Below are 72,089 nucleotides of genomic sequence, written 5' to 3'. Positions count from 1 at the left end.
ATACCTCAGATCTGGACACTCATGGCATGCTAGAAGTATAAAGTTTTGGTTGTGGTTGTGATTAAAGTCCCCATTGAGCCTAGAACCTCATTAAGAGCTTATTTTGGTCATATGAAGCCTTTAAAGACATGCATGCACGTAAAGTTAGCAACTTTATGTGAAAAACATGACCTAGAAGTCTAGATCCATGATTTGTAGCAGCTGCATGGCTCAGATCGGACCTGTATGGAAAAAGGGCTGAATGAACTCGACAAGTCCACAGGACGACTCAGCGAGTTATATGAAGTTAACTATCGACTCGATGAGTTAGAAGACCAACTCGGCGAGTCCGATGAAGTTTGCCATAGAACTCGATGAGTTGTATGAGCCACTCGGCGAGTCGGATGAGTTTTCCCAAGTAAAGTTGTGTTTGAGTAGGATGGCTTCATTCCTTCGTAGTTACACGTAAAGTTAGCAACTTTATGTGTTTAGATAGTTCTAAGATTTCAGATCTGCGAGTTAGGAACCATAGAGCGGATTCGAATGTAGTTGTAGGGAATCTGCTCGACAGAACTCGGCGAGTAGTTCCTTAGACTCGGTGAGTCCGGTCAACTGGAGGTTGACTTTGACCAGGAGGTTGACTTTGACCAGGGGTAAAATAGTCATTTTAACTTCAATACAGTTATCAGTAACTGATTGAGTGTATTTATGGAATTTGTAGCCGGGAAGCTACCGGAGCAACAGTCGTCGGTTTCCAGAGCAGTTCATTTAGCAGCCAGTGTACGAGGTGAGTTTCCTTCCACTAGGAACGTGTCTAAGGCCACAATGCCGGCCCGTTTAGCTAGCAGTAGTTTCCAGACTTCGGTCTGATGTAGTAGTCAGTATTTTTGATGCCTTCGTGGCTCACACAGGATTTATGTGTTACGTGTTTCGGGTAACGGCCCGATGCAGTATGCAGTTTATGTGTTCATTATAGTTGATATGTTTATGTTATGCTATGCTCAGTTAGTTTCTGGACTTCGGTCCGATGTAGTTAGTTCCGGACTTCGGTCCAATGCAGGGGACAAGGTCGCAGTCAGTTACGAAGTTTGGTCCAATGCAGTTAGTTCCGGACTTCGGTCCGATGCAGGGGACAAGGTCCCAGTCAGTTCCGGACTTCGGTCCGATGCAGTTTCCAGACTTCGATCCGATGCAGTGGACAAGGCCCAATATGTGTTTATATGTTGTTGTATGGTATCTGGTAGCTTGGGGGAGCTCACTAAGCTTTGTGCTTACAGTTTCAATTTGGTTTCAGGTACTTCCGCATGTAAAGGTAAGAGCTCGGGTTGATGACATCGCACACACCGCAGCTTCAGCTTATCCTGGGAATTTTTTTAGCTTGTCATAGATATGATTTGATACAGTCTTGATACAGTTTTCTCGTAATACTTTCCTATGGTTTTAAGATATTGACGTACGAGTTTTATTTTATGATATTGACATGATGTTTTTAGTAATTATTAAACAAAAATTTTGGGTCGTGTTTTGGGTCGTTACAAAAGGCGTTTAAATAGGGTGCAAACCCTATGGATTAAGGTCTCCTCCTGATTGGCCTACTCGCCGAGTCCAGGCGTGGACTCGTCGAGTAGATCACTTAAAGTCCGCATCCACTCGAAATCTACTTGGCGAGTTAGGGCTACAACTCGCCGAGTAGCTCTTCCTAAAAGAACATTTAATTAAAATAAATACGTACCAGGAACGGGGCGTTACATTTGGTTGCTCATTTCTCAACCTCTCTCATTCCTGATACCCCTCTCTAGCACTCTTAAAGTACCCCCGAAGCCCCAATATCATCCTGATACCCAAAGCGAGTCCCAACGCTCCGAAGATCCCCAGAAATAGACTTGTCGAGCCGAAGCTCTGCCTGCGAGAACTCCGGTGTGTGAAAATATCCCGGTTTCATCGGAGAATTTCTACTCGAAGAGTCGTAGTGTTACCCGAGCATCGTCTAATCAAGTGAATGTGTAGTTACTTTCTTCTACCGTATAGATATTAAGTATTTGCTATGAAATATGTGCTATGTGTTTATACGTTGTTTGTTTACTTAAGATGGTTGTTGAATGAATGTTTTATACATGTTTTCAAATGATTTAAACTATATATGTAATTTATATCTACAAATATGTTGGGTAGAACATGGGTAGATGAAATAGTTGGTGTGAGATGAAAGATGAGTTAGGTGATGAGAGATTCGTGATGATAAAAAGGTGATGATAAATAGGTGATGTGAGATGAGAGGAGGTACCATATCCTCGACCGACGATGTGGCGATGTAGTCATCTACCAGAGTATAGATGGTGACCATTGACTATTCTAGACAGTCACGTGGAAACAACAGTAGGCTCATAACCTGTAGGTGATGAATTACGAGTCCAGGCAATGTTGTAACTATGTATTCATGCGATGATACTCTAACCCCTTAGTATGAATTACAAGTTCAGCCGATGTTTTAACTACGTATTCATGTGATGATACCCTAACCCTTACTCGACACATATTGACCCTGGAAGCTATGGATTTAGTGCCTTATAATAATACGATGGTAGCTATGGATTTAGTACAGTGTATATGAACCTTGGTAGCTATGGATTTAGTACTGTATAGATGAACCTTGGCAGCTATGGATTTAGTGTTTGTTATAGGAACCTCGGGAAACAATGGACTTTGTGCCAATTCCTTAGGAAAATCCTTAAGAACGAATGAATAAATGACAGTTGATTCTTAGGGTAAAAACTTAAGAAATAAAGAAGATAATGAGGATGGGTAATTGGGTTGATTGTTTGATGATCGAATATAATAATTATAATATTGTTGGTTGATAACCCTATATGCTCACCAGGATCCCAAGCCTGACCCACTCAGTTTTCTTTGTATCACAGGTAGTGACACAAGAGCATAAGTTGGTTGACATGATGAGAGATTTTGGATTATAGACCAGTAGTTATAAATAACTGTTGTAAGGTCTATTATATATTGTTTATGCTTTTCGTCTGTATCGGAACATGACATCCCGATATTTTGTTATTTAATGAAAATACATTTCTTTAAAGAAATGATTTGATAAATTCTTATCACATTTTGTTTTGGGAACAAATTCCACATCCGTTTTATTTAAACGATTACACTGATTTTAAAACAAAGCATAAACAAATCAGTCTTTTCTAGCCGTGAAAAAGGGGTTGTCACAGTTGGTATCAGAGCATTAGTTTAAGCGAACTAGGAATTTGTAGGATTTCTAGATTTAAACTTAGAATGCTAAGTGATGTTTGTGAGATGAGTGTCTATCATATTTTAGACACGAACACTGGTATATTTTAGGAAAGATGCCTAAAATGCTTTTATGTGTTAAAGGCTATATGTTGCCATATATGGAATTGTTTGTTCGGATCTATGGTCGGTTGCCGATCAGATCTGGAAACCTTATGTGTTTAGGATTCTAAGCATACGACTATGGTATTAGAACTAGCATGCAAACATTTCAGAGTGATAAGGATGATTTGAATATCTATCGTGAATAAGGATCTAAAATCACCATATTCGGTGTATAGATCAAAAATGGAAAGAACCAGGAGTGAAGCTGGAAACATGACTGAAAACAGGAATCAACCACTTGTGCTTGTGCAAGTAGTTGTTGTAGTAGCACCACCTGAGCCGATGACAATGGTTGGAGTACAATTGATGATTCAAACAATGTTGGATCGTCAGATGGAAGAAACTAGACGTCTACTTCGGCAGAATCGGGAAGAACTTTCAATACAAGTTGAAGAGCCCGAAGTGAATGGAGGGCAGTCAGAAGGAGGAAACTTAAGTGGGATTATTGGTCAAGCCGACCCACCGTTAGTTCGACAGAACAACCAGGATGGAGGAAATGACGGACATGGGTGCAAGTATAAGGATTTCATGGCATCCAAATCGTCGTGTCTATCTGGAATCCCGACACCAATGGAAGTTATGGACTAGATCTCCGAGATGGAGACAATGTTTGAGAGTTGCGAGTGTAGCAACAGACAGAAAACCGCTCTCGCGATTCCTCTGTTAAAGTTCGGAGTGCTGAACTGGTGGAAGCTACTAGCGAGTTCGATGCCAAATGGAGAAGCTAGCAAGATATCTTGGGAAGATTTTGTAGTGCAACTAATGATGCAATACTGATCTGAGCAGGATCTTCTGGAAATCAACAATGAGTTCTAGGATCTGAAGAAGGGAAGATTGAGCGTCACCGAGTACGCTACTAGTTTTACGGAGAAGATGAAGCTTGTTCCCTACCTACTTCCAACGGAACTTTCCAAGGTCAACAAGTTTGCCAATGGATTACCAGCGGACTTTGGTCCAATGCAAGCAACCACTTTGAAAGCCGCCATCTAGGCAGCCAAGAATGTGGAGACCCAAATAAGGGAAAAGGGTCTGGAGAAATCTGAAGTTGGTGAGAAGAGGAAGCTTGAAGGATCCTCAAGACCTGATGGTAATGGAAAGTTCGCAAAGTCTAACCTGGATAACCAGAGGTATGGAGCCAAGTGGTGTGAAAAGTGCAGGAAGAAGCACTTTGGAACACGCAACGAAGAAGTATCTTGTTACAAATATGGAAGGATCGACCACTATTCCATGAATTGTACACATAATGATAAGGTATGCTACGGATGCGGAGGCAAGGGGCACATGTGTAGAGACTACCCAAGGAAAAATAGGGCAGCAAGGCTAGAGACACCACCAAAGCTAAGGGCATTCCACATGATCCTCGACGAAGCAGACAATAACGCTAGGAATCAGGAATAAGGATTTCATATCCAAAGATCAAATTATGAAGTAACAATGTGAATAGTAACTTATGGTGTAGCCTATTAAAAGCATAGTATAGGGTGAACTTGAACTTTTGTGTAATAGTTTCAGGAATTAATATAAACACTGGTTTTGTTATCTGATGTATTGAATGACACCTATCAGAATATATCAAAGGTGGTCTCTTGCCTTTAGTTTATGTCTGATAAAATAATAGTACGTTTAAAGGAGTACAGTACGTCTGAAGTACACCTTCGATTGGCAGGATGATGGAACGATTGGTGTAATTCTTGAAGTTGTCCCATCATCTGGAATTTCCATCACCAACCGATTTGAATTAGAATTGATGATTGAAGATATGCATGGAAGAAGTCCTAGTAGAGTCTAGGAAAATTAGTATGATTAATTGGACACATTCGTATGTGTTAAATTTTTTTGTGATTTTAGGACTTGGGGACTGCGAGACAATACTTAGGACGAGTATGAGTAGGTGTGAATAGTAGTAGAGATCTATACTACTTGAAGCACATGACTCAAGCTTGGATCAGGGAAAGTCACAAGGTTATCAAGAAGCTAGTGATTGATTTCGTTTTTATTCAAGTATGTCGTTACCATTGTTTCGGTAATGACTAATGAGGTAATTGTTATTCCGACCCTAGTGTTCATATCAATTGTATCGCGCTCCTTGTTAAAGAAGTTAGTAGCTAGAAATGCTACATGCTAAAATGTGATCATATTTTATTAGATTATGAAGGAAAGTATATTCCATTCTGGAATTTGACTCTAAGAGACTTGAGTCTAAGCGTTACATCATACAATGAAAGGTCATTAGAACATGACCCATCGATCTGTTACAATAGATAAAGGAAAGTACTTATCCTAAGAAGAAGAAGGAGTCCTCAATAAGGATATATTTTGTAACTCGGAGGTTATGAATGAAAGTCTAACATAGCATGAAGAACTGGTGCAAGATTTACCATCACGATTATTACTTAGGATGAAAAGATAACGTATGGAATCATTATACAAGCCCTATTTTCATTGATGATTTCGGGACGTAATCAACCTAAGGGGGAGATAATTGTAACTCCCATAGATCCGGGCTAGTCAATTTAGAGAAGATAAGCATCAAAAGTGACTTTTTTTATGGAAGGTTATTTAGAAGGAGTAATCTTAACTAAATTTTAGTATATGTTACAAGGGTTTTGTACATATAAAGAACGCTGAAATCCGAGTTATAATGAAGAAGTTATGACCCGTTGAAGTTTCGCGATAGAATCGGCACGACACATCGCGACGTAAATAGTGAATTTACGATGAAGAGATTTTTAGCCGGAACAATCTAAACGAGAATCGAAGATCTCATCGATAGTAGTTCAACGATAAAAAGACAAACGACAATGGGCGTCAGATGAAGAAGTTATAAGTTTATAACGGAGTTTTTTTGTCCCGGCCTACTAAAAATATATATAATAAAAATTAAAGTCAAAATTAGCCGATGGAGTCTAAACAAGAGTTGTAGAGCATAATCTCATCTATGCGTGGATATAAAGAAATTCGAAAACGAAGCTCGTATGCAAAATTTTATGAATTTCTGACGTTCGGGGCGCGAACCCCAAAGTTATGTCAGAGACCACGACGTGAAAACAGTATTCACGACGTGAACTGACTTCTGGAGCCTTCTTGAGCCTGACGGATCAAGTGGACAGATGAAAAATGCAATGACCTATGTCTGACCAAGCCCACGATGTGAAATAAAGGTTCACGACGTGAAAATCGAAAAATCAGTCCTATAAATAGAAATCGAAGGCAGCCGGTTTTGGTTGCTAATTTCTCAACCTCTCTCACTCCCGATACCCTTTCTAGCCCTCTTAAAGTACCCCCAAAGCCCCGATATCATCCCAATACCCAAAGTGAGTCCTGACGCTCTGAAGATCCCAAAAAACAGAGTTGTCGAGCCAAAGCTCTGCCCACGAGAAGCCCGGTGTGTGAAGATATCCCAGTTTCATCGGAGAATTTCTACTCGAAGAGCCATAGTGTTGTCCGAGCATCGTATAATCAAGTGAGTGTGTAGTTACTTTCTTCTGCCGCATAGATATGAAGTATTTGCTATGAAATACGTGCTATGCGTTTATACGTTGTTTGTTTACTTGAGATGGTTGTTGAATGATTGTTTTATACAGGTTTTCAAATGATTTAAACTATATATGTAATTTATATCTATAAATATGTTGGGTAGAACATGGGTAAATGAAATAGTTGGTGAGTGATGAAAGATGAGTTAGGTGAAGAGAGATAGGTGATGATAGAAAGGTGATGATAGGTAGGTGATGAGAAATAGGTGATGTGAGATGATAGGAGGTACCATATCCTCGACCGACGATGTGGCGATGTAGTCATCTACCAGAGTATAGATGGCGACCATTGACTATTCTAGACAGTCATGTGGAAACACCAACGGGCTCATAACCTGTAGGTGATGAATTATGAGTTCAGGCGATGTTGTAACTATGTATTCATGCGATGATACTCTAACCCCTTACTATGAATTACGAGTTCAGGAGATCTTCTAACTACGTATTCATGCGATGATACCCTAACCCTTACTTGACACGTATTGACCCTGGCAGCTATAGATTTAGTGCCTTATAATAATACGATGGTAGCTATGGATTTAGTATAGTGTAGATGAACCTTGGTAGCTATGGATTTAGTATGAAAGTTGAAGCATAAAGTGCATTGTCGGTGAATGACTGTGATAGACTTAAAGAAGGTTGTATAATCATCTCTTTCACTTTGGTTGTTAATATTATAGTGTAACATCAAATGTTTATAAACTTTGATAAGATTTGGAAAGGTTTTTGTAAGACCTTATTTGTACTGTGATTTATTACCACAATATTGTACAATCACAGTAGATTTTGGGCTTGAAAAGTATGGGTGTTACATTTTACTTTTTTGAGTCAAAATGATTTGGTGATGGAAATTTTCATGGGGCCTTTACAAACCAAATGAAGAATTTATGACATCACTAAAAGTAAAAAAAAATACGCGATTTATGGAATGAACTCAAAATAGAGAGTTAGAGAGTTGTGACTATAGGACTTTTATGGACTGGGTGAATGAATGCTTACATTAAATGCAATAAACCTTTCATGCATGAATGGTTGATTGGATGCTTCCAACATGCATGTACATTACAAAAAGCAAAAACATACACATTCACTTTTTTCTATTAACAAGTCTCCTAAATCATAATTATACTTAACATCTCCTTGGAAAAATTACTCTAGTTTCAATGTTATTTTGTTATTTGTAGGGAACTCGTTTCTTGCGTTATTTATATTTATGTTTTGATTTTATGTAGTAGACATGTAAAGACTATTATTTAGTCTGCCTTTAAAACAAATTGGTACCGTATTTTTCATATACATTTAGATAAAAAAAAATATTTTTTATACAAATTCAATGATTTTATGACGATTTTCAAAACTATATGTAGCAAGGTGTTTCACATGCTCATTCTGAAAGTATTTACATAAATAGATAATGCATCAACAACCATACTTATTTTTATTTATATTGTTGTTGTAGTAAATAATGTTGAGTTGTGGATCTATAAGTATATTCTTTTCAGGATGCATCATCAACTACGATCATCCTTAGAAATTTCAAAGAAAACATATTATTTCAAAATGTATCCACGTCATACACATTATGAAAGTATTTACACAACAATTTCAGTAGAGAATCCCTTGAATACTCTCATCTTCTTTAATATAGTTGGACAAACATTGGAATTCCATTTTTTTCAGACATATTACATATATACACATTTCCTCAAGCATTGTAAATAATGGGTTTTTTAGTGCATCAAAATCAATACAATTAAAGCATTTAGCTACCCATTCTCATAGGTTCACATGCATATCCTACAAAAACAAAAATGCTCTACACCAAGTCTTAGGTCTGTTAGACATATGATAGTCATATTTGGCTTAACTTGCTTATTACTTCTATCTCTCTTTTGAAATCACCTTCTACATAACTCATGGAAGATTCCCAAAAAAAATTTCTTGAAATCCAAACCTGTTGAAAATAACAAGGTTAAATATTACAATCTCATATTTATTTATTTATAATCTAAAGGGTGTGATATGTACAAGTGTTATTCTTCTGGGTTTAAGTGATTTTACAGGAAATTCACGCGGATCTTAAATGGGTCAAGAAGACTTCGGGTTGAATCTAGGTTGAATCCATTTTACGTGGTTGGCATATAAAAGAAGAGAAAGAGTGTGTATCTGATCATAATTCTCGATCATTCTCTCATCTGGTTTCTCTCAACTTGAAGCTTTTCTCTACGATTAGGGTTTCTCTATGTTTAGGGTCTCTCATTGTTAGATCGTTAGTGTTTCAGTATATATGTTGTTCTTTTCTTATTGATCATTTGTTTAAGGTGAGTAGTTCTTAGTTCTTACATCTTCTGATTGTATTTTTAGTTTAGGGTTTGAGTGTTTTGTTATGAGAGTAGTTTAGGACTTTTGTAGTGAGGTTCTTTTGTAAGTTCTTACAAACCTTCTATTTCTTTATCCTTAAATGATATAAGAAATGAAGATGTTGGGAAATTTGTAATTGTGAGCTTTTTAACATGGTATCAGAGCTACGGTGTAGTATCTGTTGAAGAGCTTGGTAATTTGAAGATGATTTCGTACAGGTTCGTCTTGCTCTCATCCTTATCTGGGTTTTTTTTTTCTTTTCGTGTGTCTTTGGGTCCGATCGTTGTAGTCCGATCGTCTTCTGATCGTTTCTTTGTTGATTACATCGTTTTTTTTTGTTAAGAAACAAATTACTGCAAAGTTGTTATGTCTTTTGCAATTTGATGATATTGTTCAACTCTTGAGGATCTGTGGTTTAATCTTGGAGAAAAGCTTCTCTTCGTTTGGTCTGCTCACTTAATCCCTGCAAAAGGTTCAAGTTCTCTGTCAGGGAATGGACAAGTGTCTGAAATAACTTTGGCAGAGAACAACCCTAGGGGAGGTGAGCGGTCTTCTGCCTTGCGAATTCTGCTTAGGACCACTATGAGCGATTTCTTGTTCCCTTCTCAACTTTTTTGTAGTTAGATGTGGGAGTCCTAATGTCTTGAGTACATCAGTGACATATTTGTGTGCTTATTTGGTTACGTGATTTGTTATGTATTAACTGTCTTGGGCCTAAACAAATTTGGTGACCATCTGGACGTTGATATAGTCTGTACTTGTTGCTTTCTTTGATTGGTACTTGTTTGATTGTTTGCTGTCTTTGATTCATTTGTTTTTTTATGATTTAGACTATGTGTTGATTGTCTTGGACCCCGACAAACAGTGGTGATTATCCGGACTTTAAGTCAACACATGTGTCTTTTTTCTTTTAAGTTTTCTTGTTGTTTTCATTCTCTGTTGCTTGCTTCTTATGTGTCTTTTGTGACTAATCATGGTTGGTGAAACATCTGAATGGATTGGTACTCCTAAAGATGTTCCTGTTGATTTTGATGACCCATTGTACATTCATCCGTTTGATAATGCATTTACTTCTATAATAACAATTAAATTGACTGGTAATGAAAACTTTCGAGTATGGTGTAGTGCTATGACTAGGGGCCTTAAGGTCAGGAATAAATTGGGTTTTGCAAATGGAACTATAACTCGTGAAAAAACTAATGACACTAAAAGTTCTAAATGGGAACGTGTAAATGTTGTTGTGTGTAATTGATTGCTAGGATCAATATCTGAAACTATATATGCTAGTCATGTTTATTCTGATAATGCTAAAAGTATTTGGGATGAATTGTTTGAAACTTATAATAAGGCTGATGGTTCTGTAATTTTTAATATCCATCAACAAATAAATACCTTAAAACAAAATGGTTCTTCTCTTTCAGACTATTATAATAAACTTGACTCTTTATGGAAAGAATTTGATGGTTTGACTAGTTTAATTGAATGTGTATGTGAGGCTGCTACTAAACTTAATGATCATTCTAAAATGATGAAATTAATGCAATTTTTGAGTGGTGTAGATGATGTGTATAATCAAGTTAAAAGTCACATTCTCTTAGTGGAACCTTTACCTAATGTTAAAACAGCTCTTTCAATTCTTTCTAGAGAGGAGTCTCTTCAAAAGAATGGTTCTCTGAGTTATGTTTCTTCTTCAAAACCTCAAGTGTCTGTTTTTAATAGTAAGGTTACTGATTCAAAAAGGGGTCAAGGTCAAAATAGGTTTAGAAATCAAGGGTTACAGTGTAAGCATTGTAATCTTAAGGGTCACACCATAGAAAGATGTTATAAATTGATTGGTTATCCAAAAGATTTTAAACCAAAGAATGACAATAATAATAATCAAAATAAGTCTTTTTCTGTGAATTCTTCTTCTATTGTTCCAACCAACAATTCTGTAGTTTCCTCTGATTCTGTTCCTAGTAGTGAATGTCACTATCTCACAAGTGAACAATATTCTAAATTTCTTCGTCTCATAAATGAGAACTCTGCTAGTGAGGATGTATCTTTTGATGCAAATATGGTATGTACATCAACATATTGTTTTAATTCCTTTGTTAGTTCACATAATTCTCAAAGTTGGATTGTTGATTCTGGGGCAAATCAACATATGATTGCCTCAGAGTCACAACTCCAAGACACTGTGGATGTGTCTAAACTTAATATTCTTGTAAAACATCCTATGGTTCTTCTGCATCAATAAATAAGATTGGGAATATTCACTTATCCTCTAATATTACTTTATTTGATGTTTTTGTTGTGCCAGATTTTAATGTTAATCTTTTGTCTGTACATAAACTGTGTAAGGATAATGGATGTGAGGTTACTTTTTCTGAACATAATTGTAAAATTCAGGATTCAATATCAAAGAAAATGGTGGAGAATGGTAAAGAGTATGGGGGGACTATATTATCTAGATCATGTTCCCTCAGGTAATTCAGTTAGTCTAAATAATTCTAAATGTTGTGTTTCAAAGTTAACTTGGCATAACAGACTTGGTCATCTTGCTGACCAAGCCTTAAACTCCTTAAAAGATAAATTGAATTTAGGAAATGAATCTCTTCCCTCTTGTGATGTGTGTCATAGAGCTAAACAGACTAGAGAGTCCTTTTCTCTTAGTCAACATAGTTCAACTCAGTTAGGTGAATTAATTCATCTAGATATTTGGGGTCCCTATAGACTTGCTTCTGTAGAAGGGTTTAAGTATTTTCTGACTATTGTGGATGATTTTACTAGGGCTACTTGGTTTTTTCTCTTAAAGTCTAAAAGTGAAGTTTTTGATTGTTTTAAGTCTTTTGTGAATATTTTATTAAATCAATTTAGTGTTAATATTATGGTTGTGCGCTCTGATAATGATATTGAATTTGTTAATAATCAAATGAGATATTTTTGTATAGAACGAGGTATCATTCATCAGACTTCCTGTGCTTATACTCCATGACAAAATGGGGTTGTGGAAAGAAAGCACAGGCACATTCTTAATGTTGCACGATCTCTTTTGTTTCAATCAGCAGTTCCTGTAAGGTTTTGGGCAGATGCTGTTTTAACCTCAATGTTTTTGATAAATAGAATGCCTACTTCAGTTTTAAATAGCTCTTATCCCTATGAACTTGTTTTTAAAAAGGCCCCAAATTTTGATCATCTGAGAATTTTTGGTTGCCTTTGCTTTGCTGTCAAACAAAATATTAATGATAAGTTTTCCGAGCGTGCTGAAAAATGTATATTATTAGGATATTCATCTGATAAAAAGGCTTATAAACTTCTTAGTCTGGATACTAACACTTCTTTTATGTCCAGGGATGTGAAATTTTATGAGTTTGTGTTTCCTTACAAATTAAAGTCCACAAATGTTGACAAAACTTTACATAATTTTGGCCCTAGTGATCCATTTTCCTATGATGATTTTGTTGGATTAATGTCTAAGTCCATAACTATAATTGGCAAAACTTGACCCGACCCAGCATGGTCCATTTGGGTTGCATGGCATCATGCACTTGGATAGACTAAAATGAGAGAAATAACACTTAAGGTTTGTTAATATATTATAAGTTCTAATATATTAATAAGGTTATTTAATTAGTATTGATCAAGAATTAATTTGGAATTAATTAAGTGATCAAAAGGAGACTAATTAAATATATGGGTTGATTGTGTAAATCATTCATTCTTATATATGTGGGCTTGTGATCCAAGATTCCTTATGTTGGACTAAGTCCATGGGGTGACCCATGGATACTCCATGGAGGTTAAAATCCATGGAGCATAAGGAATGGGTAAAGTCATGAGTTACATGGTGTAACCCTAACAGCCACCATATAAAAGAAACCCATGGCTCAAGAAATCGTTACTAACATTATGTATGTGTATGAGGGCTAGACGATTTCATGAAGTGTTCTAATTTCTCTCTAAGTTATTCCAAGTGCTTATGGTGTTGTGTGAACCATTTGAGGTGTCACACTTGGGGCACTAGGCACTCAAGCTTCATGAAGACAAGCACTATCAAAGAGGTATGTATTCTATCTTGTTATATCCATTATTTTGTATGCTAGATTAGGATAATACCTTGGATGTTCATATTTGTATGTATATCAGAGAAAACATAGATCCAAGGTATTTAGGGTTGCATGTACACTTAGGAGTGTTAGAATGCTCATAACCCAACAGTGGTATCAGAGCCTAGGCTTGTTTTCTTGTTATACCTGCAATAGAAGCTGAAAAATCTAGTTTAGATGCTGTCAGCCCAGCTGACTCGCCGAGTCCATGAAGGGACTCGACGAGTCCAAGGCAAAATGCATCTAACTCGCCGAGTTGTGTTCATGCACTCGACGAGTTGGACCCCAGACAGCATATTTTCGAGTTTTTTTGGCTAGAAATGGACTAGGAACATTACCCTAAGTTGTTTTTGAACTTATAAACTTGTTTTTAATGAGGTAATGTTCATGCTAATCCATTTTCAAAGATAATTGTCAATAGATTCATGTTTTGTATTAGTTTAAAGGTTAGACTAATTACATGAAAAAGTTTGATTTGAATTATCTTGTTCTTATGAGTTGCTTAGATTAATAGAAAAGTTGAGTGAAAAAGTTATTTTCAATCCAAATTAATCTAAGAGTTGATTCTAAAATGTGTTTTTGTAACTTGTCCTCAAGTTATATGAAAAGTCACATTTAAGTTTCATAAAACTCATAAAGTTGGCAAAGGTTACAAAAAATGAAGAGTCTAGTTCTAATTAATTGGAGTTATAACTCCATAATTTGTCCTCAAGTTATGGGAGACCAAGAGTCTCTTCATTAAATTAAATAAATAAAATATGTAACCTTAATTAATTCCATAAGTTATAAAATAAAGAAAAGATTAATTCCATAAGTTATAAAATAAGAGTAAAGTCGGTCTTACCGCTAGTACGCCTCATTCACGAAGCCGGTCTATAAGGTGGGTATAAGGTTGTTGCCTATAAAATGGCAACTTAATGGGTGTCCACTCTCACCCACCGCTTGCTTGACTGGTGGAGGGTCGTTAGCTGAACGGGTTTGACATGACTATAATTCTCCCTTCATTAAAAGTATTAATGATAAATACTAAGTAACTAAACTCTTAATAATACCCAATCTTAGTTACTTAGGAAAATGTGAATAAGGTGTTAATCCATGAAATTACACTTTGCACTTTGTTTAAGTCGGTTAGTGGAGCGTGTGTGGTTAACCGGCACACTAACTCGTATTTAACAAGGTAGGCAAAGGGTAACTTAATGTTTATCATAGTATTGATGGAGCGTGTGTGGTTAACCGGCACATCGATTGAGGGGTAAACACTTAAGGGTACCAAGTAATTTGCATGGTTACTTCACACCTTGTTTTGTGATCCTCGACATCCCAGTCACAAAACCTGAAGGGCACACTCGAGATTGAAACATGCCATTGAACAGTTCAATGAATCTCAAAAGATCTAGGAATTTCAAATCCAATTAAAACCTAATAATACATTTCGTTTATCTTGGTGGAAATTGGTGAATCGTCATTCACCTACCTTCAAATTGTTTTATAGCTTGGATTACGGCATACCTCTTCTAAGTTATAAAATAGTTTGTTGGGTCCTAGCCTTAATATTTCATATTGGGTGTCATATTAAGGACTTTAGATCAACTATCTTGAATATCTCCCAAAAGATGTCTGGTTTAGACATTTACGATCTTCCCAAATCTCTTGAAACGAGCATTCCTAATGAAGATGATGTACCATGGATATCATACTTATTTCTCATCCTCCAATTATTCTCCCTACCCCACAAGTTCTTGAAAAGTTTAAGGTCACTCAAGCCCTATTGGCAAGGCAAGGTCTAGGTGTGATCACATCTTGGAGATGTAGTCACATATTGACAAGCAGGGAGAGTTGGGTGTCAAAGTCTTGAGAAAGTTAGTGGCTCAATCACTTTCTAAGTCACATAGTGAGTTCCTTTGGGACACCTATGAAATAGACTATGACAAGACCCTTAATGATCTTATCTATTGTTAAGATCAACTTCCTAAAACTTTATGGACATTGACAATGGTGACACTGGAAATACAGAAAAAGCATTCTCTTCCAAATGGAAAGGGATCGGCCATAGTCAACTCGGTTGAACAGATGGTAAAGAGAAAAGCTAAGTCTGTGTACCATTATCAAAGGGTCCATATGTTTATATTGCCAAAGTAAGGGTCATTAGTTGCGAAGCTGCCTAATTTACCTAAGGATGTTAAAGTCAATAAGATTGACTCTACTTCAGGTAAAATCCACTACTCTAACTCTGTTAAGTTTCTATTCTGAGATTCCTTATACATGATGTGACTGGGTCACATGGTGATGTTTTAAGAATCAAAGAAAAGTAAAGGAACTTAAAGAAAGAATATGCTGAATCTGATCGCATAGATGGATTTCTATCGCGTAGTTTGAAGATCGGATTCTTGAGCTACTTCTTAGGAGTTATGAGGTATTGCTTAGGAATAGATAGCAACAAGTTTTCATATGGATTGTAAGGATAAGTTTTCCGCATTGTTTTAAAATAAAAGAAAATTTTTGATTTTATTTATTTTAAAATATCCTTACAATGGCATTTGAGGAAAAATTGTTGCTTATATGATTCCATTAATAGCAAGAGTGGAAGTATGAAATTGATTCTTTCATTTGTGGTAATGTCTAAATTTATCAAATAAAGGAAACATTCTCATCACCCAAGTCTCAATTAGACCGGGACTTGGAATCATGCAAGTTGTATAGCATGATGAATGAGAACTTTCAAGTATTGGAAAAATTAAGACTAATTACTTGTTCACATGGATGTGTGAGTCAAGTAATGGACTAAGGGATCGAGTACATAGTCATGTGCACTGATTAAGTCCACCACAAAAGATGTAAGGCTATTCGTCATAGTTTACTAAAGCTCAGTAAATATGATTATACTTACAAGCTTAAGTGTAACTCTGAGACATTGGAAAAGCTTCCAATGCATGGCAGAGCGAATAAGGAGAATCAAGTTAGGCAAAAGGATAAAAGTTTCTCAAATCTGAAAAGATGGGAGAGTACTTTAGTATCAGCTTTGTGATCATCTTAATGATTAAGAAACCATATCAAAATTTGTTCTCTAAGGAAGTCTTAGTGCATTCTTATGACTAAGAAGAAGGGATCTTGAATTGTTGAAATGGTTAAATCAAGAAGATGAGTCATACTTCGTTCCAATACAAGTCTTAGAGTCATACTCCAAGTTTGTAATTTGAGTGACATGTCTTAAAGAAGGTTTAAAACACTTATCAAATGTAAGGGTAAAAGTTTTCTACTCTTGTACATTTGAAATTGGTAAGTTGTGATGTTTTGGATAAAACAAAGATCAACTAAGGCCAATTGTGTGAAGTGTTTGTCTTGATTAGAATCCACACTATCTCTTGGATGTTTGACAAGGAAGTCTTATAGGTCAAGAGGACAGTGGGAGTCTTAAAGGTCTTGAAATTCTCAAGAACTAATCAAGAATGAAACCTGAAGTTCTTCACTAGCACACGACTTGAGGTTTATAACCTATCGTGTTGACATATTCTGTGCCCATTCTAGTTAAAGTTGGCTTTGCATATGAGTTCTTAGAGTTCTCAATGTGTTGCACAACAACTTGGAAGCAATGGTAGGCCCTTGAGCTGCCAGGTGGCAAGAAATTAAGATTGAGTTCAGCCCATATGAGTTTGGATTTGTCATTATCCTTGTCTTGAGACTATGGTTCTGACAATTCACATGGATAGGAACTCATACACCAATAAATCTAAGTGTCATAAGGTTTCTCTCTGATTCATGAAAATGATGGTGAGGAAACACTTCCACTAAGTAGATTTTAGCTAGATAGAAATTGGGATATTTTCATTCTCAAAGTCGTTAGTGGAGCGTGTGTGGTTTACCGGCACACTAACTTGGACTTGTGAGAAATGGCAAAGGTTAAAACAATCAAGACTATGATTACGGCATCCCTTTTCATGGTTCTTAAAATTGTTTTGACACACCCATGAGCTATCTAAGAGAAGGTGTATGATTTTGATAAAGTTCTATCAAAACAATCTAGTATCAGAAATCTGAACTTTGGTAAGAAAGTCAATAAAGTATTGATTTCTAGAAGTCCAATGATTTCTGAGTACATGTCAAAGCTAGTGGGAGCATAAGTGTTATGCTAATAATCATCATGTTAGTGGGAGCATGATAATTACGATAAGTATTGCAAGCTAGCAATGTTAATTATAGAAAACAAAAGGTTTCAATTGGGAAAAAGTTGTTTTGCTATAATTAAGGGAGAGGAAATTATACTTCATCTCAAATCTATAAGCTTAGATCGTGAGGTTTTAATCATTTAGTCAAGGATATATATGAATTTCATGTTGGAATGGCTCAACATAAGGAAATTCTGTATATGGGTCCATTATTTGCGTTCTTAAATTCGATTATGATTACGGCATCCCTTTTCATAATCTGAATTATGAGAACTTGGCAAATTGAAATGGAAATGTTATAGCAAAAGACTGGTTTAGTCTTTATGTGAGACATCATGAATCGTGTCCCATATGCTTCGGATATAGGATCGATTACATGTGCTATATTCATCCTTTCTAAAATTTTCCAAATGTCTAGGGCATTAAGAAGGGAAAAGGTTTAGAACTGGATATGACTAAAAGGATTAAACAATTGTCGAGGACAATCTAAGGTTTACCAAAGATTGGTTGCTCAAGGACAATTGGAAGTATAGTGATAATTCTGGAAGGACCATATTGACATAATCTGTAAGGAGGCAACTCTTGTTCAGAAGTGATAGTCGAAATGGAATCTGGAAATGTTTCAAAGTTAGAATTTTCAATCTGTGTAAGATTAAGGAAACTTAATGCAAGAAGGATGGTTCCAAGGACTTGATCTCCGTTGGAATGCTCTGTAATGATTGTTGTTAAGTCTTTCTGACTTTGTGCATAATCATTACAAGAGGATCGATGCATATAAGTTTAGAATCTAACAGATTTCAGTAAATGACATGAATCTGGAACTCTTGCATTTGCAGTAAGGATTTGGGAGTGTGAAAAGAGAATCATTGAAGTTATGTTCATTTGATCTAGTTCACAAAATAAAGATCATAGACAAACATATTATGCATACTTGGTGTATGGCATGACTAGTGTTTAGAAAACATAGTGTACATGCTTGGAGCATGGGACAACTATTGTTTTAAATTCAAGAATAAAGTTGATAGCTGAAACAATATACAATGAATAATGTGTAATCATATGGTGATAAATAAAAGGTGTTTTATTTATGTTCATAGGTTTTGATACCATATTGGATTCAATTATTATTGTGTTTCATTTTGCATGTTTTGACTTCCCGAATAAACTAGGTTATTCTTCCGGAATGACTAAGTTATTCAAACCATCCACAGTCGGTCATATGTTGGAAGTAGATATGAATTAAGACTATCATGGGTTGGCTTGTAGAGGTCTAAGATGTTGGACAAAGGGCTACAACACTCATGAGTGCTCATAAGTTCTGAGTATTGGATTCAACCCGCGCTCATTGAAATCACTTCATGGTTTTTATCACGAGTGATCATGAGACGATAATATCTTATATTCTTCAAACCTAGAGATATGAGTTGTTACTATGAGTTGGTTGTACATTGATTGCACGAAAATGCATTGGTAACTCGATGTTATAAAATGTGTCTTTGTGTATGATTCAACAAGTAGTAGAACAAGCCATATGAGTCGAAGTTTATCCATTCCTTTTACCTTCGGGATGAAAGCGATATCTGTGGGCCCCTTGATGATTTGATGATGACAAATGGAAGTGCTCGGCCGGGCCAGGACTGATTTGATTTGTTCAATTAGTCAGTCGTCATAAATCGGAAATCGGGAAACAACTAATGGACAGAGAGAATGATTATAATCCATGTCTCAGTTCATATGATATCTAGAATGGAGGAATATATGATCCCTTATCTAATGGACAAGTCATTGACAAAGGTCAGAGTTCATCTACAAGATCAGAGTTCGACAGAAGCTTTTGAGAGCTACGATTGCTAGTCGGGTTTTGAAGTCTTACTTGCAATAATAGTTTTAGACTTATCCAAGTGGGAGACTGTTGGATTAATGTCTAAGTCCATAACTATAATTGGTAAAACTTGACCCGACCCGGCATGGTCCATTTGGGTTGCATGGCATCATGCACTTGGATAGACTAAAATGAGAGAAATAACACTTAAGGTTTGTTAATATATTATAAGTTCTAATATATTAATAAGGTTATTTAATTAGTATTGATCAAGAATTAATTTGGAATTAATTAAGTGATCAAAAGGAGACTAATTAAATATATGGGTTGATTGTGTAAATCATTCATTCTTATATATGTGGGCTTGTGATCCAAGATTCCTTATGTTGGACTAAGTCCATGGGGTGACCCATGGATACTCCATGGAGGTTAAAATCCATGGAGCATAAGGAATGGGTAAATTCATGAGTTACATGGTGTAACCCTAACAGCCACCATATAAAAGAAACCCATGGCTCAAGAAATCGTTACTAACATTATGTATGTGTATGAGGGCTAGACGATTTCATGAAGTGTTCTAATTTCTCTCTAAGTTATTCCATGTGCTTATGGTGTTGTGTGAACCATTTGAGGTGTCACACTTGGGGCACTAGGCACTCAAGCTTCATGAAGACAAGCACTATCAAAGAGGTATGTATTCTATCTTGTTATATCCATTATTTTGTATGCTAGATTAGGATAATACCTTGGATGTTCATATTTGTATGTATATCAGAGAAAACATAGATCCAAGGTATTTAGGGTTGCATGTACACTTAGGAGTGTTAGAATGCTCATAACCCAACAGATTTTTTGATACTAATGAATACTTAAATGATTATATTAATCCTAGTGAGTTGAGAATAGAGTCACAGTTGGATGGTGCTGATGCAGCCACTCACCTGGATGATATTAATTCTAATGATACTGTCAACCGTAGTGGCGAGGCAGTTGTGCCTCCTTCTGCTGGTTTTGTTCCTTCTTCTTCTTCTGATATGTCTGAGGAAAGTAGTCAGTTACCCGTAATCCCTTCTGTTGAGCAGTCTGTAGGTTCTTCTAGGTCTAGACGTGAGTCACATATGCCTGTAAAGTCTGTTGAACCAAAAGATTATAAGGAAGCTTTAACTAATCCAAACTGGGTTAAAGCAATGAATGAAGAGATGGAAGCTATTCATCGAAATAATACTTGGGAAATTATTAATTTGCCTAAAAATAGAAAACCACTAGGTTGTAAGTGGGTTTTCAAAATTAAATACAAATCTAGTGGTGAAGTAGAAAGGTATAAAGCTCACTTGATAGCTAAAGGGTATAACCAAAGAGAAGTAATAGACTTTGAAGAAACTTTTTCTCCAGTTGCAAAAATTGTGACTGTTCGTATTGTTATTTCTTTGTCTGTTCATAATTATTGATATTAATAATGCTTTTTTATATGGTGATTTAACTGAGGATGTTTATATGTCTCTATCTCCTGGATACTATTCTACTGGTGATTCTAAGGTTTGTAAACTTACTAAATCAATATATGGGTTAAAACAAGCCCCTAGAAAGTGGAATGAAAAACTTTGTTCTTCCTTATTTTTGTTTGGTTTTCAGCAAAGTATAAGTGACTATTCCTTATTTGTGAGAAATTTTGAAGGTTCTTTGGCTGTGTTACTTGTATATGTAGATGACATTATTTTGACTGGAAATTGTGAACTTGAATTACAGAAAGTTAAAAATTTCATGAAAACTCGGTTTTAATTAAAGATCTTGGAATTTTAAAGTATTTTTTGGGAATTGAAGTAGTAAGGTTTAATAATGGTTTATGCTTAAATCAAAGAAAATCAGTGTTCTAAAAGGCGCGCCATGGCGTGAGGCACGGCGTCGCCGTTACGAAAAGCTTCATAACGTTGTTGTTAGGCGTGGCGCGTGGCAAGGCGTGATATGGCATACCATGGCGCGTTATGGCGTGTTATGGCGCGTGTTTTTTCGTTTTAGACACGTTTTTTTGCTCTTTTTTATACCTTTTCTAATCGGACATACAAGTATTGTGTTTTTTTATTAACTTTCTGTTATTAGTTGTTGATATAACACTTTTAAACCTAGGTATATTTGATATAAATTTATATTTATGCAGTAATATAATTATAAATTAATACAAAATCGCCGCCTTACATCATGCCTTGAAAAAAGCCATGGCTCGCCATAACTCGTTCAACTTGAGGCTTGGCCTTGCCGCCACGCCATGCCTCACGCCTTTTAGAACCTTGAAGAAAATATTGTTTAGAGTTATTACATGAATATGTTATGCTTGGGTGTAAACCTATAAGTACTCCTTTGGAAACAAATTTTATAATAGATTTTGGTGGAAAAGATAAAGAAAACGCTTTATTAGACAATAAAACTGAGTATCAAAAAACTTATAGGAAAATTGATATACTTAACTGTTACTAGACCCGATATTTCCTATGTTATTCAAGTTCTTAGTCAATTCATGCATAGACTTAACAGGCCTCATCTAAAAGTTGCTTTTAGACTTTTAAGATATCTAAAGAATAGTCCAAGAAAAGGAGTAGCTATAACAAAATCCGATAGTTTTGAACTTAAAGGGTTTGTAGATGCTGACTGGGCTAAGTGCTTGACTACAAGAAAGTCAGTGTCTGGATATTTGGTCTATTTTAACAATTGTTTGATATCCTGGAAGAGTAAGAAACAATCTACTGTTTCTAGATCTTCTACTGAAGCTGAATATAGGGATCTTGGTTCTGTTACATGTGAAATAATTTGGGTCTTAAATATTTTGTTTGAGTTAGAAATTAAGGAATTAATTCTAGTTTCAGTTTTTTGTGATAATGAGTCAACTATTAAGTTGGCTTTAAATCCGTGTTTCATGAGAGGACAAAACATTTTAAAATTGATCTCCACTTTGTTAGGGAAAAAATTTCTAATGGAGTGATAAATTTGGTTAAAATTTGTTCCTCTGAACAAACTGCAGATATTCTTACTAAATCTTTACCTATAAAGCAACATGATTTTCTATCTAACAAAATGGGTCTTGTTGATGTTTTAAAAAAATGAAAAATAAATATTTGGATTGAGGGGGGATGTTGAAAATAACAAGGTTAAATATTACAATCTCATATTTATTTATTTATAATCTAGAGGGTGTGATATGTACAAGTGTTATTCTTCTGGGTTTAAGTGATTTTACAGGAAATTTACGCAGATCTTAAATGGGTCAAGAAGACTTCGGGTTGAATCCATTTTATGTGGTTGGCATATAAAAGAAAAGAGAATGTGTATCTTATCACAATTCTCGATCATTCTCTCATCTGGTTTCTCTCAACTTGAAGCTTTTCTCTACGATTAGGGTTTCTCTATGTTTAGGGTCTCTCATTGTTAGATCATTAGTGTTTCAGTATATTTGTTGTTCTTTTCTTGTTGATCATTTGTTTCAGGTGAGTAGTTCTTAGTTCTTACATCTTCTGATTGTATTTTTAGTTTAGGGTTTGAGTGTTTTGTTATGAGAGTAGTTTAGGGCTTTTGTAGTGAGGTTCTTTTGTAAGTTCTTGCAAACCTTCTGTTTCTTTATCCTTAAATGATATAAGAAATGAAGATGTTGGGAAATTTGTGATTGTGAGCTTTTTAACAAAACCAGAATTTGATTTCCTAAATTTGGCATAAATATGCTTAGCACATTGCATGTGCTCAACATGTGGAAAAATGTATGTAACTAATTGCAACACACCTTAAGAAAAGATATAAATTGTAGCTAATGCTTTTTCATATAATAATAAATATAAAGGACTACGTTGTGCTAGTATGCTATCTGTCTACAAATCTTGTATTATCGGAGTCTCAAAGTATAGTTAATGATCATAAACCACGACATAGTCTTTTAAGCAGAATTTGAGTTGGATAGGGGACTAAAACATACCATTAACTATGGGCTTAATCTTGTTCTATTAGTTGTAGGATCATGAATTTAATACTTAACTTCACTCCCATTTTTTACTTTGGCAATCACCACGATGATATATTTTAACTTTAAAATCATCGACCATATTGAAGAAGCTTTGAAAAAATTGTCACCGTTCAGCAAAATGTTCAAAAGTATATCCTTACACTTGTTGAATGTCGTAATGAACTCTTCTTTGACTGATACATATATATATCCCAATCCAAGTCTACTTCATTTAATCCAACAAATGGCTATCAATCCCAATCCAAGTCTACTTCATTTAATCCAGCAAATGGCATATTTAATCCAAAAAAATATGTCGTGGAAATCGCCATATGATGAAAGAAATTGCTAACACTTACAAATCATGCAATGCAATTATATTTCTTCTAAATTTGATGAACTCTAACTATCATTGCACCAAAACCAAATAAAATAAGTTTTTGTAAGTTACTTTTCTTCCCATGCTTTTTTTTTCTTAAAAATATCAAATATTCTTACTTGGATTACTCAAAACTTTTAGTTTCTTCTTAAACCCTATTTCGTAATGATTAAACTCCATTACCTAAGAAATCCAACATTTTTAGTATGAGGTTGGCTAAAAAGACATCCCATTTTATAATTTAATTTTGAAATATTTTTATTGGTTGAAATTGCATTATTTTCCGAAAAAACTGATTATAAGAATTAACTATAAGTTGATTTTTTAAAAAATGGTTAATTGAGTGTCCAAAGGCGTCTTACTAACAATACCCCTTTAGTATAGAGTTAATATGAGTTGATGTTTATGTCTTCTCAAGGTCTAATGAATGGAAAATGAAGTGGATTAAATTCACTTTTGTCAAAATAAGCCTCTAAAGTTTAGAGTATAAATACAGAACACAAATTTTTGATTGAGTAAAACGTTAAAATCTTGTAAATTATAGGGTTTTTGTCTCATTCCCCATAATAAACTCCTCTAAGCCGATAAAACCAAGAATTAAATCGTTATAGATGGGACTATGATATACTTTAAGCTGCCAAGAAAACTCAATGGATCACACCTGGAGATTAATGATAGTCTAGGGACCAAATACGTAATATAGGTTCTAAATTAAAATATAAAGTTATCGAATATTTTAGACCGTTGGATCAAGATATATGACCGTTAGGTCAGACGCTCCTCCTTTTCATCCCTCTTAAAAGACTCCAAAATTTTTGAAACTGCAAACCGCATAATCACACAACGAAGGCCAAATCTTTATCCTCAGTAGCTCTGTCTCTCAACATGTCAAAGGTGATGCGGTCAGATCGGAAACCACCGCTGGCGTTAAGATCTCCGGTGAGGCTTCGTCCCCGCCGCCCTCTTCAGTCAACTGCAAATAATCTTCAAACCCCATCAGGTATTTTTCAGCAAATATCTTCCATTTATCAATTTTATGTTGGACTGATTGTTTGGTTGTTAGAGGATTCTAGTTTTTTGAAATGAACGAAATCCATCTAGATTTTCTGAAAATGTCCAGATGAACTTCTCTCTTTTATAGAGAAATAAATTCGTTTGGTTAATATAAAAGATATATTCACAGTTCTTGATTCAAGATTCTTTCTCATATTCGTCAGTTTTTTGGTCGAGGTTTGTTATATTACGAAATACGAATCCCTTCCAGGTGATTGTGACAAATTTGTCTAGGTTTTCTTTCCCAAAAAAATTGTCTAGGTGAACGTTTGTCTCTCTTTTAAACAGAAAAAGTTGTCAAGAATTCATTTGTTTTGGCATAAAAAAAATTCCTTTAACAGCTTCATGAATGGTGAAAAGCTGTTCGTTTTCATGTTCTTTATGTTAAACATCGGTTGATTGATATTAGAGATGTATACCAAGAATTCTGAAAATGTCTAGGTGAAATTGGTTATGTGACAAAACCCTTACAAGTGTTTGTGAAAATGTCTAGGCGAACCTTTTCCTTCCCTTTTATAAAGAAACATATACCAAGAATTCTTTTGTTTAGTACAAAATAAATCTGTTCACAAGTTCATGAATTACTAAAACTTGTTCATCTGCATTGATTAATTGCTAGAGATTTCTCGGTTTTCAGTATAAAAATCTATAGTCATGAGAAAGAAAGTATTACGTAAAATGCAGAAATGGGCCTATGCAATAATAAAGACACTTTAATTTGTATTCTACTCCCTCCGACCCATCAAAATGGCAATATTTTAACTTTTAATACTATAAAACCACCTCTTTATACATCACTGATTCATGATGCTAATTGATTTCGATCAATAAGATTATTACTTTAAAACCACAATCTTTAATGTATTTGGAAACTAAAGTTTGTATCTTTTCTTGATTCTGTAGGTTTTTCAACAAAATCCCGTGTGCCCAAACAATCGATCAAAACAGAAGAACCTGAACTACGCCCAGAATACCACACAATTTCTTCTGAATTAAAAGCTCTAACAAAAATGGTTCAAGAAAATCTAAGAGGGTCCACTGACACAAATCAAGTTTCAAATGTTGCTTATCATGAAAGTCCTTTATTTGAAAGGGGAAAGTTGTATGAAGAGTATTCTGCAAGAAGAAACGAAAGGCTAAAAAGAAAAAGAGGGGAATCTGAGGTAGAGAAAAATACCCCGTGTAAACAGTATCTTGGGGTTAGGAATGAGTCAGCAAAGAAAACAGATGTGAAGAAATTTGAGAGTGGAAGGAAGATGATAACCCCATTGGTGGATAGGAAAGAAGTGGGGTCCACAATGAAGAAAGAAGTGGGGTCCACAATGAGGTATTCATTGAGAAGTAGTTGCAAAGAGAATAAGAAACCGCCTTTGGGTATGAGTTTTGATAGATCGATGGAAGGAACTGTGGAAAAGAAAACTATTACAGTTAGAAGAACTGCAAGAAAAGGGTATTAGCGATTCGTTTGTGTATCAATATCAGTATCTGTGTTGTGTTACTGTTACTGTTATTGTTACTGTTAGTATAATAGGTTTGAGAAATGAGTTTGTGAAGTTGCAATGATTGATTGATGTTGGTAGAGTTGAGAAAGAAATAGGGTATTTGATGTTATGAACTTTGAAAACTTGTGGTTTTCAATGATATGAAAGGATTTGATTTGTGTTTTGGTAGCATTTCCTTTTTAAATTAATGAAGTTATGTGGATTGTGTTGTGTTATTTGAATTTTGTACGAGAAAGATTCATGGTTGTCAAGACTAGAAGAGAACATCTTTCTCATTCTCTTCCAATTGCACAACAAATATTAAAAAAAAAAGTTAATATTTACATGTTAGATATAATACATTAATAAAACTGACTAATAACATAAAACCTTGTATTTTTATCATGTTAGATAAAGTGTAACATACAAGGGGTTTTTCATTAGTTTTTCACTTTTAATCCTTTTTATTGTTAAATTATTATTGCATCAGTTTCATTAAATGTTGATTAAAAAAACTATCAGATCAGGCCCGTTCTAAAGGGTGGGCGATAGGAGCGACCATCCAGGTCCATCTTAGGATCCAATTTTTTTTATGGAAAGTGTTTATGTTTAAAAGATAGTACATATAATTTTCTTTCAATTATTGAGTTATTATAAAAAAAATTAATGAAAAATTTGTATTTTAGGGGTCCATTTTTCCCACTCGCCCTGGGCCCAAAATATATTTGGAACGAGCCTGTATCAGATATAGTATAACTTCAAACCCAAGTATCGAATTTTAAATATTAGTTATATATGTTTTAAAATCGGATCATAAAAAATATATAAATAATGTTTTTAAAAAAAATCAAATCAAAAGTAAGCTCGACTATAAATATATAATACTTGAATATATAGTAATGGGTACATAGAAAAACCTTATTTGACACACAATTAACCAAATATATTTCAGAATCCTTATCTAACACACAATTCAATGTTACGAAATTCAATAATGTCATAAAAATGAAATCAAAAGTAAGCTCCGAATAAAAAGACTATAAATGTAATATTGGAATATATGGGAATGATGTGTACAAAAATCTTTTTCGACATACAATTCAACAACATATAATTCAAAATCTTTATGTGACACACAACCAACAATGCATAATTCAATATGTTTAATCCGAATAATATCATTGATGGATTAAATCGCGAGGTATGTTCAGGGCCGGTCCGTTGATTTTAGGGGCCCGGTGCGAAACTAAAAAATGAGCCCCTAAATATATATTTATTTTTTACTTATATCAAAAATTCATTAATTATTTCATAATTGTTATAATATGAAGTAAAAGAAAAGAACGACCATACAATAGATAATCTTAGACAACTATATGAATCGCGAGACTCTCCTAGCATTCTTGGAAGCAAAATTGTTCACCAACTCTTCATAATCAATAGTCTCCAATATAACGTTCTCAATAGCTATTATCGCCAATCCATTAAGTCTTTCTTGTGACATTGTGGACCTTAGGTAGGACTTCAGCAACTTTAGCTTTGAAAAACTTCTTTCTGCAGACGCGACCGTTACGGGAATAGTCAACAAGATTTTGTAGGCAATAATTGCATTAGGAAAACAATCGACTTTTTTCATATACTTTAAAACATCAATAGGGCTCGTAATTTCACTCGGTAAGAACATGTCAAACAGCTTTAACTCCATATAAAGTTCATGAGAATCGATATCTGATTGTTCACCAGACTTAAGTGCGACTTCAAGACGGCGACAACATGACTTGAGATCTTTGTCATCAAATTCCTTCATTTTTTTTGGAAACAAAAAACCAAAAATATTTTCATACGCTTTGTATTGTTGAAATCTTGTTTTAAGAGAAGCACTCGCTTGATCAACAATATATAAAAAGTAATTAACTTTAAAATTCTCCTCGGTTGAAAATACAACATCTTGATCACCTGAATTCTCATGAAATTGTTTTTTTCTACTAACCGGCCGCTTTTGAGAGAATACCGGATCAATATTCATTTCAACAGAAAGTTCCTTCGCATCATCAATTGCTTTGGAGAACCCTGTTTCTCTAAACTCTTTGAAGTACTTAATTAGCATATTCACTTCGTTAATAGCAACATCGAGAAGCATATCTTTTGATTGTAATTTTTTTTGCTAACTAAGTTCACCATGTACAATATTTGATACCAAATGACTATGGATACCAAAAACTCAAATCCACCAAGCTCATTATTTGCTAGCGATTTAGCTTCACTTTGGATTTTAGCATCGTTGTCTTTTTCCGCAACTTCAAGTAAAGCTTCTCTTAAATCCGGAAGTTGTTGTCTAATAGCCTTCACACTATCAACATGACTTTCCACCGAGTGGCAGACAATGACTTTGGAGTCAAACCTTTGATATTCTCTTTCAGAATTTGCCACCTCTTAGTAGAATTGGAAAATATTGTATATACTCGTTGTATGACTCCAAAAAAATCTCTAGCTTTACTACAACTGTTAGCCATGTCACATAGTGCAAGATTAAGACTATGACAACCACATGGAGTATAAAATGCTCTAGAATTTATGTCCAAAAATCTCTTTTGAACTCCTTGATGTTTTCCTCTCATGTTTGATCCATTGTCATACCCTTGCCCCCGCATATCATCAATATCAAGACCAAGAGATTTTAATTCATCGTGTGTAATATCAAAGAGCCCTTTACCAGTGGTATCATTAACATTCAAAAAACCTAAAAAGGATTCTTCAACAGTAACATCATTGGAGGAGAAATTTACATACCTCACTATCAAAGACATTTGTTCTTGGTGACTTGTATCAGGGGTACAATCAAGTATGATGGAGTAATATTTTGCTTCCTTTACTTTTTTAATGATTTCTCGTTTAATTTCATCAGCTAGTAAAAGTATCACCTCATTTTGGATCTTGTGGCCAAGATAATGTACATGGATCTCATCATTTTTGATACGACGCACATGCTCTTTCATAACCAGGTCAAACTCTTCAAACATCTCAATCGCTCCAAGAAAGTTTCCATTACTCTTTTGATATAATTTTTCATTTGTTCCACGAAATGCTAAATTATATTTAGCCTAATATTTCACTAGTGCAATAATCCTCAATAGTACTTGTTTCCAATGCTCCCTTTCTTTCTTAAATTGATCATACACCACTTTATCAATTGTTTCATTAACTTTCAATCTTTCACGCATTTCAAACCAAGTAGCTAAAGTTGTGAGATGATCTAAACCAACTTCATGCTCTTTAAGTCTTGTACTAAGATGTTGCCAATCTGCATAACCTTCACTATCTAACTGACCTTTCGGGATCCCTTTTCTAAATATTTTACAGCAAAAACAAAAAACTTTATCAAGCTCTTTCGAGTATACTAGCCATTCTCTGTTACATGTCTGTTTATTTGGCAGAGTTCTAGTATACATAGTTGCAGAAAACCGTCTAGAAAATCTATCAGGTGGACCCTTATCAATAGTATTATCCCTTTTAGGACCTTTCTCTACCAAACGTTTCACCATGTCTGTGCTTAGTCCATCCCAATTTCTTGGATCGAATATATCAACATTATTACTATTAACATTAACATCATCATCATCATCATCATCAACATCATCATCATCATCATCATCATCACCATCATCTTCAATGTTATCACCATCGTCATTACCATCATCAACATCAACACGATCTCCATCGAAATTAACATTATCAACATTAACATCATTAATTTGATCTCCTTCGACATCAACACCCAAATTATCAGGAATATCATCATTATTTTGATTTTGAGAAAGAACTTTAGGTTTTTTTTGGAAAAACTTATCTAGTGAACCACTGTTAGCCTTTGTTGATTCTTCAATTCTTTTTCTCTTTTTACGTTTTTGACTACCAGATAAATACTTAGGAGGCATTATTTCTGAAAATAAAATAACAATAATCAACCAAATACTCGATAAAAATTAAAACTATGATAAAAGAACTCTAGAAATCTAATTGAATATATCAAAACGTTGAATGAGCAATACCAATAACAATGTCAACTAGAAAAAAATACTAATTATTATAAAAAATACTAATAATGATGAATTATAAATATTACCATTAGAAAAAAAAAAAAAAAAAACTGAACCTTTTCTTATGTCTTCCTTTGCTGCCGAATTGCCCAAACTCAACAAATAAATAAAAGAGGCTAAGGACTTATATATAGTAATTAAATGTGTGTTTGTGTTAGATACAAATTCTATGTGATATACTTAGTTTAATTGGACTTATATATTAATTTAATTAAAGATGGGTTTGACATAGATAATTCCTTGTTTGTTACGTTTGAATTAAAATGATATGTTGAACTATTATAATAAAAATAAAAAACAAAACTGCTTGTGCCAAGTTTTGATCTTGGGAGTAACTGATAAATGTCAAGCGCCTTTACCATGTCAACCACCAATTTTTTGTTTACTTTAGTTTCAACATCTCATATATAAATATATATATGTATATATAATTATATAAATATCGGGCCCCCCAAACAATGCGGGCCCTGTGCGGCCGCACACCCGGCATATGTTAAGGGCCGGCCCTGGGTATGTTTATATATAACAAAGGACCAAAATGTAATTTTATTCTATCATTGGCAGGGCCGGCTCAACCAGTTTGGGGGCTCTAAGCGACCAAAAATTTGGGGCCCTTTGATATTTACTATACTTAATGTTATAAACCCTCCTCCTTTATCCGGACTTGGGACCGGCAATAATAAACTAAAAAGTTTACAAATGGCGGAGTTAAAATTTTTTTTTATGTATATGTTTTTTGTGAATATATTTTATGACATAAAGTTAATTTTTCTAGCCTTTTTAGATGCAAATTCTTTAATAAATTTTTCATAATCAATTTTTTTTACTAAATGTTTTTCAATTGACAAAATAGCTAATCCATTTAATCTTTCTTGTGACATTGTAGATCTTAAATAATTTTTTTAACAGTTTTAATTTAGAAAAACTTCTTTCTGCAGAGGCAACGGTTATAGGAATAGTTAACATAATCATATAGGCAACATATGCATTTGGAAAAGAACTAAACTTTTTAATGTAATTAAGCATATTAATAATTGTATCATGTTCTAAATGTACAATATGTCTTAAAAGTTTTAGTTCATGAAATAAATCTAAACCATCAATATCTAAGCTATCATCATGCTTTAAAGATTTTTCAAGATTTAAACAATGTTCTTTTAAAGTATTTTCATCAAATGATTTTAATTTTTTTATACTAAACAGAAAACCAAAAATATTTTTGAAATCGTTAAATTGCTCAAATCTACTTTTAAGTGAAGTAATGGCTTTATCTACTACATATAAAAAGTAATCAGTTTTGAATAACTGAACAGGAGTTTTAATAATTTCATTAGCAACATTTTCATCATATCGTCTATTTCTTTGAATGATACGTTTTTCTCGAAATTTAGGTTTTACGTTCATTTCTAAAGCCAATTCTTTTGCATAATCTAAAACCTTTTCAAATCCGTTTTCTCTATATTCTTCAAAGAAACACAAAAGTCCATTTAGTTGATCTATAGCATCATCGATACACATATCATGCGATTGCAAGCTTTTACTAACAGTGTTAATAGCAAACAAAACATCATACCAAATAATCATTCCTAATAAAAATTCATAGTTTTGAAGTTCATATGTAGCTAAACATTTAGCTTCACTTTTAATTTTTGGATCTCCACAATTTTTGGATAATTGTAAAAGTGCCTTTTCTTAATTGTGGTGCTTGAAATCTAATTGCTTTTACACTTTCTACCCTACTTTCCCAACGAGTTTGCGATAATGATTTAAGTGTTAGGTTTGATATATTATCTTGTAATATTTTCCACCTTTGAGTTGATGAAGCAAATATTGAATATATACGTTGTATAACTCCAAAAAATTTACTAGCTTTATCACATGAATTAGCCATATCACAAATTACTAAATTTAAACTATGACAACCACACGGAGTGTAGAATGCTCTAGGGTTAATATCTAACAATCGTTTTTGTACACTTTGATGTTTTCCTTTCATATTTGATCCATTGTCATAACCTTGACCCCTAACATCATTTATATCTAGTCCCATATTTTTAATTTCATCAACTATTGCATCATATAAGCCTTTGCCGGTTGTATTATTTACAATTAAAAATCCTAGAAAGTACTCCTTAACTTCAATTGGAGTTGTTGAAAGATCCAAACATCGTAAGATAATCGACATTTGTTCCTTATGACTTGTATCGGGAGTACAATTAAGTATTATTGAAAAGTATTTAGCCTCTTTTACCTTTTTAATTATTTTACTTTTAACTTCTTCTCCTAATAAACTAATAAGTTCATTTTGCATATTGTGTCCAAGATAATGATTATGAATTTCTTTGTCATTAATTCTCCTAATATGTTCTTGCATAATAAGAGCAAATTCCGCAATCATTTCAATTATAGTTAAAAAATTACCATTATTTTCTTCATAAATCTTTTCATTTTTTCCACGAAATGCTAAATTATTTTTTCCTAATGCTTTTACTACAGCAATGATTCTTATTAATACATTTTTCCAATGTTCTTTTTCTTTATTTATTTGTTCTTGGATTTGCTTGTCAATTGTTTTATTATATATTTGCTAATCTAGTTTCTAAGTCAATTCATGACCTCATATTAAGAATGTGTCCATTACTTGCTTCATGTCTTTTTAGTATACTATTAATATTGTTCCAATCATTATTACCTTTATGTGCTAATGAACATATAGATGTATTCACATTAAATAATTTACAACAAAAACAAAAAACTCTATCTACATCTATGGAATAAACCAACCATGTTCGTTCGTATTTTTCTTCATTTTGTATTTTTTGCATGTAAAGAGATGTATTAAAGCTTCTTAAATGTTGATCTTTTGGAAATTTAAAATCATAAATCTTAATAGGACCTTTTTCTACGATTAAATCTCTTAAATTAGTACTAATATTATTCCATCTACTTGGATCATATATGTTTAAAGACGTTTTATTATTTTCACTATTAGTTTGTTCGTTATCAATTTCAATATTAGTTTGTTCGTTATCATTTTCACTATTAGTTTGTTCGTTATCAATTTCAATATTAGTTTGTTCGTTATCATTTTCACTATTAGTTTGTTCTTTATCAATTTCAATATTAGTTTGTTCGTTATCATTTTCTTTATTAGTTTGTTCGTTATCAATTTCAATATTAGTTTTTTCATTATCATTGTCAATATTAGTTGGTTCATTATCAATTTCAATATTAGTTGGTTCATGATCATTATTATCAACATTAGCTTGTTCTTGTTCATGATCATTATTATCAACATTAGCTTGTTCAATATTAGTTGGTTCAACATTTTTGTTTGTAGTTAAATATTTTAACAACGACCCTTTTTGTTTATCTATAAAAGCTTCTTTCTGTAGTTTTCGTTTTCTTTTTAAGGCACCGGATTTATATTTTCTCTTTGACATGATTATTAACTATTTGATTAATAATAACTATAAGAATAGAATATATGGATTAGGATTATACCGCCTTTGAGGTAATGGAAAGCTCAAAAACAATGAAATATGCCAATCTGGAATCAGTTATTGGACATTCATTCCTGCACAGATCCACAACTAAGATTGAATAGAATATATATAGCAAAAACCTGGAGGGTAAATAGTCGTTTATAGATTTTTATATTGTTGACGTGTTTTTCTTTTTCTAAAACATTTTTCAAATGCATGAAATTGAAAGTTGCTTGAAACAATGTAATTGAAAGATAAGTATACAAAATTAAAATTACAAACAATTGTACTATAATTTGGAATGATTGGAACCACCTCTTGCCGGTTTACTCTCATGCAATTTTAGGATATTTAATTTACCAAACTACATTATAATTTATAAAAGCACAATAACTCTATTTACACTTAAGCTTTCATGTCGAAACTTTAACAATTGAAATCAAAGATTATTTAATACAAAAATTCTAATTGAAAGCCTATGCAAATTTGCGATTCCAACTCAATATTATAATCAAATATTATAAATGAAAAGAGAAGATTCCAAATTATTTAACACAAAAATTCTAATTAAAAGCCTATGGAAAACTACGATTCCAACTCAATAATCACATATTATAAATGAAAAGAGAAGATTTCAAAAGTATATTACAGTTGCTCACAAATCACTGAATCACAATCCGCTAACCCTAATTAATTGGCTATTAAACCCAATAATAAAATCAAAGATAATAGAAAAATCAAAATTTAAAACTTCAAAGCATATTACCGATTTACCCAGCAGATCATCAAATGAGGAGAAACAGAGAATGAAGAAGAAAGAAGAACTGAAGAACAACAGGGTTGCAGATTCAACAAGACAGCAACTCAACAAAGACAGCAACTCAACAGAAGAGTAGAAGAAACAATTGGAGAAGTCAGAAGCGCTATAATTGAGAACGAGAATGGAAAATAGAACATAATTTTTATGATCGTATCGTCGCTTGAAGATCGGTATCAAAACTTACGCCTGATTTATTGGAAACTACTAACCTTGGATCAAAAGTAATGGGGCCCCTTACAATTGGGGCCCTAAGCCCTACCTTTACTCCTCAAATAATATTCATTGGTTCACATCATATGATGGAAAATTTATTTGGTCTATAAATTATAATGGTTTTGACCCTATTAATAATGGTTTTGAGCTTTAAGATGGTTTTCACCTATAATGGGTACCAATAACAACACCCATTTAACAAACATAATATATATATATATATATATATATATATATATATATATATATATATATATATATATATATATATATATATACTTTGTCTCTCTACTCTACAACCCCATGATCATAAAAGAAAAAGAAAACAAATTATTTTACAAACCAAAATAAATAAGAAATAAAAACAAAACTTTGGATAAGGCCATAAATAAGTTACAACTGATAGTCTTTCATTACGAGTTTAAGAAATGGTAATTTTATTCAAAAAATAACAAATTTTTTGACCAACTTGTTTATGGCTACTTTCTTTGCTATTGAAGGATTAACATTTTTGATGTTTTTGACAAATGTATAGAAGTCTTTGATAAAGTAAATTTAGCTTTTAAAGATGTAAAATTAAAATTACATACAAGTCAAAAGATAAAAGTTTTCAAAAGCTAGTTGAAGTAAAAGAGTTTTTAATTTAAAGTAATAACACTAAATGTGGATATTGTCAAAATAGTTTTCTTTTTTAAGTTTTTTGTGAAAAATATAAAGGTAAAAAACGAAAAACTTATAAGCCTACTCTAATCCGTAACTAATTGTTTTAGTTGGTTGGGATGAAAATTAAAAAATAATAAAGAAACATATAAAAAGCAAGAAAGCCACCGACTCCGATTGTGCAACGACCTCTAATTGAAAGCCTATGCAAATTTGCGATTCCAACTCAATATTATAATCAAATATTATAAATGAAAAGAGAAGATTCCAAATTATTTAACACAAAAATTCTAATTAAAAGCCTATGGAAAACTACGATTCCAACTCAATAATCACATATTATAAATGAAAAGAGAAGATTTCAAAAGTATATTACAGTTGCTCACAAATCACTGAATCACAAACCGCTAACCCTAATTAATTGGCTATTAAACCCAATAATAAAATCAAAGATAATAGAAAAATCAAAATTTAAAACTTCAAAGCATATTACCGATTTACCCAGCAGATCATCAAATGAGGAGAAACAGAGAATGAAGAAGAAAGAAGAACTGAAGAACAACAGGGTTGCAGATTCAACAAGACAGCAACTCAACAAAGACAGCAACTCAACAGAAGAGTAGAAGAAACAATTGGAGAAGTCAGAAGCGCTATAATTGAGAACGAGAATGGAAAATAGAACATAATTTTTATGATCGTATCGTCGCTTGAAGATCGGTATCAAAACTTACGCCTGATTTATTGGAAACTACTAACCTTGGATCAAAAGTAATGGGGCCCCTTACAATTGGGGCCCTAAGCCCTACCTTTACTCCTCAAATAATATTCATTGGTTCACATCATATGATGGAAAATTTATTTGGTCTATAAATTATAATGGTTTTGACCCTATTAATAATGGTTTTGAGCTTTAAGATGGTTTTCACCTATAATGGGTACCAATAACAACACCCATTTAACAAACATATAATATATATATATATATATATATATATATATATATATATATATATATATATATATATATATACTTTGTCTCTCTACTCTACAACCCCATGATCATAAAAGAAAAAGAAAACAAATTATTTTACAAACCAAAATAAATAAGAAATAAAAACAAAACTTTGGATAAGGCAATAAATAAGTTACAACTGATAGTCTTTCATTACGAGTTTAAGAAATGATAATTTTATTCAAAAAATAACAAATTTTTTGACCAACTTGTTTATGGCTACTTTCTTTGCTATTGAAGGATTAACATTTTTGATGTTTTTGACAAATGTATAGAAGTCTTTGATAAAGTAAATTTAGCTTTTAAAGATGTAAAATTAAAATTACATACAAGTCAAAAAATAAAAGTTTTCAAAAGCTAGTTGAAGTAAAAGAGTTTTTAATTTAAAGTAATAACACTAAATGTGGATATTGTCAAAACAGTTTTCTTTTTTAAGTTTTTTGTGAAAAATATAAAGGTAAAAAACGAAAAACTTATAAGACTACTCTAATCCGTAACTAATTGTTTTAGTTGGTTGGGATGAAAATTAAAAAATAATAAAGAAACATATAAAAAGCAAGAAAGCCACCGACTCCGATTGTGCAACGACCTCTAAGTCGTTTGGCTTCATTTGTACAATTCTTGATTGACATTTATTTTTATTATCAAATAAACTTTATGATTTAAGAAAATATATTTTATTTTCTAGAAAATAATAAAACAAAGAGTAAATTACACGAATGGTCCCTATGGTTTAGGGTAATTTGCGCATTTGGTCCCTAATTTATATTTTTAACTCGGAAGGTCCCTATTGTTTGTTTTTGTTATGCGCTTGGTCCCTGTCATACATAAAAAGACTATTTTACCCTTGATTTTTTAATCTATTTAAATAAACACACCCCCAACCCCACCCCTCTCACCTTACCTTGCCTACCTAATCATTTTTTCCTATTTAAATAATAGTCGTTTTGGGTAAGACGGGGACCAAACGTGTAACAAAAACAAACAGTAGGGACCAAACGCGTAACAAAAACAAACAGTAGGGACCTTCCGAGTTAAAAAAATAAGTTAGGGATCAAACGCGTAAATTACTCCAAACCATAGGGACCATTCGTGTAATTTACTCTAAAACAAAGCATACTAAAGTTTAAAATTTATTTTCTCTATAAAAAGAGACTAATATTGATATATTTATTATTATTTTTTAATATTAAAAATTTGGATTGGAATGAGTTGTTATTGGAAGTGAAATTTTGGGTTTAGATTGTTATTGGAAGTGAAATCAAGGGTTTAACAAGATCACTTGGATTAATTTTGGGTTTAGTAGTCTCAAAAGCTTTGTTCCTACCACACTATTTAACTTTTAATTGTCGGTGATTCGGTGAATGTTTCTAAATTTGTTTCATAATAACTTTTTGTCTTTTTGATAAGAGATGTATTTTGATAAATAACTTATGCTAAAAACATTATTTTAAGTTAAGCTAACTATTATACGTGAAATTTAGATAACAAAAATTATATAAAAATATATTGTTTCACCTATTAAGTCATTAGACAATTAAATATATTTGATTATTTATAAAATATCAAATTAAAATTAGAACTTATTATTTGATTTTGACTATTCACAAAAAAAATGCATTTCCCTTGAACAAATTAAAGTTCTCAAAGACTCAAGAGCTCTTGATTTTGGCGTTTCTGTTTCGGAAACCCACTTCGAGTGAAGTACCCACCCTCTCTCACTAGACACTACAGAGATTCTAGAGAGATAAAGGCAAGGAGAAGGAAAGAGATTCTGATCGGGTCGGGATGAGTCGGAGCTTAGGGATACCGGTGAAGCTGCTACACGAGGCCGCCGGTCACATTGTGACGGTGGAACTCAAAAGCGGAGAAGTGTACAGAGGAAGCTTAGTCGAATGCGAAGACAACTGGAACTGTCAAGTCGAAAACGTTACTTTCACTGCTAAGGTTACTCCTGTCGTTTCCCCAATTAATTTCAAGTTTTTATTTTCCGTGATTCGATGTATTTTGTTGATTTTGCTTTTCCTGTGATCTTGTTAAACCCTTGATTTGAACTTTTCTCTTGGGTTGTGTATAACGAATTAACGACACAATATGAAAACTCTCCATCTCTATCTTCGTTTACAGTACTCTTAATGGAAAAAAAAACATACGAAACAATGAAACGCTGAATTAATTGGGCTATTTTCTTAAACCCTAAACCCTAAACCCTAGGTGCTAGGTCGAAAATGTGCTCTTTCTTTGCAAAAGAAGATTCTGTGTTTACATTAGTTAAATGTCTTGTGACATGGTTTAACTTTCTTGGTTATTTTCAACATTTGTAGGCTTGTTGTATGAAATTTCAAGGGAAAATGGTGGTTTCTAATTTTGTAACCATTCGGTAGTAATGTACCAGAGAATCTTTAAGGAATTTACAAATTGATTACAACTTCTTTTGGGGGTGAATTCTATTTGATTCATGAGTTTATATTAAATATTTCCAGTTGGGGAAATTTTTTATAGTAGTCAGCATCTGCTTCAGATGAAATAAAACCACAAGATAGAGAAAATCATCAAACTTCAGTCTTTCAGGCTCTAATTTGTTTGATTTCAACCTGCAACTTAGAGTTTAGTCTATGATCTAAGCTTGACTACAAATTCCTTTTTTCATTAGAAATTCTGTAAGGTAGTAGTTGCAAAATATTTTCCTTCAAGATTAGTCAAATCAAAGAACACAAGAAACCTTTTTTTTTTTTTTTTTTTTTGGTTAAAGAACATTTTTTGTTCCATAAAAGTAACTGGAAATTCGCTCAAGGTGCAATCAAGTGTTTACAATCTCCTAAATCATTTCATTCATAAAAATTGGACCATTATTCTAGTAATGTTTTTTTTTTTTTTTTTTTTTTTTTAATCATATTTAATATACTAATTATATATTATTTTAAAAAAAGATAAGAAACCTTGATGATGTGAGTCTGTTGATTATCAACAGGATGGAAAGATCTCACAACTTGAGCATGTCTTTATTCGAGGCAGCAAAGTTAGGTTTGTCATTATCTTCCCAAATAATTACTTTTCATTTTACTTTCATTATAACAGTATCAGTATCAGTATCAGTATCAATAACAGTAACAGTAACAATTGGTGCAGGTTTATGATCATACCAGATATGCTTAAGAATGCTCCTATGTTCAAGCGATTGGAAGCTAGAATTAAGGTGCTCTCAGCTGTCAGCTGTTTTATTTGCTAGTTTGTGAATTCTTTATTTATTTATTTATATATATTTTTTTAAATCATGCAATTTTTGTTGGTTAAAGGGTAAAAGTTCAGCACTTGGTGTTGGTCGAGGCCGTGCTGTTGCCATGCGAGCTCGGGTAAGCATTACATTTACGGTTAATGTCAGAATTTGATAACAAACTATCTAAAATGTTCAAAAAACACCCTTGTACTAATGTCATAACATTTTTTAGCACAAGGGTGTTTTGTGAACATTTTTGATAGTTTGTTACCCAATTCTGACATCAACCCCTACATTTATCTCTGAAAATATATTTTGTGTGGATGTATTTATATAAGGTGAGTAACTTAGTGTCCTTACATGCATAATTAAAATGACCTTTTTTTATAACATTTTATAGTACAAGGGTGTTTTTTGAACATTTTTGATAGTTTGAAAAAGAAGTGTCATGTTGGATTATTTTTTGTGTTCTTAAGTTAGAAAAAAAGGGAAAGAAAACAAAGCTATCAGTTTTAGAATATTACACATCTGTGTAGTTTTGTTATTAAAAAAATGTTAGGAGGGAAGAGAAAGGGTACTTTTGTCATTTTTAAAAGGTTGATGAAATCTTCTCTTGATGTTTTGTGCAGGCTCAGGCTGCTGGTCGTGGAGCTGCTGCTGCACCTGGTAGGGGGAGGTGAAGTGATTATTAAATCAGTTTCTTTTCTTCTTTTGAAATGTAATTGTAAACCTTGAAACTAGAGTATAAGCAATAGTTTTAGTTTCAATCATATTTGTGGCCTTTTGGTTTTGTTCTTCAATCTTCACTTTAAACCTGCAAAACTACATCCTTGATTGTGTTTGTGGCTTTTTATGATTGTAACTTGATAAAAAAAAATGTGTCATAAAGTTTTAGAATATTGAATGTAAGAACAAGAAATAGCAATGCACTTCAATTGAGAAAATATTACCCTATTAAGCCATTTTTACCAGCTAACTTCGAGCAACTTTGAGCAGCCAGTCATAAGGACCGAATGACTACAGTTTAACAAGTTGAAAGGGTAAATATGAATGAAAAAAAAACTTAGTGACCAAATCGTACAAATCAAAAAATATATTATCTTTTTAAGTCATTATCCCATATGGAAAATAAATGATTAGGGCAACATATATTTGAACCAATGAAAACATGACAACACATCACTTCCACAATAACTTCCACAATACATTACTTGTGAAGAAATAAATGGACACGTGTCATTTGATTATTGGTTCCGGTAGATGTTGTCCTAGTTATTTGTTTTCCATAGAACTCATTCCTATATATATATATATATATATATATATATATATATATATATATATATATATATATATATATATATATATATATATATATATATATATATATATATATATATATATATATATATATATAGTAAGTTTGATATTAGTAATTGTATACATGAAAATAGTGGGTCGGGCTAAAGACAATGCCATATCTTATTTATTTTCGTAAATTTGATATTAGTAATTGTATTTCACGTACAATAATAAAAATATATTTTATTGTAATTTGAAAAGTATATTTGTGTTATCGGATAAAATACTTGACTTCAATCAATTTATGAAAAATATTTGAACAATGGTGAAAGTATTATTATTTCATGTACAATAATAACAAGGGATCGAGGTCGACCAAAAAGAAGGTAACGCTGGCAAAAGAATCTTTGAACAATGCTTGAAAGGACTATTATGTTTTTTAGTTCAATTTTAAATCTATGAAATTTAAAGAGAAAGTGATCAGGAGTCCAATTTTATTTTTGCAAACTTATATATTTTATACTTAAGCGAATCTAAAAATGAGGTAAATACAATAACAATATTTGCATAACCACAGCCACACAGCAATATCCTCACAATCCCCATTTTATTGTCGTCGACATCACCACTTTATATAATCTAGACCTCTACCCACTACGCCGACAACTTGAGTCTCTTTGAGACAAGTATTCATCACAACTATTTCAATAATTTTTTTTATGTATTTATTTGTGTAATGTCATTTTATTACTTTTTCTAACATATACAAAAATTTAATTTTAGTTGAAATTTGAATATTTTTCATTTTTACATATAACAACATTTTGTTATTATTATTTTAATTATAACATGTTTAACAAATTAAAATTGTGATTACGTAATTCACATCGGTTTTCATAAATTTAAATTTTGTATATCTTCGTAAAAAAATATATTGTGGCTTAAATTGATTAAAAAGTAATAGTTGTTGCACAAAATATATTTGGCCGGTGTCGCATCATTAGTTAATTGGTTATTGATTAAGATTTTTGCATATTTAGGTTATAAAATAAACGAGTTGACAATGTGTAACAAATTAACTTAATCAAATCAACTATGAGGTTTGTGTTTTTTTGTGCAATAATGAGTGTCACCGTGCATCCAAAGGCAAATACATATAATGTAAAAGCAGAAAAATATAAAACATTTACTCGAAACAAAAAAAATATATATTAAATTTAAGGAGATATATATTTTTCTCACAACAATCGCTATAATTAGGTGAAAAAACTCCTTTCAATTTTCTGATTAGATTTTGAGAACTAGGAGAGTAAGCGATACATAGCTTTTGAAACATTTGAGTCATGTTTGGCCCACTAAGTGACAACCAGTTTGGTAGCTAGTAAGTTACTTATAAATTAACAATGTTTAATAAAATATAACTTATAACTGTAATGTAAATCGACATAAATAAATATTTAAATATATAACTTAAAAAAATCTATATAATTAAGAATATATTTGTAAACATATCAATAACTAGTTTAAAAGTTAGTTCGTAAGTCAAATAAACTATTTTCTATTTTATTAAACAATAAATTTAAATAACTTAGCTTATAATCTATAAAATTGACTTAGAGATATGTTCATATACAAAATGGGTGGACCTGTAAGCCATCAATAATTCCCAAAAAGAGTAATTGGTCACATCAAAATAATGGACATTTAACCCTCTAAAGAAAGTATTGGTCATGGAACATCCCATAATTACAATCATACCCTTCCCCTCACAAAAGATTCTTGTATATCTGGACATTTTTGGCATTTTTTTTTTTCACGATTCAGAGTTCTATTCCTTAAAATTTTGAACTCTTATCGCTGCAAAAAGCTCAAAAGACAAATCACACACACAGGTATTATGTTTTATTTATTCATTCACAATCATATATACATGTTATTGTACTGCTTGCTTGATGGTTTCGTTAGTCCAACTGCACTTGCAAATTTAAAATAATTCACTTTTCTTCCTCTGATTTTTAAAGTATTTGTTTTGTTTAAGAACAATCGGTGAAGAAAATAAACATGTGAGTGTTTTCTAAGATAAACCTGGAAAGCAAGGCTATAAGAGGATGTTAAAATCTACTATGCCCATTCACCTTTGATTTTTGTTTTACCTTTTAATAGCCATGTTTTCATATGTATCTGTATGTGTTCTTAAAAAGATTGATAAGTAAATATCTTTTGATATTATTATATTTGTTGTTCTCATAAGAAAAACATATAGCTAAAACAGGAATTATTGTTTTTTACTTGTTAGTGTATCAACTTCGAATGAATTAATGCTAATAATCAAGAATATGTTGATTTCAACTATTTTCTAACCATCCAAGCTCACTACATGCTCATATTTATTCAAATCTAGATGGTTTATATTTGCGTTTTTACATTTAATTTTACTCTCTGATTGTGAATATATAGACTTGATTGATCCTCTGGGTTCCATTTGTTAGCATATATTTCTGATCGACGTAGCTTTTTTTGTTCGGTTTATATTTTAGACTAGTTATTTTCCTTTAGTAGTTTCATCTCTTTCATTGTAAATAAACTTCCAATCAATAATAAAACATTAGGCATCAGCCATCTTTGTAGGGATGAGCATGGGTCGGTTTTGATCGGATTTTGGCTAAAACCAAAACAAACCGTAGAAAGTCGGTTTTTCGGTTTTTAAACCCATATAGGTTCGGTTTTTGCATGGGTCGGTTTTTCGGTTTTCCGGGTTGGGTTTTCGGTTTTCAACCGTGGGTTTTATAAGCTCCTGTTTTTTATCTCTAGTTTTTGGGTTCAAACCTAGTGAAAATACGTTGCGATAAATAGTATTGTATCTACTTTAAATATATTAAAATTAAGAGTACGAATTCTAGTATTATAAAAGCATAAAAGTGTTCAAAAGATCAAAGATTAACACCATCAACAGTTTATTGAAAATAAACATAAAGTATTAAAGAGATAAAGTCTAAAGTTTAAAACTAAAAGTTTAAATCATAATATAAATAATATATATGTGGGTCGATTCGGTTTTTATGGGTGGTTTTATACGTCAAAACCAAACCAAACCATTATTTTTCGGTTTTTGTAAAATTGAAATCCAAACCGTCGGTTATTGCTTTGCTTTCGCTTTTTCGGTTTCGGTTATGTCGGTTTTTTTTGGTTTTTCGGTTTTCGGTTCGGTTTTTGCTCATCCCTACATCTTTGGGTCTCAATTCGATCCATTGTTTATAAAGTGGGATTCCATATATAAAAACATATATTTTTATAAAGTGGGATTCCATTGTTTATATAGATTTTTATTCACCAATAGACAATAGATTAAAAAAAGATATAAAAACATGTCGGCTTTTGACTAAAAATATAGACTTTTATGAATAGAATATTCAATTTGCTTAACTCGTTTAAAAAAAATGAAAAAGATGTCGATATAAAATCTCATATGGGCCTTCTTTACCATTCAAATAGTAAAATAGTAAAAGATACTTGTTTGGGGCATGAACTGACCATAGTCAAACCCATACAAAATCAAACGAATCCCACATGGATGATGACGATGGGGTCGCCATAGATGTGTTTTGGTCCTTTTTTTTGAGAGAACAGAAGCTTCTGCTCTTCATCTTCTTTAGATTTTGGGGATTTTCTGGTTTCAGGGGTTTGTGCATCGAGAGCACAGACTAAATTGAAGCAAATGAGTAAATTGAAGCAAAATTAAAGGTTGAGAGTGTGTGAGTGGAAACTAAATTGAAGCAAAAAAGTATGGCATAATTGGTTGCTAGTGACATTGATGTTTTCTATTACTAATTTACTATCATCTTCTTTAAAATTGTCAAAACATTGTGTATTAGATTATGAGATCGCAGGTGGTCTATGTGCCAAAGGTAATACAAGCTTACTCAATGAAATGAATCTAGGATGCATCATGCATGTATTGGTTAGATTAAAGATTTTCATCAAATTTCCTTTATCAAATTGCTGTATACCATATTATGTAGGTGCTAACACAAGACATAATATCGAGCAATGGAGTGTCTTACTGGTATCTTTAGCAACCCGTTTGCTCAGTGTCTCATCGCTCCTGTGAAAGAACACCTTTGCCTTCTGATTTTCTATACACAATATGTAGGGGATATGCTTACTGCAATGACGGAGTTGAATGCTGCAAAAGACATTGTTGAAGAGCGGAAGAATCAAAACGTAGAAAAATGTTTTGAGGCTCCAAACCATGTCAACCGTTGGTTGGAAGATGTTCAAACAATCAACAGAAAAGTGGAATGTGTTCTTAACGATAATTGCAATTGGTTCAATCTATGTAATAGGTACACGCTCGCAGTGAAAGCCTTGGAGATAACTCAGGAGATCGATCATGCCATGAAACAACTCTCTCAGATAGAATGGACTGATGATTCAGTTCCTTTGGGAAGAAATGATTCCACAAAGGCATCCACCTCTACACCATCAAGTGATTACAATGACTTCGAGTCAAGAGAACACACTTTTAGGAAAGCACTTGAAGCACTTGGATCCAACCACACATCCCACATGGTAGCCTTATGGGGGATGGGTGGAGTGGGGAAGACCACGATGATGAAGAGGCTGAAAAAGATTATTAAAGAAAAGAGGACGTTTCATTATATTGTTTTGGTGGTTATAAAGGAAAATATGGATCTCATTTCCATCCAGGATGCTGTAGCAGATTACCTGGATATGAAGCTAATAGAAAGCAATGAATCAGAAAGAGCCGATAAACTTCGTGAAGGGTTTCAGGCGAAATCAGATGGAGGTAAGAATAGGTTCCTCATAATACTGGATGATGTATGGCAATCTGTTGATATGGAAGATATTGGTTTAAGTCCTTTTCCGAATCAAGGTGTCGACTTCAAGGTCTTGTTGACCTCGGAAAACAAAGATGTTTGTGCAAAAATGGGAGTTGAAGCTAATTTAATTTTCGACGTGAAATTCTTAACAGAAGAAGAAGCACAAAGTTTGTTTTATCAATTTGTAAAAGTTTCTGATCCCCACCTTGATAAGATTGGAAAAGCTATTGTAAGAAAGTGTGGAGGTCTACCCATTGCCATCAAAACCATAGCCAATACTCTTAAAAGTAGAAACAAGGATGTATGGAAGGATGCACTTTCTCGTATAGAGCATCATGACATTGAGACAATTGCACATGTTGTTTTTCAAATGAGCTACGACAATCTCCAAAACGAAGAAGCTCAATCCATTTTTTTGCTTTGTGGATTGTTTCCTGAAGACTTTGATATTCCTACTGAGGAATTGGTGAGGTATGGATGGGGCTTGAGAGTATTTAATGGAGTGTATACTATAGGAGAAGCAAGACACAGGTTGAATGCCTACATCGAGCTGCTCAAGGATTCAAATTTGTTGATTGAAAGTGATGATGTTCACTGCGTCAAGATGCATGATTTGGTTCGTGCTTTTGTTTTGGATACGTTTAATAGATTCGAGCATTCGTTGATCGTCAACCATGGTAATGGTGGTATGTTAGGGTGGCCTGAAAATGATATGAGTGCCTCATCTTGCAAAAGAATTTCATTAATATGCAAGGGCATGTCCGATTTTCCTAGAGACGTAAAGTTTCCAAATCTCTTGATTTTGAAACTTATGCATGGAGATAAGTCTTTGAAGTTTCCTCAAGACTTTTATGGAGAAATGAAGAAGCTTCAGGTTATATCATATGATCACATGAAGTATCCCTTGCTTCCAACATCACCTCAATGCTCCACCAACCTTCGTGTGCTTCATCTTCATCAATGCTCATTGATGTTTGATTGCTCTTCTATTGGAAATCTGTTGAATCTGGAAGTGCTCAGCTTTGCTAATTCTGGTATTGAGTGGTTGCCTTCCACAATCGGAAATTTGAAGGAGCTAAGGGTACTAGATTTGACAAATTGTGATGGTCTTCGTATAGATAATGGTGTCCTAAAGAAATTGGTGAAACTTGAAGAGCTTTATATGAGAGTTGGTGGTCGATATCAAAAGGCCATTAGCTTCACTGATGAAAACTGCAATGAAATGGCAGAGCGTTCAAAAAATCTTTCTGCATTAGAATTTGAGTTCTTCAAAAACAATGCTCAACCAAAGAATATGTCATTTGAGAATCTTGAACGATTCAAGATCTCAGTGGGATGTTATTTTAAGGGAGATTTCGGTAAGATCTTTCACTCTTTTGAAAACACGTTGCGGTTGGTCACCAACAGAACTGAAGTTCTTGAATCTAGGCTTAATGAGTTGTTTGAGAAAACAGATGTTCTTTATTTAAGTGTGGGAGATATGAATGATCTTGAAGATGTTGAGGTAAAGTTGGCACATCTTCCTAAATCCTCTTCCTTCCACAATTTAAGAGTCCTTATCATTTCTGAGTGTATAGAGTTGAGATACCTTTTCACACTTGATGTTGCAAACACTTTGTCAAAGCTTGAGCATCTTCAAGTTTACGAATGCGATAATATGGAAGAAATCATACATACAGAGGGTAGAGGAGAAGTGACAATTACATTCCCAAAGCTGAAGTTTTTATCATTGTGTGGGCTACCAAATCTGTTGGGTTTGTGTGGTAATGTGCACATAATTAATCTACCACAACTCACAGAGTTGAAACTTAATGGCATTCCAGGTTTCACAAGCATATATCCTGAAAAAGATGTTGAAACATCTAGTTTGTTGAATAAAGAGGTAAATGTGTTTTATGTTAATACAATACAATCTTTTCAATTAACCGTTTCAAAATATATTGTATGATTTATTTTTGTTTGGATGGGATTATTAATGGGTGATTATTTCTCAGGTTGTAATCCCTAATTTGGAGAAACTTGATATTAGTTATATGAAGGATTTGAAAGAGATATGGCCTTGTGAATTAGGGATGAGTCAGGAAGTTGATGTTTCTACGTTGAGAGTGATTAAAGTAAGCAGTTGTGATAATCTTGTGAATCTATTCCCGTGCAATCCTATGCCATTGATACATCACCTTGAAGAGCTTCAAGTGATATTTTGTGGTTCCATTGAAGTGTTATTCAACATTGAGTTGGATTCTATTGGTCAAATTGGAGAAGGCATCAACAATAGCAGCTTGAGAATCATCCAATTGCAGAACTTAGGGAAGCTAAGTGAGGTGTGGAGGATAAAAGGTGCGGATAACTCTAGTCTCCTCATCAGTGGCTTTCAAGGTGTTGAAAGCATTATCATTAACAAATGCAAGAGGTTTAGAAATGTATTCACACCTACCAGCACCAATTTTGATATGGGGGCACTTATGGAGATTCGGATACAAGATTGTGGAGAAAAGAGGAGAGAGAATGAATTGGTAGAGAGTAGCCAAGAGCAAGAGCAGGTATGGCTTTCAATTTCACTTGCTTACTTAATGAAGGATTAAGCTCCTGCTTTTTGAATAAAAAGTGGATGAATGACTAAATTCGGGAATGCCACCTGGAAAGTTATCAACCATTTAGCTACACCATTTTTTGAACTAATGTTGTAATACATGCATAATATAATTAAAAACTGGTCATTGATAAATGTAAACCAACCTTTTTTATTTATTAAAATGTCTACAATAAATGATTTTCTTTATTATATATCATTTTATAACAATAAGCTTAAAGATATTTAAATAGCCAATGTCAGTTATACAACGTAACTAAATTTTCATTAAATAGTTTTAGTTAAGATATCACTCATTATTATTTTTATAGAAAAAAGACAAGATTGGCTAATCCTCATAAGAATTTGGAAGATTTAAGCAAAATATAGAGCTTTTCCAAACATAGCCAATAGTTTCTTTTGCAGGTCCCATCTACGAAATTATCAATAGATTTGCGATTTTTTTTTGGCACCTATGAAAATTTTCATTAATTAAAAAAAAGTTCAAGCCATTTTGTAGTTGGCACCTGCGAAATGGTAGTTTGCACCTGCAGAAATGATCACTTTTCACCATTTGGCATTTATGACTTGTGAAAATGGTAATTTGTGAAATGGTCATGTGCACCTCATGAGAAATACGAAATGGTCAGTAATATGACTTTTTTATATAGATATGATGGTGGCATATATTTATAGGAAAATATAGCTGCACGACATTAATTAATAGTGAAATTAGTTAACTGATAAGTAAACAAAATTTATATGTATGAAGTATACTCAATTTAGGACGACTCGGGCAATGAAATCATCATTTAATAGGAGCAATGAAATCATTTTCGAAAAATGTTTACAAATGAATAAAATATTAAATTAAACTTAAAACATTTTGTTAGTAGTTTGAAATTTACAAACTGAAATTTGTTGTATTTATTAACATTTATAAATGTTGTACTATGATTTTTTCCTCGTTCGCATATATTCCTTAAAAATCCACCTAAAATCAAAATAATTAATCTTTTTCAAGTTGAAAAATGAAAATCATATGATATAACCGTGTATGGATGTGGAATTATATATCAGTTACTAATTACATTTTTTGTTGGGATATATGTGCGCAGATTGATATTGCAATCCCATTCACTCTCACACACTCTTTTCAAAACCTCCGTAAACTTGCTTTGGAAAAGTATGAAGGAGTGGAGGTGGTGTTTGAGATAGAGAGTCCAACAAGTAGAGAATTGGTAACAATTCACCATAATCAACAACCACTACTTCCCAACCTTGAGTTATTGGATATAAGTTTTATGGACAGCATGAGTCATGTATGGAAGTGCAACTGGAATAAATTCTTCATTCTTCAAAAACAACAGTCAGAATCCCCTTTCTGTAATCTCACAACCATACATGTTCAATATTGCCAAAGCATTAAGTACTTGTTTTCAACTCTCATGGCAAAACTTCTTTCCAACCTAAAGAAGGTCGAGGTAAGAGAGTGTCATGGTATTGAAGAAGTTGTTTCGAACAGAGATGATGAAGATGAGGAAAAGACTACATTTACATCTACATCTTCTGAAAAAAGCACTAATTTGTTCCCTCGTCTTGAATCTCTCGCTCTTTATCAACTTCCAAATCTCAAGTGTATTGGTGGTGGTGGTTCTGCCAACAGTGGGAACAATGAAATATCTCTTGATAATTCCACTACTACTTCTTTTGTTGATCAATCTAAGGTATGTTTTTTTTTTGTTTACCTATTTGACAACTTATTAATTTTACTTTTAAGATCCATTTCTTCTTTTCAATATTATATAAAGATCACAGAATCACATACAAGAGATTTACACTTCTATTGTTCACCCATTACCTACTCTCCAAACTCATGAATGGGATTATCATGAGGCATAAAAAGTTGCATTGGTTTGAACAAGTATTACTATATATTTGTTAGTTATCATAATTCATATCGATAACTGATAAGATTTTCTTTCTTTTTCTACTTAATTAGATAATGCTCACATGTCTAACCAACTTAGGTTTGCTATTCTATGTGAACCCTTTGTTGTTTTTGTAACCAAGCACCTTAAATATTATTTTCATTTTCCATTTGTGTTTACTTTGGACAGATTTTTCTTTTATAGCTGCAATTCCAACGGAAGTTGTATTTAAGTTCTAATCTACATAGAGCCTTGTTCCTGAGTTTTTTTGTAATTTATTAAAGGAAAGGAAAGGAAAATTTTGACAGAAAGAAAGGGACGTGAAGTAAAATATTCATTATTCTGTGTTTCCGAGTTCAAAGGAAATGAAAGGAAAGGAAAGAAATTTTTTTAGCTTTTGTGTTCCCGAGATAGGAAGAAAAAGAAAATAAAACTTGAAATTTTCCTTCCCCTCACTTTCTTCCCAAATCCGTCCAATTTGGGAGGAAAATTTGAAAGGAAAATATGACTCCAAAATCCTTCCTCTCTCCTCACTTTTCTTCCATTAATGAAACTCGGGAACACGATTTTCCTTCGACACCCCTCACTTTCCCTCCGTACCATCCTATTTCTCTCCTTAAGTAGAACTCGGGAACAAGGCGTTAGGGAGGAGGGAGTCATTCCCTCCCAACCCACTGAACCCACTGTCACATCAGCTTTCTCTTTTATTTTTATTCATCTTTCCCAATCCACAACACACGAAAATCCTATCTTTCTCAACACACTCAACCCATTCAATTAAAAAAAAACTAAACAACTAAGGTACAAATCTTAAAACACATGGTACAAGAGAAAATGAGAGAGAGAAAGAAAAGAGAGAGGATGAAGTGGGTTAGTGAAACCAGTTAAACAACCCGCTGAAGAGGGAGTGATACTGGCGGTAACTCTATTGCTAATTAGGATTTTACCTTGATTGTTTTGTATTTTTTTTAATTGAGTGAGTTGAAAAGATAGGATTTTCGTGTATTGTAGGTTGAAAAAGATGAAGAAATATGAAAGAGAAAAGCTGATGTGGCAGTCGGTTTAGTAGGTTGGGAGGGAATGACTCCCTCCTCCCTAATAATACATGTTATGCACACTATACTAACATATTAGACACGTAAAGGATAAATGCTATGTCTCATATAATACGTTATATTTATAATCTTTAAGCAATCAAATTTATTTAAAAAAAAAACTCAGTGTGAGCAAAGGCAGGTACCCGACTAAATTGCCCAAAACCAGTCTGGTGGTTCATGGAATGTTGGGCCAGGTCGTTAAACCGTCTACACACCGGTTCTTTAAATCACAGAACCGCTTCTCATACTGTGAACCGGTTTTAATTTTAAAAGAAAATTTCATTATAAAGTAAATGACTTAAACCATTACAAACAACAAAAATTTACCATTACAATGTTGGACTATCATTATTTGCAACATTAAAATGAAAATACACATATTTCCTTCTGATATCTGCATGAGTGGCTGGTTGGCTAACCCAAAAATCCATGCATTGTAGATGTGTGTTACAACACATAGTATCAATGAAATTCATTTTAGGCTAGAATTCAACAATCTGTAATAATATTCCCTAAAACTAATATCATCATCAACCAAACTAATATAAAACCATTGGGTTCTCATTTTAGGTACAAAACATAGATTTTTCTAAGCTTGTTGTATTTAAACATATGCTTTCTCAACTGAATTGATTTTGCATTCCAAAATTTTAGGTTGTAAAGTGGTATGTCATTTGTTGTCTTTTCGATTAATCCCAACATTAATTGTACAAAAACCAAAACTACATAATTGATGTAGATATCATAACACTCGTGTTATTTAGTATATAAAAACTAAATTTTGAATTGAATTTCTTATACAAAAGTTGTGTCTATGTATACGTGTTTATGTAGGTAATAGACAATTAGTCTCTGTTAAGTATATGGAGTTTAATTTTTAGACTAATGTTTCATGTGTTGCAGTTTTATCAGGCAGGTGGCATTTTTTGGACGTTATGCCAATACTCCAGAGAGATAAATATAAGGGAGTGTTATGCATTATCAAGTGTAATTCCATGTTATGCAGCAGGACAGATGCAAAAGGTTCAAGTGCTGAATATATACAGGTGCAACTCAATGAAGGAGTTATTTGAAACTCAAGGGATGAACAACAACATTGGTGACAGTGGTTGTGATGAAGGAAATGGTTGTATACCAGCAATTTCAAGACTAAATAACGTTATTATGCTACCCAATCTAAAGATATTGAAGATTGAAGATTGTGGTAATCTGGAACATGTATTCACATTCTCCGCACTTGAAAGCCTGAAACAACTCGAAGAGTTAACGATAGAGAAATGCAAGGCAATGAAAGTGATAGTGAAGGAAGAGGATGAATATGGAGAGCAAACAACAAAGGCATCTTCAAAGGAGGTTGTGGTCTTTCCTCGTCTCAAGTCCATTGAACTGGAAAATCTACAAGAGCTCATGGGTTTCTACTTAGGGAAGAATGAGATTCAGTGGCCTTCATTGGATAAGGTTATGATCAAGAATTGCCCAGAAATGATGGTGTTTGCACCTGGTGAGTCCACAGCTCCCAAGCGCAAGTATATAAATACAAGCTTTGGCATATATGGGATGGAGGAGGTACTTGAAACTCAAGGGATGCACAACAATAATGATGACAATTGTTGTGATGATGGAAATGGTGGAATTCCAAGACTAAATAACGTTATTATGTTTCCAAATATAAAGATATTGCAAATCAGCAATTGTGGCAGTTTGGAACATATATTCACATTCTCTGCACTTGAAAGCCTGATACAGCTCAAAGAGTTAACAATAGCGGATTGCAAGGCAATGAAAGTGATTGTGAAGGAGGAATATGATGTAGAGCAAACAAGGGCATCGAAGGCTGTGGTCTTTTCTTGTCTAAAGTCCATTACACTATGCCATCTACCAGAGTTGGTGGGTTTCTTCTTGGGGAAGAATGAGTTCTGGTGGCCTTCATTGGATAAGGTTACCATCATAGATTGCCCACAAATGATGGTGTTCACACCTGGTGGGTCAACAACTCCCCACCTCAAGTACATACACTCAAGCTTAGGCAAACATACTCTTGAATGTGGCCTTAATTTTCAAGTCACAACTACTGCATATCATCAGGTATAATTCTTATTCTTTCACCTAATTATGGAATCATGATGCTAATTACAAGTATTAAACACATTAATACTAGTTTCAGTATCAGTTTATGTTGTCACTTGAATCAAAAATTTCCATTTTCCAAAGTAAACCGTAATCCAACTTACCTTATGATATAAAAAAAATAGTTACCCATTGGACAACTTTTAGTCGGAGTCAAATATCATCATCATTTATGAATGAGATCGCTTCAATTTCGTTGAAGTTACAACATATTACATTTCAAATGTTTTTGTTTAACATAAGCCCCTTGCTTTTTCTTTATTGGACTTGCAGACCCCATTCCTGAGTTTGTGCCCTGCTACTTCAGAAGGGATGCCTTGGTCCTTTCATAATTTGATCGAAGTATCTTTGATGTTTAATGATGTTGAGAAGATTATTCCATCCAATGAGTTGCTAAATCTGCAAAAGCTGGAAAAGGTTCATGTAAGGCATTGTAATGGGGTAGAGGAGGTATTTGAAGCATTGGAGGAAGGGACAAATAGTAGTATTGGTTTTGATGAATTGTCACAAACTACTACTCTTGTCAAACTTCCAAACCTAACACAAGTGGAGTTAGAGTATCTAGATTGTCTGAGGTATATATGGAAGACCAATCAGTGGACAGCATTCGAGTTTCCAAACCTAACAACAGTCACTATCAGAGAATGTCATGGGTTAGAACATGTATTTACTAGTTCCATGGTTGGTAGTCTGTTGCAACTCCAAGAGCTACATATATATAACTGCAAATATATGGAGGAGGTAATCGCCAGGGATGCAGATGTTGTAGAAGAAGAAGAAGAAGATGATGATCATGACAAAAGGAAAGACATCACATTACCTTTTCTAAAAACTGTAACACTTGCTAGCCTTCCCCGTCTTAAGGGGTTTTGGTTAGGGAAGGAGGATTTTTCATTCCCATTATTGGATACTTTAAGTATTGAGGAATGCCCAGCAATAATGACTTTCACCAAGGGCAATTCTGCTACTCCTAAGCTAAAAGAAATAGAAAAGGGGAAGATATCAACTCCATTATAAAGATCAAATAAGAGGCAGTAAGTAGACGTTTTCTGCTATAATAACTCTTAAAATACATTAAAAAACTTTGTCATGTATATTTTTTCTTATGGACAAAAGCCAGACATTCTTTATATTTTTAACTGAATATTTTATATCTTATGCAGGAATTCAATAGAAGATACTGACTAATAATATATTTTCATGTTATAATTGTTGTCATTGTTGTCTGCAACCATTTTTTCTCGTTATGCATCAGGGCCTTCAGTTTATGTATTTCAGATATGTTATTCATGATTATGTGAATTCTTGTGCTAGATTACAGGGTTTTAGATGTTGTAGTAGTATCATAAATATTTGGCTCGTTAGTCAAACATCTTTTTCCGAACAATTTTTCTTGTATGGCACTAGTTATACCAAGAAGTTATGGCATCTGGTATTGATTTCATAACCCAAAAGTGCTGTAAATATTTTATACCGGAAGGATGAGATTTTGGAAAAGTCTTTTAATGGCAAATACATGGATAAAGATTAAGGATCAGGGTTAGTTTAGGAAACCTTGGGAATAAGTTGGTCATTAGGGTTAGGGATTAAGGAGGCAAAGGTTGAGTTCAGAAATGCTGGGAGATTACCTACTTATCTTGTTATTTTTAGGGGTAATGACATTAAAAACCTTAAATTTTCAAGTATTTGTCAGTTTTATCTTTTTGCAGATTTTAAATTCATTAAAACTGGATGTTTGTAATGTTTTTTTTTTTTTTTTTTTTTTTTTTTTTTTTCAATTGTACCATGTGACTTATTAAAGCCCTTACGTTTGGCATAAATGCTTGTTTTTTTTTTTGTTCATAAAAGCCTTTAAGTTTGGTTTTCTCGTTCATTAAAAGCTTTAAATTTGATAGAAATTTTCAGTTTTATCAGATAAATTCGCAAAAAGGTTAACATTGAAAAAAAGTTACTAATTTGAAGCATTTATAGATCTAAAATAAGACTTTGGGTAAAAACAGACAAAAACTTGCATACCTAAGAGTTTTTATGGCATTTCCTCTTACTTTTAAATAAGAATTCGTGATTATGTAAATTATGTTTTTCGTTCTTTTAGATATTTTTAAATAAAAATTCAATGCGGTTCATAACAAATTGATTTTGATTTATTAATATTTAAATGGTTTGATTTTGATTTGTCCATTTTTAGATCTTATACAACTCATTGACTAAAAAAGAAACTAAAATCATGTATGAAACTCTTATATTTGTTAAGACATTCTTTACCCATGCATGGCTTAATGAGAGATAAAAAAAAACCTTGTAATCTAGTAAAGTGACGAACGTTTTTTTTGACTTAATCCATAAATGACGATTTAATATGGAAAGGCATGGAAAAAAGGTTTTCCTAAATCAAATTACAAGTTTTCATAAGGTTTCCCTAATATATTGGTTTCTTTCGGTTCCCCAAGTGTGTCACCAACTTATCTAGTCTCCGTTAAACTTTATTTATCCAGACAACACTAAATAGAGAAAAAAAGTCTTGCTATATAATGTTCAAGAAGTCACACTATGACGTGCCCAAAGGCATTATCTAGCTTTTAAACAATATCACCCTATTTAATTTATTTAAGCTAAATTATGATAACGTATTTCATCAAGAAAACTACTCCAACTCCAATGTTAAATTAAAGAGGCATTCATCAAAATGATCATTTTTGGCCAATGAATAACTAAAAAATATTCGCAGTTTTCAAGAAAACCTAAATGGCCACCGCCTTCGAAAATATATATATTCCAACAATACTACATCTTTCAAAATTTGATTTTTTTAATCTAAATTATGTCCAAAAAAATGATTTTTAGAATTTTTGCATCCACTAAAACTTTGTGAATGCTTTTTTTCCTCACTATTTAATGGTGTCATTTTTATAGTTATAAATGCATATTCCAAATTTGAAATTTCATATATGCCGTGGAACATAATGTATTGGCGCAACATCTCCAAATAGTGCAACAAGGAATATAGATGTCGTAATAGGCTTCAAGTGTGGCGCAAAAACATCAATATTTGAGCAACAACACCATGGTGTAACAGGCACATGCATGGCGCAACAGGAGTACGTACCGCATGGCACAAGAGGGAGTGTCATGGCACAAGAGCATCACTCTTGGCCCATCCCTTTATCATATGGTGCAACAAGGTTCCCTTGTTGCTCCATATCACTCCCAAGTGCTCTAAACCTCTTCCAATTGCTCCAAACCCCCTTCTGTACGATCCCTTCCTTTGGTACTGGATCCGTTCCTTTGTTAGGCGATCCATTCCTTTCTCAGATGATCCGTTCCTTTGTAACATGCTCCATGAACCCCAGGTGCTCCATTGAGTTCCATGTGATCCAAATGCTCCATGAACATGATCTACAATGCTCGAGTCACATTTAACACAATCAATTACATACACAAAACAATACAAAAGTATAACACGAAATAGATACTTTTATTTCTTGGAAGTGGAAATTACATATCCCCTAGTCTAGGGTATAAGAAAGTCTAAAAGTACAAAAACAAGCATTAAGAGTAGGCAACTACAAAAGTACTATAGTAAGATAAGTAAACTGCAATACCATGATTATTCCAAGAGTATGACTTCCAGGTTCTTAGTTCCGTGAGAATACATGTGTTTTGAAAGAGTGTTAACTTTAAATTTGTCGAGTTCCGAGGTTTGTAATGTCCGAATCAAAGTGTAATTTTATTACAAAAAGTATGTTTACTTATGTATATAGGTAATTACGTAACCTATATATGAATGCATATAATGTTACTGTGAGTTCTTATAACCAAGTTCATGACAATGATATGCCTCCTTTCAACGCTTCATCAGACGTCGTAATAGTGTAGAAAATTATCACCTGGCGTGACTCGATCGTCAAGGTTGTAGCTACAACCATAGGTACGGGTATCTACCCGTTTAGATCTATACATAATTCCATTACTCCCGAAGATTAACAATTATAAGTATGAGGTTTTCCTAAGTTTTTGATACTTAGTAGATGAATGTGTATCACTTAAACTATTAAATAAACTAGTTTATATGTTTATAAGCCTTAACTTTAGTTGTCAACGTTTATAGGAAATTAATTGATAGTATAATATTATTGTAATGGTTAGAGGTTCGATAGTGTAATTCTACTATATTTGTTTTAGAGGTTCAGCAATGTTTTAAATATCCTTTGTGCATAATATGAGTTTAAATAACAGATATATCGTAGTTTATGCATGCATTCTCCCATAAGAATTGTAAAATGGTTCAAAAGTAAGGTTGTAAACTCACTTTGTAGTTAGCGTAGCTTTAAACTAGAGATATCGCAAAAATATGGAAAAATAGCCGGATAGAGCTTCACCTGGTAATGGATATTTTTTGGCCAGGTAAGTAGTGGCTTGCAAGAGTTTGGCCAGAATATGGCCGGAAAAGGGCACCAGTGAATAGTGTATAGTGGTGGCAATCGAGGGCGCAACAGTGACCAAATTGGTGATCGACAGTGATGGGTGATGTTAGGGACAAGATCCCAGAACCATACTTAGGATCCTCGGTAGTAACAAAGCCTCAAGATCCTTTAACATACATCAAGATCCTTATCATTATTGTTATAATTCTCTAACACCTTTAACAGATATATTTCTATTTCTTTTTCTCACATGTGTAGAAATTGTCAACATAAGACTCATTCTCAATGAAGAATCGCTTCAACCAGGTTTAAGACCTGAAAATACCAAGTCAAACAACGTGTATATACTCATTCAAGAGGATCCCAAAAATATCAAAATATTTTTGTTTAGTCTAGACTATTAATATACATGTAAATCACACACTGTAAACACGATTAGCTTACTAATACATTTGTATTCATATTATCATCACCATTTTTGTAATCTTACATTCAAATCAATAAAAACTTTAAGGCAGATGATCATTATCACCTCCCACGGTTTTATGCCGAAGATCTTGTGAAGGATTAAGGTCTTTCCTTGTAACTCACTTGTCTCACTTTGATCATTATTCGATTCTCGCATTACCTTAAACACCACAGCCTCTCATAAATTTGGTTAAATAATATTTGCTCAATTTTTGACCAAAACAATTTGGCACCCACTTTGGGGTCATGGTGTTCACAATTGATTAAATACCATATCTACACAACAACCTTATCCTACTCCTCTATTCCTTCCATTTCCTTCTAAAAACCATCCACCACCTCCAAGCGAAGATCCTAAAAATATTTCTGAGGCACCGAAGAAAAACACCTCTCCGGTTACTACCAAAGGATTTTAGGATCCTCCTGTAGGGATTTCCAACTACGAGCTCTTTTCTATGATGAAGATATTGGAACAACTAGTTACTTAGCAGCAGGAGGAAAACATGATGATAATGATGGAAATGGAGAGAATGAGGGGGGAGATCCATAAACCCCAAGAAGCAGCACCCTAGATCTTGCAACCCAAGATCCTAAAGTTTAACAATATAGGATCCTCAGGAAACCGCCAGGAGATAGGATCCTCAACACCAACACCTACTTCCACTTGGGGTGAAACTCCAAACAAACGAGCCCACATGATCTATAATCCCAACGAAACCTTCATCACTCCTAATAACAAGGATCCAGGTGACTTTGTGAATAATAATACTTTTAATACTAACTTTATGGACCTTGATACATGAATGAGCCCGGTCATGGCCAAGGAACTTCAACAGTTATGGCAGATGATCTCAAGTGTGCCCAGAGTGGTCCAACCTATACAAGAGGTATCCCTCACAATCCACACGTTCTTAAGATTTTCTCCTACGGTAGCTGATATTGAAGTCCCAAAGCACTAACTCCCGACATGAAGCCTTACGATGGAACTACAGATCCTGAAGAACATGTGGCACAATACAAGGAAAAAATGGAGATCATCCCCATTCCCACACATTTGAAGGAAGCTTGCTTATGTAAGGGTTTCAGTTCAACCCTTATAGGATCAACCATAAAATGGCTTCTTAAAATTCCTACTTACTCTATTACTTTATTTGCTCACTTAGTTTATATTTTTAATAATCAATTTTCTTGTAGCAGAACATTCGAAAAAATCACTAGCGATCTCTACCGGGTAGTTTAAGATCCTAAGGAATCCCTTAGGGATTTTGTGAAAATGTTTAGTAGGGAGGCTCTGAGTATCCCCAACATCGATATGGAAAATGTAGTAGAATCCTTCAAATTGGGCTTAAAGAAGGTCTCTCCTTTTGTAACGCCTGGTTTTTGGTATGAATTTATTTTCTAAATATTGCATTTTTTTCTATGGTAACTCGTTGAGTTGGAAGTCCCTAACTCGACGTGTTGAAGTTATTTTGGCCACGAGATTTCACGAGGCGACTCGACGAGTTGACGAGTCTCAACTCGGCGAGTTGGCCGCTCAAGAGGAAACCCTAAATTCGGGGTTTTGCACACTATTTATAAAACCTTAACCCTAGGTGTTGGCCTCAGCGGTTTTGTCAGCCAAGAGTGTAGGCTGGTATGAGCAAGTGACAGGCAAGCGGGGCGGGATATATGTTGGATTAGTGTCTAGGTCCATAACTATTTTGTTATGTACTTGACCCGATGGTGCATGGTCCTTTTGGGTTGCCTTCACCAAAGCAACTTGATAGGATGAATTATGAAGAGAAAGGATTAAATATGATTTATTAATATATTATGAGAATAATATATTAAAGGAGAAATCATATTGTTTAATTAATATTAGTCAAGAATTAATAAGAATTAAGTTTGTGGCTAAAAGAGATTAATTAAACTTAAGGGACTAGAATTGTAATTATAAGATAATTTGGGCTATGGATTACCTTATTATATAAGGTTGGACGAATTCTATAGGGAAGCCCATTAGAAATCATCCAAGGCTTATTAAAAGGGGGTTCATGGGTTGCTTAGGGCCTAAGCATCCAAATTAGGGTTTCCTAGTTAAAAACCCTAATAGCCTACATGTATATATAGTACCCTTAAGCCTCAAAAACGTGGTGAACTAATTGGTTAGGGTTTCCACATGTTTTGGGCAGCATCCTTCTTCTCTCTTCTTCATCCTCTTGCTCTTGGTTGTTTGTGAACCATTAGAGGAGTGACATTTGTGACTCTAAGTTTTCTAAAGTCAATACAAGAAGGATTTGAGATTGTTATTGCTACATAACAATCAAGGTAATATCTTAAACCTATTTCTTATGTTAATATGATTACTTGTATGCTAGATTAAGGTTTAAAGTCTTGGATGAATAACATGTGCAATAGAGAAACCTAGATCCAAGCATTAGGGTTGCATGAGCACATAGGATGTTCTTATGGCTAAAACCCATTAGTGGTATCAGAGCCTGGATTGGTTTCTATTGTATTGATTCCTTGTGTGTTTGTTCAAGTTGAAAAATCTAATTTTAAGCTCCCTTCCTGATGAACTCGGCGAGTACCACAATGTACTAGGCGAGTAGGCCTCAACTCGGCGAGTACAATGTGGTACTCGGCGAGTTCAAGCGTCAGAATGAGGCATGTTCGGGATTTCTTGCTGTTTTGGTCATGGATACTTGCCTTAACTATTATGGGTCATTAAAATTCGAATTTTAATCATATGTTGAATGTATCCTTGATTAAACAAAAGATAATTACCAATTGATTGGATAATAACTTCCTTATATGATTAAAGTTTGATAATTTGTATTAATAAGGTAACTTATTTTGCAAGAAATTGAAATTAGGTCAAATATAGATAATGATGAAATTAATTGTTTAATTTATATTATTTGTTATTTGATCCTTGTGTTATGAAAAGTTTTAATTTTTCCCCTTTAGATTTTATAGTTTAAATTTGAACTCAAAAGTTTTGTTTTGAAATTTAAATAGTTGAAACCCTAATGTTTTGAAATGTTTCAAAAATTACCCTCAAGTTTTGGAATTTAAAAGTTGATTAAAAAGTTTAATTTAGGAATGTTAAATTCTAAAAACCTAGTATTCTTTTGAAAAGTTCAAATCACACCTTTATGGTTTTATTAATTAATTAAAGTGTATAATTAAAAGAGATTTAATAAATCCATAAGTTTTGGTTTACAATTTAATTAAATTAAAAGTATAATTATTAAATTTGACCATCTAGTATTTTAAAAGTGTAAAATGCACCTTATACTATATATAACATTAAAAGTCTAATATTATATATGTATGAGTAAAGTGTCAAGTCTTACCGTTAGTAGGCCTCATTCACGAAGCTGGTCTATAAGGGGTGTTTAAGGAAATTGCCTATAAAATGACGATTGAATGGGTATCCACTCTTACCCACCGCACTCTTGACTAGTGGAGGGTCGTTAGCCGAACGGGTAGGATAGGACAGAAACCTTCCATTATAAGTATAATGAAGTATAAAAGTAACTAAATGCTTTCATAAAATTCCCAATCTTACTTACTTTAGGCAAAAGTGAATTGATGCAATTCCATGAAATTATACTTTGTTCCCTTGCGAAGACGTTAGTGGAGCGTGTGTGGTTAACCAGCACACTAAATGGTTCTAAGCAAAGGTATCAAAGGGTGACTCAATGTTTGTCATAGTTCGGTGGAGCGTGTGTTGTTTACCGGCACATCGAATAGGTGATTGTAACATGTGAGGGCACCATGTAGTTTTGCATGGTGATTCACACCCGCTTTGTGATCCTCGACATCCCAGTCACAAACTAGAGGGGCGTATCGAGATTTAAACATGCCATTGAAAAGGTTCAATGAATCTCAAAGGATCTAGGAGTTTTCAGTATATTTAAAACTTAATCTATTTTTCGTTTTTCATGGTGAAAAATTAGTGAATCGTCATTCACTTACCTTCAAATGTTCTACAATTAGGGTTACGACACCCCTCTCCCGAGTTGTGAAATATTGTGTTGGGTCCTAGCCTTAATATCTCATTTGGGTGATTTATTAAGGACTCAATAAATCAACTAACTTGAATTCGTTTTCTCCCATTTTGTAGATGTCAAAGTACGACAACTATGGTCTTCCCAAATCCCGTGGAACAAGCATTCCACATGAAGATGATATTCCACGATTCGATCGAGGAACAAGAAATCATGCTTCACTTCCTCCTCCTCCTTCCGTTGTTCTCCCTAACCCACAATATCGAAGAATCAAAAGGTTCAATGTCACTAAAGCCCTATTGGAAATAAAACATGAATATGGTAAACCCGTGTGTGCCCACGTTCTAGGAATGAAATCACACATCGATAGGTTGATAATGTTGGGTGCGTCATTCCCCGATGAGTTGGCTATAGGTTGGGTTCTACAGTCACTCCCTGAATCATATAATGAGTTCAAAAGAAAGTATTATATGATGGATCATGATGCAAACCTCATTGACCTAACTTACATGCTCATTGCTGCTGAATCAGAAATGATTTGGCAAGGCAATGAAGCATATTTGTTGGGAAAGTCAACCAACCATGCTTCCGAGGACGTTCTAGGAGAACCGACCTGCGTTTGTTGCCAAGAGAAAGGGCGTTGGATACAAGTCTACCCTAAGAGCCCGAAGAGTCCAGAAGATGGGAGAGTCAAAGAGTATGGTTGTGCTTCAGGTAAAATCCACTATCTAACTCCATAAAGTTTGTATTCATTGATTCTTAATACATAATGTAATAAGATTGCATTTGAATGTTTTGCAGAATCGGTGAAAAAAAGAGGAAGCTTGATGAAAGAGCAAAATGAGTCTAATCACGAAGAAATGGATCTCGATCGCATGGATTCGAAGATTAGTTTTTGAGCTTAGAAAGTTATGATAGAGTTGTTAGGAATATTTGATTACATAGTTTTTCCAGTTGATTTTGCATTGTAAGGACAAATGTTTTCCACTGCTTTTATGAATAAAAATAAAGTTTGGTTTCACTCATTTATTTATTTATTTCCTTGCAATGAAGTCGTTATGAAAAATTGATGTTTGCATATTTCTACAACGAATGGATGTGATTCTTAATTATGTTAATTGTGGAAATGTCAAGAATTTACCAAATAGGGAAAGTTTCTCATCATCCAAGTTTCAAGTGGATAGAAACTTGAAATCATGGAACAAGGATTGTATGATGAATGAAAAACTTTCACATTTGGGAAAATTAGACTAATTCGTTGACAAAGTGTCAAGTGAAGGACTAGGAGATCAAGTACACAAGGTTGTGTGTTGATCAAGTCCACCGCAAGAGTAACAAATATATTCGTCATGATTTACTAAGGTTAAGTAAATATGATTACACTTATGAGATTAAGTGCAATTCTTAGTTGATTGAAAAAGGTTTATATCAATGGAAGAACGAATAAGAAGAATCAAGTAGGCAGAAAGATAAAAGTTTCTCTATTCTAAGAAGAAGGGAGAGAACCTTTTATCATGTTTTATTGATGAGATTAAACTAACCTTTAATCTATAAAGATCGATTAGATCTTGAACAAGTATGTAAACAAAAACAATATAAACGCAATAGTAAGAACAAGACAAGATGGAATCAAACGTGTCGAATGATTAAACAAAATCCTCAGAAGAGCTCGATTAAGAACATCAACTGTAGAGGATTGGAAGGTTACAGGAACGATCAAAGAAACCTGTTATCGTCTAAATGTATCGCTATTCTCAGATCTCTAAAACCTTAACCTAATATGCATGCAAGCGTAAAGTTATATACAAAACATAAAAGGTTCACGGTTGGACAGGCCCAAACCTGAATACTAAAAGGTTTATGCTTAACGAGCCCAAAAGACGCAATCTTCAAAAATGATCTCCAGCCCAACAATCTCCCCCTTTGTGTCAATTTGGAGCGAGACATTCACTAGTTACTGGGGCCAGCAGCTGAAGCAGGTACCTTCTTCTTCACAGTACTAAGCAGACATTTGGTGATGGAGAGAATGGTCTATCTAAACCGGATGTACCAATTAATCATATCTTCAAAGTACTTGATGTCATCAGCCGAGTTCTCTTTACACCGTTTGACAATGAACAGCACATGCTCCAAACAAGTTGTGGTGTAAAGATGCTTGTCAGCTAAAGCGAAGAGACATTTCTGTCCTTCCGCTCTAGTGAACATTTACAAAACGTCCCTCAGTATAAGGTTTCAGCACCCGAACGTTTACAATCTTCTGGGTGCTCCAAGTAAGGAATTGTGGACGAGCAGCCGCCAGATAGAAGTCAATGAGCTCCCTGTCAAGCTCAGCGTTCGGGTAAGGGACTTCAAAGATGTTAGAGAAGACGTGGAAGATGAACGCTTTTCGAGTCAGCGGCATATCGAACTGCGAATCGACAGTGTTGTTGCAGTCGAACGATATAACCGTCTCGAGCGATAAGATGCTAGGAGTTTCAATGGCCTCTTTGATTAAACGTTCCCTGGTCCAGGCAGGGAAGAGAGTCTTTCGGCTCTCAAGGAGATCGTGGGCTTCTTTTTGTTTGCGTTCGGCTTCAGCAGCCTCTCGCGCCACACGACTGGCATCTTCATCAACCTTGCGCCTGTTCTTTCGTTTTAAAATGTCAGCAATGGTCTCCTTGTCGCCTTCTTCATCTTCGTCGTCAGCTATGTTTTTGCCTTTGTCCTTCACACCCGAGCGTAAAGCATGACTAGTCGGAGATGGTTCGGTCGTGTGAGTAGCTTTGGAGGAAGGAGGTGGTTTTGAACCTGTCTTCTCATCTCCCCCTTGTTTCGGAATGGACACGAAACTTGGGAGCCCTTCTACTTTGTTAAGAAGATCGATGGCTGGAGAGAGCTTTTCAGCTAGGGAACGCCTCACCGAAAAGTTTAAGATGGGATCATGTGCTTCTAGAATGTTGGATATAACAGCGTGGACATCCGAAACACACGTCTTGACCACCTCCCTTTCAGATCGAAGATCTTCCAGTTGTTGTTGGGATTGAGAGAGTTGAGTTGTTTTGACCTCAAGTGCGGTTGTTTTGGTTGCCAGATCGTCCATTAATGAACGCTCGGTTGCAAGATCCTCTTGTAGTTTGTTGAGGCGAGCATCAATGGAGGCACGAAAGGCCGAGTTGTCGTCGCTTATGTTTTGGCGGAGAGTAGCGAACGAAGGCAACTCCGATGAGACAAAGTTGGCCAATTGTTGAAAAATTGGTTCCAAAGATGTCTTGGTGGCATTGGCACTTTCCTGCAGGAACCGCAGCAGGGTAGAAGCGTCAGAAAATAGTTTATCGACTTTTTCGGTCGTTGCCTCACAGGCTTTGGTAGAGGCTTCAATCGCAGCAGTTGCTGAGGCCGCCGAATCATGTTGAGCCCTGGAGAAGGCATCAACAATCTTCTGAAGGGCAGCTTCAGAAAGAGAGGACTACTGGTTGGAAGAGGAAGCGAGAAGTAGGTCAATCTTCTCGTTGAGCTCTTTGAGATGCTTCTTTGTTACTGGAGCATCATCCTCCTCATCACTTTGAACTTGAAACGGACTATAGTAGACCGAATCAAAGATCATATTTTCTCCACCAAGATAAGGGTTTGCGCCCTCAGATGCATTTTCAGGAGATGAAACGGGTGGTGAAGTTGGGGGTGTTGTGGGTTTGGTAGGATCAGGTTGAGTGGGTGTTGGTATAAATTTGGTTGGTGGTTGAGTATGGGTAGTTTCGGTTGTTTGGGTTTTGGTTTGAGGTGGTTCGGTTACGTGTGGTGATTCGGTTGTAGTTGTAAAGATAGGTGGAGGGGAAGGAATTGGGGAAATTGGAAGTTCCATCTCTGGGGTAGGGGACCGAGGTGGGGTGTCGCCTCTTTGAGGAGATGCGTCTCCTTGAGAGTCCTCAAAACCCGAACTCTCACCCTCAGAGTCACTCGAAGAAGAGGGTATTACAAGCTTTCGCTTCGGTTGGGTCTTCCTCTTCTTCGGCGGTGGGGATTGTGCGGCTTTCGGTTGTTTCCTCTTTTTAGGAGAAGGTCCCTTTGGAGCTTTGGACGTTTGCTTCCCTTTTTCTGCCTTTTTACCCCTGCTCACCGGTTTGTCTGCATCATGAATTGACCTGAGCATATCCGAGGTCAGATCCCTTGGACCAGATGGCCTTAGCTCCTTGAGCTTCCGAATCAACCTGCTATCAGATGGCACGTCGCCATACATTGACTCCGGGATAGAGCCAATAAAGGAGAATTTTGATGCATCAGAGACGATGATCTTCTTGGTATGGAAAGTACCAACAGAAGACATCGATGCACCATCAGCAGTAGGAACATCAAATCGATCCATGGCCCATTTTGTTATCAGGATCCAGAAGCGGGCCAACGAGACCTTAGAGTGCCGGGATGAAGAGGAGAGGCTTTGAATAAGTTGTTGCCATAGGACAAACCCATAATCAAGGTTAATCCCATTGTAAACCCCGTACATGATGGTGAGGAAGAGACGACTTGCGCCATCTGATCCTGAACTTCTCTCCGACAAGCCCTTGAAAAGAACTGTAAATAGACCGTTCCATTGTGGCGGCAAGCATGACTTTTTGAATCTTGCGACAGAGGTAAGAACTTCTGTGTATCCCATGTTGTAAAACATGTTATACAGATGACCAATCTGTATCGACTCCGGATGAACTCTTGAAGGGTCAGCAGCAAACCCTAGCAAGGTGCAGAAACGTGGGCGAGAGACGGAGGTTTTGTGTTCTCCAATCTCGAAAAACACTCGGTCGACAGCCTTGTCGTAGTATGCAGTCGCGTAGACCTGCGATAGGGCCACCATCGGCACCGATTCGATTCTGGAAAGAGCCGGAACAAGTTGGGAATACTTCAAGCACTCTATGACCGGCGACATGTAGGAGTCGTACGCCAGTGGGTTAAGATCGATGACCAGACATTGTTGTGGGCGAATGGGAAGGATCTGTGAGGTAGCATGAACAGAAGAGGAATCAGCCATTTTTGCAGGTATGAAGAAGATGATGAACAGGAAACGGTTTGGGAGTATTTGCGCTCTGGAAATTTTGAAGGTGGTAAAGAGGTAAAAGGTGTTGTAGTGGGCTATTTATAGTGGGTGATAGGAGAGAGAAAAATTGTTTCAAATCTCTTATGGAAATTTGAACCGGGTTGTTGAGTGACAGATGGATGACAGTTGGGGCGTGCGATGATCACGTAGGAGAGAGAGTGTCAGGTTCCTAAGATTACGCCGCCCAACAAGCGCCGTTTCATAGGGACAAGCCGTTACTGTTTAACCACGCGCATTGAATGCCACAGGACAAGAGAGAACTTAAGGTTTAAAAGGATTCCCGCTAAATTACGATCAACCATTTATTAAGAAATGTTGAAAGGCTTCTTTTAATTAGGCTAAATAAGAGTGGCTTGAAAATAAAATCTCAGAAAGAAAAATAAGAATTAGATCCCATGGGAAGAAATGTTATGGGTTTTAACAATTTCATAGGAATCACATAAAATTGGAGATTTTAATAGGGTACTTTCGTCAATCCTTTAGTGAAAACTTGAGCAACTTAATTGTTCACCGTCAATTCATTAGGTGTGGAATTTTGGGTTTCACTTAGCTCGTAGTGACACAATACTAAGATCATAAACACAGATGTTGTGTAACCATAAACCTCAGTGGTAATTTCTGAGAGTCTCAAGGGTTACGATGATGGAATGAGTATAGTGGAGAAGTAATGTGGAGATGGTGTAAGAGAACGAAGTACCTCTGCTGCGAAAAGAAGGACCAAGCAGGAAACTCTTAACTCATGTGAGAAAAGAGTGAGGTAGCTCACGATTAGAATAAATGAGTTGGCCTTATTGGGAAGACAAGGTTTGTGTATACCAGGTCATGAAGGCCATTATTCAAAATCTTATGAGGCTTGAGACACATACAGCAGCATGCTTCTAGGGACACTTAGGTATTTCATCAAATTTATCCCCATAAACGAACACGAACACACAAGAAATAAAATAAAATAAAAAATAAGAAAAATATTTTTGGAGTTTTTGAGATTTAAAAAAAAAATTGGAAAGAAGAAAAAGAATAAGAAGAAAAAAATTGACATAAAAAAAACTTAAAAAATGACATATGAAAAACCGAACCCGAACATTCAGTTGGTTTCGGTTGTTGAAGATTTTGAAAAACCGAACCCGAACGTTCGGTTGGTTTCGGTTCTAGAAAATTTTGAAAAACCGAACCCGAACCTTCGGTTGGTTTCGGTTCTAGAAAATTTTGAAAAACCGAACCCGAACCTTCGGATGGTTTCGGTTCAATAAAATTTTGAGGAATTAAGAAATTAAGGCAAACAAGAAAAAGGAATTTTAACACGAGGAAAAACAAGAATTTTACAAGAAATATACAACATAGAAAAACTACCTTTGAAGTAATGAGTGAGTCAGATAGTTGAACCGAACCCGAACGTTCGGTTGGTTTCGGTTCTTACGTTTGAGTTTGAGAGGTAGTGTGAGGTACTGACTCTGATTCCATCATACCTAGTCCTTGCAATATTTTATTGAATGATGCTTCAGGAAGAGCTTTTGTAAAGACGTCAGCCAGTTGATCAGTGGTTCCTACGAAGTGAACTTCGACGTTTCCATCTTCCACGTGATCTTTGATGAAGTGATACCGCAGTGCTATGTGTTTGGTTTTAGAGTGTTGCACTGGATTATGACAGATCCTAATTGCACTTTCAGAGTCACAATATAGTGGGATCTTCTTCATATTCAGTCCATAGTCTCGAAGTTGACTTTGGATCCAAATCACTTGTGATGTGCAGGATGCAGCTGCAATATATTCTGCTTCGGCAGTAGACAACGACACACACGTTTGTTTCTTGGATTGCCAGCTGATTAACTTCCCGTCAAGAAATTGACAACCACCAGTTGTGCTTTTACGGTCGAGTCCACATCCTCCAAGGTCAGCATCAGAATAGGCTTGAACAAAGAAGCCTGAGTTGGATGGATACCATAGACCCAAGGAGGTGGTTCGCTTGAGATATCGTAAGATGTTCTTCACTGCAAGCATGTGAGGTTCGCGTGGGTTTGCCTAAAATCGAGCACAATAACACACAGAGAACATGATATCAGGTCTGCTAGCAGTTAGATACATCAATGAGCCAATCATTTGACGATAGAGCATGATATCGACAGCCGGTTTGTCTAGGGATGGGGTAAGCTTGGTGCCGAATGCCATTGGAACTTTGACTTTTGTGTCTCCCATCATACCAAACTTTGCTAGGAGAGTCTTCGTGTAAGCTTCCTGATTAATAAAGATGCCTTCGGGTCCCTGTCTTATGTTTAAACCAAGGAAAAAGTTAATAGGACCCATTGAGCTCATTTCAAACTTAGTCTCCATCAGCTTTCTGAATTCAGCTGTTAAGCTGGGATTCGTGGAGCCAAAGATGATGTCATCGACATAAATTTGTACTATCATGAGGTGGTTACCTTCCTTTTTGCGAAAGAAGGTTGGGTCAACCGAACCTTGTTTAAATTTAGACATCTTTAAAAATTTTGTAAGCGTTTCATACCAGGCCCTCGGAGCTTGCTTGAGGCCGTACACAGCTTTATCCAGAATATAGCAGTGATTTGGATGCTTTTCGTTCACGAACCCAGGAGCTTGCTCCACATACACAGTTTCTTCGAGTTCTCCATTGAGAAATGCACACTTGACGTCCATTTGGAAAACCTCAAAGTTCTTGTGAGCAGCATAAGCCAGAAATATTGTAACAGATTCGAGCCTAGCTACTGGAGCGAATGTCTCTTCATAGTCTATCCCTTCCTCCTGAGAGTATCCCTTTACCACCAGACGAGCCTTGTTCCTTATAACATTACCTTCCTTGTCCATTTTGTTCCTAAAAACCCATTTGAGACCAACAACCGAAGCATCTGGAGGAGTTGGAATGAGGCGCCAGACTTTGTTCCTTTCAAATTCGTTCAGCTCGTCTTGCATTGCTTGAACCCAATCAGAGTGATCTAGGGCAGTATTAACTGTCTTTGGTTCAACTTTTGATACGAATGAGTTAAACATACAAAACTCAACTTTTGAAAATAAGGATATCTGTTTTGCCTTCAGTTGTGATCGGGTCAGAACCTTTTCAGATACATCACCAACTATTTGAGAAATAGGATGATCTCTGGTCCATTTGATAAGAGGAGGGTAATTCGGATCAAAGGTTGGGTCTAGTTCAGCATTAATTGTTTCTTCTGGCTCAGATTGGCTATCGTAACCGAGCGTCATATCATTATGTTCCCCCTCAATTGATGAGCTTTGAAAAACATGAGGTTCAGGTGTTTCTTGTGGTACTGAGCTTCCTGGTGTTGAGGCCTCTTCGGTTGATGAAGGACCTTCGGTTGAAGTTGTAGAATTGGGCTCCCCCTGGACTTGTGAGCTTGGCTCCCCCTCGACTTGAGTGCTTGGCTCCCCCTCGACTTGAGCGCTTGGCTCCCCCTCGACTTGAGCGTTGTTGGATGGAGAGTCGTCAGAGGTTTATTCTCCTTCATGCACTCTTCTTGCAGCATCTTCGACAATCTGCTTCATGTGATCAACTTTGTTGTCTGCTGCACCTGCTTCGGAGAGTGAAGCGTTCTCCGGTTTGTCAAAGAGCTCCAGAAATGTCTCGTATAAGTTGGTGACCGAGACTGTGACCTGGCCAGTTAGAGGAAAGATTTCCCCAGCGGTGTCTTCTTTAGCCTGTAGCTTCTTGACATAGTTATCGTCAAAGGTCACATAGTATGTCTCTTCAATCTTTCTTGAACGCTTGTTTAGGACCCTGTATGCCTTGGATGTGAGCGAGTAACCCAGAAATATTCCCTCGTCGGCTTTGACATCAAACTTTTTGCGGTGTTCTTTAGAATTAAAGATGAAACACCTTGAGCCGAACACATGGAAAAATTTCACATTTGGCTTTCTGTTGTTCAGTATCTCATATGGAGTGAGCTTGAACCTCTTGTTGAGATAGGACCTGTTCTGTGTAAAACAAGCAACCGAAATAGCGTCAGCCCAAAAATAAAGAGGTAAGGAAGCGAAACTTAGCATAATTCGGGCAGCTTCACACAAAGATCGGTTTCGTCTTTCGACTATTCCGTTCTGTTGCGGTGTGTAGGGAGCTGAGAAATTGTGACTAATTCCCTTTTTCTGCAAGAAACTCTTCAAACTCCCTGTTCTTGAATTCGAGACCATTGTCGCTTCTGATGTTGCGAACAACCTTCTTGAGCTGTACTTCAATTTGCTTGATAAACATTTTCAGCTTTTGAGTCGCTTCAGATTTGAGCTTTAGAAAGAACACCCATGTAAATCGTGAAAAGTCATCAACAATAACAAGAATATACTTGCTACCACCGATGCTTTCAATAGATGAAGGACCACACAAATCGATATGAAGTAATTCGAGTGGTTCAACAACTTTTGTGTTGATTATAGATGGGTGACTTTGACGACTCTGCTTCCCCATTTCGCATGCAGCACACAAATGATCTTTGTCGAACTTGAGCAATGGAAGACCCCTAACATGACCTCCAGTGACAAGTCGGTTGATATCTTTA

General features: G+C 34.5%; 3 protein-coding genes and 1 pseudogene across 4 annotated transcripts; 3 read left to right on the top strand and 1 right to left on the bottom strand.

Moving 5' to 3' along the window:
* Positions 1–24,527: 24,527 nt before the first annotated feature.
* LOC111908476 (uncharacterized) lies at positions 24,528–26,434 on the top strand. The gene is made up of 2 exons (XM_023904303.3): positions 24,528–24,721; positions 25,678–26,434. Exons 1-2 carry the CDS (start codon positions 24,607–24,609, stop codon positions 26,229–26,231), a joined length of 669 nt encoding a protein of 222 aa, XP_023760071.1. The 5' UTR covers positions 24,528–24,606; the 3' UTR covers positions 26,232–26,434.
* A 1,193-nt stretch (positions 26,435–27,627) lies between these two features.
* On the bottom strand, positions 27,628–33,795 carry LOC111908462 (uncharacterized; annotated as a pseudogene).
* Positions 33,796–38,188: 4,393 nt separating this feature from the next.
* LOC111908477 (small nuclear ribonucleoprotein SmD3b) lies at positions 38,189–40,702 on the top strand. The gene is made up of 5 exons (XM_023904304.3): positions 38,189–38,489; positions 39,514–39,566; positions 39,672–39,738; positions 39,839–39,895; positions 40,389–40,702. Exons 1-5 carry the CDS (start codon positions 38,331–38,333, stop codon positions 40,437–40,439), a joined length of 387 nt encoding a protein of 128 aa, XP_023760072.1. The 5' UTR covers positions 38,189–38,330; the 3' UTR covers positions 40,440–40,702.
* A 2,104-nt stretch (positions 40,703–42,806) lies between these two features.
* Positions 42,807–55,247, top strand: LOC111908478 (uncharacterized). Of its 2 annotated transcripts, XM_023904306.3 has the most exons (7): positions 42,807–42,953; positions 45,081–47,784; positions 47,897–48,442; positions 49,590–50,198; positions 52,403–53,584; positions 53,900–54,660; positions 54,790–55,247. In XM_023904306.3, the coding sequence occupies exons 2-6, from the start codon at positions 45,109–45,111 to the stop codon at positions 54,641–54,643; spliced, it is 5,757 nt and encodes a 1,918-aa protein (XP_023760074.1). In that variant the 5' UTR covers positions 42,807–42,953; positions 45,081–45,108; the 3' UTR covers positions 54,644–54,660; positions 54,790–55,247. The 2 variants fall into 2 exon arrangements, with proteins under 2 accessions (XP_023760074.1, XP_023760073.1); XM_023904305.3 differs by lacking the exon at positions 54,790–55,247 and having other exon boundaries at positions 53,900–54,758.
* Positions 55,248–72,089: the final 16,842 nt, after the last annotated feature.

This window comes from Lactuca sativa, chromosome 2 (genome assembly GCF_002870075.4).
Source record: "Lactuca sativa cultivar Salinas chromosome 2, Lsat_Salinas_v11, whole genome shotgun sequence".
Taxonomy (NCBI): domain Eukaryota; kingdom Viridiplantae; phylum Streptophyta; class Magnoliopsida; order Asterales; family Asteraceae; genus Lactuca; species Lactuca sativa.
The sequence above is the reverse complement of the archived record's forward strand: the minus strand, read 5'-3'. Positions and strand labels throughout refer to the sequence as shown.

What these genes read in the sequence shown, in the direction of transcription:
- LOC111908478 (XM_023904306.3), top strand. Translation starts at nt 45,109, where the DNA reads ATGGAGTGTCTTACTGGTATCTTTAGCAACCCGTTTGCTCAGTGTCTC. An exon ending in CTAGTTTGTTGAATAAAGAG is followed by an intron (nt 47,785 to 47,896) that starts GTAAATGTGTTT and finishes ATTATTTCTCAG; the next exon opens with GTTGTAATCCCTAATTTGGA. An exon ending in GTAGCCAAGAGCAAGAGCAG is followed by an intron (nt 48,443 to 49,589) that starts GTATGGCTTTCA and finishes ATATGTGCGCAG; the next exon opens with ATTGATATTGCAATCCCATT.
- LOC111908476 (XM_023904303.3), top strand. Translation starts at nt 24,607, where the DNA reads ATGTCAAAGGTGATGCGGTCAGATCGGAAACCACCGCTGGCGTTAAGA. An exon ending in TAATCTTCAAACCCCATCAG is followed by an intron (nt 24,722 to 25,677) that starts GTATTTTTCAGC and finishes TTGATTCTGTAG; the next exon opens with GTTTTTCAACAAAATCCCGT.
- LOC111908477 (XM_023904304.3), top strand. Translation starts at nt 38,331, where the DNA reads ATGAGTCGGAGCTTAGGGATACCGGTGAAGCTGCTACACGAGGCCGCC. An exon ending in ACGTTACTTTCACTGCTAAG is followed by an intron (nt 38,490 to 39,513) that starts GTTACTCCTGTC and finishes GATTATCAACAG; the next exon opens with GATGGAAAGATCTCACAACT. An exon ending in GATTGGAAGCTAGAATTAAG is followed by an intron (nt 39,739 to 39,838) that starts GTGCTCTCAGCT and finishes TGTTGGTTAAAG; the next exon opens with GGTAAAAGTTCAGCACTTGG.